This window comes from Chenopodium album, chromosome 16 (genome assembly GCF_948465745.1).
Source record: "Chenopodium album chromosome 16, dcCheAlbu1.1, whole genome shotgun sequence".
Taxonomy (NCBI): Eukaryota; Viridiplantae; Streptophyta; class Magnoliopsida; order Caryophyllales; family Amaranthaceae; genus Chenopodium; species Chenopodium album.
In genome coordinates, this window is record NC_137849.1 from 479,706 (window position 1) to 551,794 (window position 72,089).

Genomic DNA, 72,089 nt, shown 5'->3' on the forward strand with positions numbered 1-72,089 from the left:
TATTATTCTGTAATAAACCGCTAATTGAATTAGCGGTTTAATATTATTAGAAACCGCTAATTCAATTAGCGGTTTCCTTATTAATAGGGAAAAAAAAATTATTCAATATATCAAGTTGATGACGTGGACGGTACGTCCGGAATTTTAATAAATTGTAGCGTATTTAGGGAATTTTGTTATCTTTCAACATTACTAGATGTAAGCCCGTGCGTTGCACGGTTTTTAAATATTTCATTTTGTATATTTTTTTGTAATTTCTTAATATTTTGTTTTTATTTTCTATTCTATTATTTTAACATTAATTTAAGGTATAATATTTTGTTTGTTTCAAAAAAAAAAGGTATAATATTTTGTTAAGTTTTAAATTATTCTTATTCAAATTTTACGTATATAGAACTTGAATTTATAAATTGAAATAAATATTATCTCATTAATCGGATAGTTAGATAAAATCATTAAATCAAAATATATTTTTTAATTTCTAATTATTTGTTAAAATAATATAAATCCTAATGTAAAAGATAATATAAAAGATATTTTTTTTCATAATTTAAATCTTAGGGCTTGTTTGGCATTGTTTTTGGTTTTGAGTTTTTCAGTTTTTTTAAAAACAAAAAACCAAAAACAGGAAACAAGAATAAGGTTTTTTCACTTTTCTGTTGCCAGTTTTCAAAATTAGCATGATTTTAATAAGTTTGACTAATTTTTTATTCATTACATTACATATATCATACACTTTTAAAATACAAAAAACCAAAAAACTGAAAACCGCAACAATGCCAAACGAACCCTTAAATTACTATTTTTTGTTTTCAATTTTCAAATTTCATTTGTTAATTTTTTTTTTAAATGACGACTGAAAATTAAAATTCTAAATTAATATATAAATTTAATTTTTCATTGGTCGAAATATTACTTTTGCTTATGTGGCGTGCGATGCACGAATTTTTATATACATTTTGTATTTAAATATTTTTTTTGGTGATCTCTTAATTTTTTCTTGCATTATAAGTTTTAAAATTTTGTATGAAAGTATCATATCATCAGATATTTACATAAAACCATTAGCATCAAATGATAATTTATATTTTTTAAATATCAAAATATAATTTTTAGTTTTTTAAATATTATAAATCCTAATTTCTAAAGATAATGTTAGTTTTGTAACAAATAAAAATGATAAAATTTAGTGTTCTTAAATAATTAAAATCCTAATAAATTACTATTCGTCGTTTTTTTTAATTCTAAAATAAAATAGAAATCTAATTTTTAATTGGTCGAAAATATACCTTTTCTGATGTGGCGCTCCCATTGCTCTCCAAAAATGCCTACTTTATTTATATATATTAGATTTACGGAAATCGCTCAAAAAAATGGGGATGGAGTTACGTATATCCCTTCTTCCGCTACTGTTGCAAACTAAAAATAGATACTCATACACAAAGATAATGTTTGAACCAAAATAAATAATTACAGTATTAGAATGTAGAATATAAAGAAACCAAAAAAAAAAAAAAAAAAATTCTAAAATCATCATAGTAGTTCGTATTATAATGCATTCACTGTATATAAAAAAAAAAATAACAATTATGTTAAAGTGTGTAAGACTAAAATTAAAGAAAATCCTTCAAACTAGTACTAATTAAAGGCAATATATTAAGGCATGCAACATATAATGAGCATGCATGTCCTTGCTTGCTCGTCCGTAGACTTCTTGACCTAAAAAATAAAAAACCACCAGGATTCGAGTTCTCAATTCTCATCGCTATCTACTTCTTTTCCTGACGAATGAGTAGTCCTTAATATAATAGTTTTTTAATGCAATCTTAAAGCCTAGATCAACGGTATAGATGCCACCCCAAGTGAGGGCAGCGAGCGAGGCAGAACGAACACCACGAGGTGCCCACATGATAGCTCCAGCAGTGGCGACTGAGATTGCTTTATCGGTCCAAACAGTCTTCTGACCACGGTATTTATAAAAAAGATAAGACGGAATGTCAATTGCCAAACAAAAACAAGCAAAGAATCCCCCGGTGCGGACGCTGTTAACGCGCATTGCATTGATTCCGCCACCAAATGACTGCGATCGGGCCAAACCCTTGAAAAAATGGCACAAACTCCCACCTAAGGTGCCGAACAAGAAACCTGAGCCAACACTTCCAGTAAAGAATTGATAGTCATACTCTCGTCTTTCGACCATAAACTCCAAGTAGCTCGGAAGTATTTTATAGTCTTCCATATTTTTTAACCTAACCTGTCACAACACACTGCAAGTTTCAATTATGCTTAATTAAGAAAAACAAATCATATCATAATATAATCCGATCCAACTATGGTTTATCTACTGATTAGAGAACTACTATTATTCTTTTAACACATTAATACATTATCAGATCAACCAAATTTTATTCAATTATCAAACAAAATTTTAGGGATATTGTTATGGTTAATTTTCAGGCTCATCTCAACGCATGACCAAAGGGACGATGGAACAGCAAGCGCAGCATATTTCCCTCAAAACACGGGTTGACCAAGTCTCAAGTAAAATTCAACTTAGGCAGTTTGTTTCTCCTACTTTGAAGGGATAGACACGAGACCTAGTCAAGAAACGGCTCCCTATTATTAAGGAGGACGTTGAAGCATCTCCAACGGCTCTCCATCCAGCTCAGTTAACCTAGCTCGTTTAAATATAAATAGCTAATCACTTGTATCATTTAGCATCATATCATTCGCTACGACTTAGCACTTAAATTATAAAGCTCTCATAGCACTGTAATCATCAGTTTTTTATAGTGAATCGGTGGTCTTGCACCCACCCGCAGTTTTTCCCGCATTTGGGTTTTCTGCGTCATCAAACACCTTGTCTTTTATTGCTTTATTTTACGCTTTCTACAGCTTATAACTCTAGCCGTCGTACGTCCCAGCCTTAGGACACCCTTTGGCGAAATTTGGCATAAACAGATATTATGTGATTTAAATATCAAATCAGGCTCATAATTTTCTTTTCATAATCTTAGTATTTTGAACCAATAGTTGAGATTTTCGAAACCTGGCCTATACTTAATAAATTAAATTAGATCAAAGATGAACCTTTGAATGGTTACTACTCCGTAAAAACAACTTACCTCGAAGCTGCAAAGAAAAAATAATTTGTAATGGAGAACGTCAAGTGCGATGTTGAGTTTGCTTCAAAGGAGAATTGAGATGAGATAGAGGAGGGAGTAAGAGACAGGAGGACGAGACACTAGTTTCATGCGGTTTTTTTTTTTTTTTTCCTTATTGACTGAGCAATTTAATGGGTTGGAGTCTGGGAGACCTTTTAATAAAAACCCTAACCTGCCCCATGTTCAGATTCGTCCAATAAATCTAAAATTTTGAGAAAATTAAAATTTATCTTATGATTGATTTATAATTAATTTTATCAACAACATTATTCATTATCTATTAATGAAAAAACGATATATATTAATGTATAAAATTAGAAATTATCATGTAATTTTTTTTTTTTGAAACATATCATGTAATTTTATTAAAAGAAATTTAAAATTAAAACGTAATTTATAATATACAAATGTAAATGATAAATTTTTTTTTAACACCCTATGTTTAAATGGGAAAGATTTTTTTATCGTGTAATTATCAAAATTAGAACTTCATAATTTACAAATAAAACATGTTCCCTCAAAAAAACATATGTGTGATAAGTTAATAAAAAAAAATGGTATGATTATATGAAAAAGATTTGTTTTCAAAAAAAAAAAAAGATTTATGATTTTATAAAATATTATTAAAGAGCCAGACCCAGGCAATCAAGCTGATTGGCAAAATTTTGTCAATCAGTCGTCCTTGTGGGCCCACAGTGTACCAGATATTGCTTTTATATTCACTTGTATTTCTCTTGCTAACTGACGGAATATGGCCGTTAATGTGGGCCAACCAAAGTCGCAAGAAACGTCGTTACATCCAAAGCAAACGGTTAATTTAATATTTTAATCCCAAAATACGTGTTTCTTTGATTTTGCTTGTGGCGACATTTTCATCCCAAATTGCCATCTTCAGTCAGATTTACTGGCAGATCCTCGTGAGTTCGGAAGATGACATAGGAGAAGGTTCATCATGTCCACAGAACTATAATTGCGTATTCGTAATCCGAGGTATTAGGATTTCGGTATTTGTTGTTAAATTAGGTTTGTTGGTACAAATTAGTGTTGTTTAGATTTGTTTTTGGGATGTCGGGGTTAGCTGATTTGCTTAAAGTAAGATTATGTGTTTGTAATTTATAGTCAGTATTCATCACGTGTTACAATCTTTGGGCACCTTGGCTGGTTCATTTTGTAGAATTATATGGCAATTTGTGATTGCAATAAATTGCGATTGTAATTATTAGTCATTATTCAGGTTACCAAATTTAATTTTTTGAGTTCAATTATGGTGTGTGGTTAAGGTGTTAATTCAGCATCATTTACGTTAGTTCATTACGAAGTTCTGATAAGGTGATAACAATACGTCTAAATTCAATTGACGACGTTCTAACACAATGGGACTATGGTACCGAAATCAGCTCGGAGAATGCCGTGGCATCTTAATAAGTCGTGGAATACAAATAAATTCAAGACCAGAAGGTTGCAGAAGATGATGTCGCTGTAAAATTTAATTACAAAAAATCAACACCATAGGTTGGAGAAGATGAAGTAGTTATTTAATTACAAAAAATCAACACCACATCACCGAAAAGATCGTGACTGCTTTGACTATCTTAGCCGTTAGTCAACAAATTTGAGTAGAAACTTTCGTGTGAGCACCATCCGTGGAAAGTTACAAATTTACCCCAAGCACTTTGATACATTTACTGAAAATGCCACCTGATGTGCATATTAAGTCAATCAGGCTGATCAACTAGTATTTCCTCATTATTAAAACATCTTTATCTTACAAAAAATTGATTTCGTTTGAATTGAATGATAAGGTAATGAGGATGAGCGTAATTCGTAAAGCAAAAATTTGAAAGTTTAAGGAAAGCTAGAGAGTTTCAATCATCAAATGGACTCTCAGGGTGTCTTGTAGGATTTATAATCAGAGCAACTCTATTTTCTTTTTGAGTCCAAAATTGTAAAAAATTAAAGGTTATATCCACAATTATGGACTAATTTCACAGGGTTCAATTTGAGAGCAAGTATTGAACAATCTTGAGATTGTTGAGGATGCATCTTAAGGTCATATAATATTATCAATGATTATACTGATTTCGGTAGTTTAGACTTGATGTATGTTGAAAAATCTCATGGTTGAAAGAGATGCATTATGTGGTCATATAATGTTATCTAGAATCATATAAGACGACCACTAGTCGGTCATATATAGTCCCATGGTGGCCTCTAGTTGATAATGGATAGAGGCGTAAGCTGTAAACAAAAAACTTGGTAATTGAAATGCAAAGCGGATGGTATCAACTACCCTAATGTAATTTCATGGTGTTGTGTGGTTTTTGGAAGACCCCGGCCGCCTTGTTTCTTTTCCAGTTCAAAAATCATCCAAAATTTCCACAGCTTTCAAAATGGAAACCCGATGTTGAAAAGTCTCGGGATTATGAAAGTGCGTGACTACTAATCAGTCATATAAAGTCATGTGGAGGCCTTGAGCTGTTGATGCAACGAACGGAAGCGCAATTGTAAACCAATAATTTTATAGTTTATAGGCAAAGCAGATACATCCAATCACCAATAAGGATTCTCAGGGTGTCGTGGGGTCTATGAGAATAATTCCAATATGTTTGATAGGCGTGTCGCGTACCTAACAAAAATTTCGAAGTTTTGAGACCCGATGTTAAAAAATGTCGTGGCTGCAAGGGAGGCATCTCGTGGTCGTATAATGATATTTGGAAATATATACGAAGTATGAGTAGTATGACAACTAATCAAAAAACAAATTGGTCATATATAGTCCCATGGTGGCCTTTAGTTAATGATTACGGCGAAGTTGTACATTAAAATTTTAATAGTTTAAAGACAAAGTCGGCATTACCAATCACCAATCATATATTGTTTATTGTATATAAAAATTAGTCCGTCATAATAATTTATTTCCGCGTTCTTAACTTAACACGACGCAAGCTCGATAACGGGGTCTTAGAATACGGTAAAGTTTCAGCTCAATGGATCAACTGTATCGTTTTAAATCTTTAAAGTCCAACTCAGTATCACGGCCCAATAACAAGATACAACCATTTTAGTTATTTTTTTTTTACACTACCATTTTAGTTATGTTAGCATACAACAAACTAACTAACTTTATATTCCCTCAAAAAAACTAACTAACTTTATATTGACCAAACCCTCATTTTTTAAACATTTTATTTTGGCAAGCTAAGAGGTACACGCTAGGGCTGAGCAAAACAACCCGAAAACCCGTTCCGAAACCGTTTCGAAAATTAGGGTACCCGATCCGATAACCTTAACGGTTCGGGTACCCGTTCCGATAATTTGTTATTGGGTATGGTTATTGTTTATGCTAAATTTCGTCAAGTAGGATTTGATGTGGGATACGGGCTACGGATCAACTAAATTAAAATAAGGAGCATGGAATGCGGAATGTAAATAACAGAAAAATAAAGGGAGAGGGAGGAGACATGATATGGTGACGCGGAAAACCCCAATGAAGGTGGGTAAAAACCGTGGGTGGCAATGAGGCCACCAATCCACTATAGTACGGGCATAAAGCCAATATTTACAAGTACAATATGTGTATATTAATTGATAACAATAAAGCATATATAGAAGTAAAAGTAATCAGCAAGTACGTGGTTTTTGTAGTATGATCAGGGGGATTGATTGGTTGTAACGACTCTTATGCAGGTTTTTAACATACCTAGTTTCAAGAGGGATAAAATTGGTCCCAAAACTATTGATGCTATTTTTTATTGGCTATGCTTATCAAAGTGCAGCTTATCGTTTCTTTGTTAAAGGTGCTAACGACTCTTATGCAGGTGGCCATATCATTGAAGCGAGAGATGCTGAGTTCTTTGAGAACATTTTTCCTTTGAAAATGTCTCCTTCTAATGATAGTGGATTACATGCTAGTAGTTCGGTTAGTTTACCTATTGCTAATGCTCCTATTACTAACGGTGATTCTGTTTTGGAGCCAAGGAGAAGCAAAAGGGCAAGAAAGGAAAACAGTTTTGGTCCTGATTTTATTACTTCCTATTTATCTGAATCTTCCTTAATTGATGATGATTTTGTGCATATATTTGTTTTGGAAGATGATCCAAGAACCTATGATGAGGCAATGAGGTTAGTTGATGCTGTTTTTTGGAAAGAAGCAATTGATAGTGAGTTACAATCAATTCTCAATAATAACACTTGGGAATTGGTTGAACTTCCTAGAGGTTGTAAGCCCATTACTTGTAAATGGATCTTTCGGAAAAAGTTAAAGGCCGATGGATCCATAGACAAGTATAAGGCAAGGATAGTGGTAAGGGGTTTTACTCAAAAGTTTGGCATTGATTATTTTGATACTTACTCCCCTGTTACTAAAATTGCAACCATTAGGACTTTAATTGCTCTTGCTTGCATTTTTGATCTTGTTGTTCATCAAATGGATGTCAAAACTGCGTTTTTGAATGGTGACTTGGATGAGGAGATTTATATGGTCCAACCTGAAGGGTTTGTTGTTCCAGGCCAAGAGAACAAGGTTTGTAAGTTAGTCAAGTCATTGTATGGGCTCAAGCAAGCTCCAAAGCAATGGCATAACAAATTTGATAAGACTATGACTGGTAATGGTTTTCATGTCATTGAAGGTGACTCTTGTGTTTATTTTAAGCATGATAGTCATGGTTGTGTAATTATTTGTCTTTATGTGGATGATATGTTGATTTTTGGGACTGACTTGGATCGAGTAAATGAGACAAAACGGTTTTTGAGTTCGAATTTTGAAATGAAAGACATGGGTGAGGCAGATGTGATTTTGGGAGTAAAAATCAAAAGGACTCCAAAAGGCATCTGTCTTAATCAATCACACTATGTTGAAAAGCTTCTTAAAAAGTTTGACTCATTTAATGTCGATCCAGTCAAGACTCCATATGACCCAAGTTTCCACCTAAAGAAAAATAATGGTGATCTAGTTAATAGGTCTGAGTATGCTCGAATTATTAGCAATGTTATGTTTCTAATGAACTATACTAGACCTGACATTGCTTATTCTGTTAGTAGGTTGAGCAGGTACACTCATAACCCAAGCAGTGATCACTGGATTGCTCTTAGGAGGTTTCTTAGATACCTTAAAGGTACTGCGGATTGGGGTTTGCACTACTCCAAATTTCCTGGAGTTTTGGAAGGTTTTTGTGATGCCAACTGGGTATCCGATAATGATGGAGTTAACTCTACTAGTGGCTATGTCTTCACCCTTGGTGGTGCAGTGGAGCTGTATCCTGGAAATCTTGTAAGCAATCTTGTACTGCTATGTCTACTATGGAATCTGAGTTTATTGCTCTTGAATTGGCAGGTCATGAGGCAGAATGGTTGAGGAACATGCTTGCAGATATTCCGCTGTGGGGGAAGCCAGCTCCTTCAGTTGCACTTCATTGTGATTCGCAAGCTGCTATTGCTGTTGCTCACAACCATACCTATAATGGGAAGAAGAGACACATCCGTCTGAGGCATAAAGCCGTCAGAAATCTGTTGTCTGAAGGGGTGATATCACTGGACTATGTTAAGTCCGAAAAGAACATTGCAGATCCGTTAACTAAAGGCCTATGTAAAAAACTAGTTTTGGAAACATCGGAAGAGATGAGGCTAAAGCCCGTTGTATGAATTGTGAAATAGTGAACTCCTACTCACCATGAGTTCAAAGGGGAACATTATATAATAATTCGGAAGCACATTTTATTTTTATTGGACCATCTCTAGATGTTTGTTGTGCTTAGCTACAAATGAGAAGGAGGTTGAGCATATGGCTCTTAATGAACCCATATCCATAGTTTTGGAGGTGTGTTGTAGCTCACACTTGATGGAGTTCACCTACTTAGGTGTGGAAGTGTGGCCGCTTCCTATGAGTATTTTGTGGGCTTATACTCTAGAGCACCTATGAGCATCCAGGCTGGACGTATGGCCAGTATAATGCGTCATCTTTATTCGCGAAATTTCAGAATATTATACATGTTCAATTGTGTGGCTCAAAGTGACGGGTCCCTAACTCCCTATTGAGTTCAAGACGAAAGTCACTTGGTAGGTGAGGGATCATAGCTTGATGTCCACTATGTGTTAATTCAAGTCGCGAGACATTGACACTTATGCAATTGTTTTGTTTTGCCCAGAACTCATCTTTTCCTTCCTTTCTTTTTCATATCTTCGAACCTGTGGGGGATTGTTGGAAGTTCTTGATATAAAATAAGAGGGATGGGGAAAAAACAAGAGAGAGAGAAAAAACAAATGAAAGGGGAAAATCCCATATTGGTTGGGGGGAAAGGTTTTTCCTTGTTTTTATATTGTAGTGTCTTAACACTACTTAGTTGATTGAGTGGGAGTTAAGTGTTACTCCACACACACACGCGCGCGCGCGCCGAGCCGAGTCGGGTCGGGTCGGGCTTGGGCCTCGGGCCTCGGGTCTTGGGGAATGCGATGCGCGGGCGTGGGTACTTGTTATCTTTTTAGAGAAATTTTATTTCCTTTTCTTTGTTAAACAAAATATTCTTTTTTGTCTGTTGGGAATATTCTTTTCTGTTTGTTGGGAATATTCTTTTCTGACTGTTGGGATTACGGAATTAAGTCAGTCATTAATCCCTTGATTATAGCTGACTGATTAATTCCTTGTTTCTTGCCTCGGTTATTGACTGACCAAATGAATCTGGTCATTTTCTTGGCCGGATTCTTCCCACCTTTTATGCTTCCCGTTTTTCCTCTGCAGCCTATAAATACTCGATGGTTTTTTCAGTCTAAACACACAACACATTCAGTTATCTCTCCTCTCTAAAATTATCTAAACACGAGTTTCTTCTGTTCTGTTTTCTGGGCAAGTATTCTGAGTTCCAGTCGGGTTTGTGAGTGCACATAAACTCCGGCGCCGTACTTATCCTGGAGGGCGACCGCTTCTAGTCTACTGCACCGGGAGGTAGCGCGGAATCGTCTTTTAGGTCAGTGGTTTTCCACGACGCGGCTATTGTCACTTTGGTTCACGCATTAAGAGATAAGTTATTTCTGTTTTTATTGCTTAGCTAGTAGTATAACAGGGTTCCTAATAACATGTGGGGGGAGGCTATTCTTTCTGCTTGTCATGTTTTGAACAGGGTTCCTCACAAGAAGCTTGACAAGACTCCATACGAAATATGGACGAATCGAGTGCCAAACCTGAAATACTTAAAAGTGTAGGTATGCCTACTTTTGCTAGGCACCCCCAAACCTGAAAAAATCACCGAGTATTTATAGGCTGCAGAGGAAAAACGGGAAGCATAAAAGGTGGGAAGAATCCGGCCAAGAAAATGACCAGATTCATTTGGTCAGTCAATAACCGAGGCAAGAAACAAGGAATTAATCAGTCAGCTATAATCAAGGGATTAATGACCGACTTAATTCCGTAATCCCAACAGTCAGAAAAGAATATTCCCAACAAACAGAAAAGAATATTCCCAAAAGACAAAAAAGAATATTCTGTTTAACAAAGAAAAGGAAATAAAATTTCTCCAAAAAGATAACAAGGACCCACGCCCGCGCATCGCATTCCCCAAGACCCGAGGCCCGAGGCCCAAGCCCGACCCGACTCGGCTCGGCGCGCGCGCGTGTGTGTGTGTGGAGTAACACTTAACTCCCACTCACTCAACTAAGTAGTGTTAAGACACTACAATATAAAAACAAGGAAAAACCTTTCCCCCCAACCAATGTGGGATTTTCCCCTTTCATTTGTTTTTTCTCTCTCTCTTGTTTTTTCCCCATCCCTCTTATTTTATATCAAGAACTTCCAACAGTCTTGTGTGTAGAATTATATCCTTGCAAGATTACATAAGAGATTAAAATATAGTAGCAAGGTGGGAGTATTTGTAGTGGAATGTCCATGTAGCGGTAGGTCAAAGGGTTTGCGTGCTTTACATATTGTAGTTCTTGGGATTATCAAGAAGGTTTGAGATGAATAGAGTATATTATGTAATGGGATTAATCATGGGTGAGTGGAGTGGAATCTAAAGGATTATATATGGAAACGCTATACGTGGGTAATGGCTTTAAATTAAAGGATTAAATATAGTAGCTTGGTTATGCATTTTGGTAATGGAAGATCTAGATGGATGGAAATACGGGTGTGAAAGAGCAATATATGATATGGCTAGAGGGAGATTACATATGCCGAATTGAACCCTTTATAGGAAGAGGGCTTTCCTATTTATAGAGCTTTAAAGTAGCAGCATCGTGGTTGTGAGATACTTCGGGTGGTTGTTGCATGATTTCCTCCACCACATCCTCAAATAGTGGGAGTAGCGGTTATCCCTTTTACTTGGTCTCCAATGAACTTGGACTTGCTTAGAGTGTAGATACGTAATAACAACTTTGAAGAATTATTCTTGTTGACCCATTGTCCCTCCTTGATTCTAGGAAGCACTCGTAACTATCTTGACCCGGTCTTGTAGCGTCGATCGTTGACTATCATTATCGGTCAACCATTGTACAAAATTACCCCATAACAATAGCCCCCATTTTCTTAGTTGGAGTACGGCAACAACTAGGAAAATTATGCTCACTTTAATTTTGACTTCGTCTTCATTTTGTGTCATTACCTTTGTGTCTTGACTCTTGATGCCTTCGTCGTTGGTCTTTTTAGAGGTCATAATTTGTTCATATGTAAGCTTAAGTTGCTGCCATATCAATGTCAATGATGTAATTGGACGTTGTTCGTCGAGTCGAAAGCTAGTGTCAACTTTGGAAGCAAGTGTCGTCGATGACGACGGACGAAAGATGGTCGTCGACGAACAGAAGCATATATCGTCGACGAATGAATGATGGTCGTCGACGGAAGGAAGTTGATGTTGTCAACGGGCGGAAGGCGGTCGTCGACAGACGGAATGCGGTGTCGTCGACGGACGGAAGCCGGTGTCGTCGACGTCGACGGACGGAAGCCGATGTCGTCGACTGACGGAGGGTAATATATATCGTCGACGGACGGAGGCTAATATCGTCGACGGATGGAGGCTAATATCGTCGACGGACGAAAACTGATCGTCGACGGACGAAATTTGATGTCGTCGACGTCGGAAGGACTTTGTCGATGTTGAACGTTGGTTGTGATAATGGTCACGACGTTAGTCGGAGATTGTCAAAAAATAATGAACTGGCAGCAAGGCCAAAATAGGTAATTCGGGTGCTAAGACCATTAAAGAAAGGGACAATGTCTGTGTACACTGGCGATAAAGCCAAATCTCGAATGTTGTAACATAGATTGAGTACTTGGACAATTAGATGATAAAATTACTTTAAATATGAATAATGATTATAGAAAGACAATAAATATACTTACTTTTGATCCTGCATTAACATGTCGTTAGAGGATAATATAATAATTCATTAATAAAAGAGACATTAAATTAAACCAAACGTGTTGATGATAGTGATGTTGCTTTAGGGTCGCTCAATCCGAGGGTAGAACAATTGAATCATTGTCATTGTAGCAATAACCACGATGATACGTTAGCTCTTTGTTATGACCTATGGTGTCGAACTCGGCCCAATTAGGTGACAAAAACTCTTTTCAACATGGTGTCTGGCGACGAGGCCGCATATGTAATTTGAATGCAATCAATAAGGGATTTCTTAATGTGTTAACTCATTTTATGTCGTTAAAGCCAATCGGAAAACTTTGTTGCGATGTCAGACGCTAAGTTTGTTGAATGTATTTAGTGTTCACACTTGGTGTCACAACCAAGTGGCGCTTTCGTCATAATAAATTCAAGCGTCAAGGCCATTAACATTTCAAACGTTTTCTTTGTACGGAGATAACGTTCGATCACTTTGTCTTGTACTTTAAAAGTTTTAAGTACAAAATATTTATCGTATGTGATAAATTTTGTAACATCGTTGAGAACAAAGACTTGTGAGACAATATAATCATTGCATGACTTTGTATCGGAGGGTAAACTCTAACGTAGTTCCAGAGCTGCCGACATTGGACATTATGTGTCTATGTTAGAGAACAAAAAATAAATGTTTCATAGATAAAATATTGAAGACATGCAAATAAATAAAAGAATGTTTTTCTAAAACGATTTTTTATCGACACTAACGATACTCTACATGCTTATGACACTTTGTAGACTTAAGACACTATATGTACTTTAGGACTTGCTCGTTTTGCAGTGTTTCGTTTGTCAATATGATCAATCGTTACGACCAATCCTTTCGGCGTACTTTTGAAGAATAACTTTAAAAAAGTTATACTATCGTTGTATGGCCATCATTGCATTGTGCGCCAATACCACTTGCGCCCTGGCGTCTGACGCTGAACACTGAGGATTAAAATGGTAGTTCGGGTACCGGGCGTTTGGCGTCTGACGCTAAGGTCTATTATTCCCGGGATTCGTTTGCTACAATGTTCTTTTGAGCGGCAATTTTCCTTATCCCTTTTGGGGATGTCAATGTAACTGACGCCTTTGTGAGTAACCGTTGTTTGGAGCTTTGGTCATGAACTTTTTTCCTGTGACTCCGTCGTTCATTGCATTCTGCAAAATATAGGATAAAGCAATGCATATTCTTTTGACGGCTTAGTTAGTGCGCTATCGCATTTGAAATATTTTGTTAAAATAATCGCTATTTCTAAGAATAGCGTATATCATAGATATGTCGAAAACATAAAAAAAATAGTGATAAAGAACATACAAGATGATCAAATCAAATGTGTTTAAGTGGGTTAGAGTTTACTTTCATGTCGTCATGACCCTTGATCATAATTATCTGATGTTTCGATCCTTTGTCAATGTCGCTACAACTTGCTGGTGTGACACTTGGTTGTCATCGTCACGACATTGAAGTTCCCTATTCACACATGTCGTCATGATCTTTATTTACGTCATCATCTTCATGGCGTCGAGGTGTATGATGTTTTCATACATAATATTGAAATCACTGTGCTTAATCTTGGCGTCGAGTAACCTGTTCGCCATCACTCTAAACACTAATGTCGGATTTTTGCATTAAGTCATAAATAAATTGAAAATATGAATTATAAACTATGCGTAAAAAGATTTAGATATTGCATATAACGTTAATTCATAAACCAAGATGTAACCACATGTTTCATCACAAGAATTACTGATAATCAATTAATAAAAATAAGTAAGCCAAATAACGAAAACATAAATTAACTATGTGTACTGTATTACTACATCAACAAAGATGATAGACATAACAAGTAAAACTTTAAGGCGGTAGAATCATGTCAATGACAATGCTAATTAGAAAATCAAAGTAATAATACGTTAATGAAGATGATCAATGGAAATAGAAATAAATACTTTAAGCTAGGCAACAAATTAAAGAGCATGATCAAGACAATATAAATGTAAAAACTAAAAGCGATAATGTGGTGTACCTCAATAGTGTCAATGACTACCATGGTTTGTGACAAGATTGATGGAATTCGACATACATTTTAAATAATAGAAAGTTACCTTGATAAGAATTGATGTCATTTAAATCGAGCCCCCAACGTTGAATCACTCGGGAAGATTAAATCAGGTTTAGCCCCCGATGTCACATTCTAGATTGGTGAATTATCTACAAGAGCATTCTCAAATACACCAACTCGTTTGTTAATTATTCATGAAATAATAACAAACAACATTATCCACCATATGTATTCGATAAAGCGTTAAACATTCATAATTACGTTAAGAATGAACCATTATCAAAGCATCCACAGTTAATCAAAGTATAATGATCAAATCGTCAAAAACTAAGGAAAAATAATTATAATAACCAAAGCGTGATGTATCGAAGCATCAGGGATCAAATAACAAAATTTAATCAAAGCATTAGATTGATAATCAGATCATATTATCTTGGCCCCTTGTGGCAACTTCATGAAAAAATGCAAATAATATGGAATGAAGTTAGCCACAAAATATAATGCTACCGTCAACTTGTTGTCGTCGACGACAATACTCCGATGTCACAATCAATTAACGTTATAAATCTCCACCTGTAACCTTACTTTATCTAAAAATACGCTTGGTACGACATAAATTAGTCATGATAAAATATAAAAATCTAATACATAAGCTAATGTCATGAGTTATAAATAAAAGTCAATGAAATTATCGAATAATCTTTAGTAATAAATCTGAATTTTGCATTTAGGCAAAAGCTTACTTGCATCGTCGTTTAAAGCTACATTTGTCTTAATGCTGTCGTCACTGACTGATGATATTAGGCTGTTGACGACGTTACTAACTGGTGTCGTCGAAACTGATTGACGTCGTCGTCGACACTGGCTGTCGTCGTCGGAGCTGACTGTCGTCGTCGGAACTGACCGTCGTCGTCGGAGCTGACTGTCGTCGTCAGAACTAACTGTCGTCGTCGGAGCTGACTGATATCGTCGAAACTGGCTTTCGTCGAAACTTTAATACTGTTTTATTTAGCGACAAAACAAGGAAAAACCTTTCCCCCCAACCAATGTGGGATTTTCCCCTTTCATTTGTTTTTTCTCTCTCTCTTGTTTTTTCCCCATCCCTCTTATTTTATATCAAGAACTTCCAACAGTCTTGTGTGTAGAATTATATCCTTGCAAGATTACATAAGAGATTAAAATATAGTAGCAAGGTGGGAGTATTTGTAGTGGAATGTCCATGTAGCGGTAGGTCAAAGGGTTTGCTTTACATATTGTAGTTCCTGGGATTATCAAGAAGGTTTGAGATGAATAGAGTATATTATGTAATGGGATTAATCATGGGTGAGTGGAGTGGAATCTAAAGGATTATATATGGAAACGCTATACGTGGGTAATGGCTTTAAATTAAAGGATTAAATATAGTAGCTTGGTTATGCATTTTGGTAATGGAAGATCTAGATGGATGGAAATACGGGTGTGAAAGAGCAGTATATGATATGGCTAGAGGGAGATTACATATGCCGGATTGAACCCTTCATAGGAAGAGGGCTTTCCTATTTATAGAGCTTTAAAGTAGCAGCATCGTGGTTGTGAGATACTTCGGGTGGTTGTTGCATGATTTCCTCCACCACATCCTCAAATAGTGGGAGTAGCGGTTATCCCTTTTACTTGGTCTCCAATGAACTTGGACTTGCTTAGAGTGTAGATACGTAATAACAACTTTGAAGAATTATTCTTGTTGACCCATTGTCCCTCCTTGATTCTAGGAAGCACTCGTAACTATCTTGACCCGGTCTTGTAGCGTCGATCGTTGACTATCATTATCGGTCAACCGTACCATTGTACAAAATTACCCCATAACAGTTATGGGTATCATTTTAAAATTAACGGTTACCCGATCCGATCCGATAAACAATTTATTTTTGTTTTTTTTTCCTACTTAAATCTATTTTTCCAAAATCTAAACTCTTACTTTACTTTATAGGAAAAATACACTTTAATAATCCCAACTATTGGCGATTTACCTAGAATAATCCCAACTAAGGTTTATTTTCTAACAGTCCCAACTTTGCCTCTTATTTTCTTTCAGCGGTCTCATTGACCGGTAACCTGTTGAAAAGGTAATTTTTTTTTTATTTTTTTTATAAATACCAAGTGTCAACACGTGATTAGTTTAGAATTTAAAAAATTATAAAAAAATTTAGAAAATTCATTAAGAATCTAAAAATAAAAAAAATAAAAAAACAAAAATTTAATAAAAATCAAAAAAATTAAAAAATTAAAAAAATAAGAAAAATTTAAAAATTTTAAAAAATCAGAAAATAAAAATACAATCAGAAAATTCATTAAAAAAATCAAAAAAATATTAAAAAAATCAGAAAATTAAAAAAAAAATCAGAAAAGTAGAAAAAAATATCAAAAAAAATTAAAAAGTAAAGAAAAAAGATAAATCCCAAAACCCACCCAGCCACCACCCCGTAACCCTAGCCAGCCACCCTCATTCTCTTTCCCTGCTGGCGGCCAACCCCCATAACCCCCTACAATGGCCGGCCAACACCCACTCATCCAGGAAACCACTCGGCTGGCCTAAAACCACCCCCCCGTAACTACCCCCTCACTATTCCCCGACCAACAAAACCACTCCCTTTCTGTTCCCCGACCCCTAAAACAGCCCCTCCTCTTTTCCCCTACCGCCAAAATGGGCGGTTTTGATGGTGGGGGAAAGGAGGGGGGTTGTTTTGAGGGTCGGGGAAGAGGAGGTGGTGGTTATAGGGGTGGTTTCGGGGGTGATTTTGGGTCGGCCGGATGGTTTCCGATCTGGATGGATGTCGGCCGGCCATTTTAGGAGTTTATGGGAGTTGACCGCGGCGTGGAATGGGGAGGGGGTGGCTGGCTAGGGTTACGGGGTGGTGGGAGGGGTGGCTGGGTGGGTTTTGGGTGTTTTTTTTTTTTTTTTTTTTTTTTTTTTGTTTCTTTAAATTTTTTTTTATAAATATTTTTAATCTTTATTAATTTTTTGAAATTTTTCTAATTGTCTGAATTTTTTTAAAATAATTTTCGGATTTTTTTAATTTTTTTTTTGAATTTTCTATTTTTTAAAATATTTTATTTTATTTTATTTTTTTTTCTATTTTTTGATTTTTTTTGTATTTTCTAATTTTTTGATTTTTTTTTATTTTGGACCAATCGTGTGTTGACATGTGGCATGTGACCTGTTGTAATAGGTTGTTGACCCGTAGTTGACCGGTTGGGACCGTTGGAAGAAAATAAGAGGCAAAGTTGGGACTGTTAGAAAACAATTCTTAGTTGGGATTATTCTAAGTAAATCGCCAATAGTTGGGATTATTAAAGTGTATTTTTCCTACTTTATAATCACTCTATAATATCAATGATTAGTAATATTATTAATAATTTGGTAAAGATCATGTGATATTGTTGTTAATTAGTGTCAAATGATATATTATAACTACATTATTAAGTTTAATTATCATATTGGATATCTTATTGGGTACCCGATAACCGATCCGAAAATCCGGGTACCCGAAGTCCGGGTACCCGAAGTCCGGGTACCCAAAGTCCGGGTACCCGAACTTATCGGTTCGATTTATGGGTATCACTTTTAGTGATATTGATTATCGGTTACCCGAACCGTTAGTACTAACGGTTTGGGTACCCGTCCCATGCTCACCCCTAGTATACGCTACGCGTTTACAATATAAAATTCTTATATTGTTGTAGGCACGTAAATTTTATACAAGTGCCACATTGGATATTATACGGGTCAAAGTCAAAGTATTGACTCATGTTTATTTGACTTTAATTAGAATTAATTATTTTGGGTCAAATTACTTAAATTAGCCCATTTTAATTAGTGTTATATGGCCAAGCCCAACCCCAATGTACAAATCAAACCCTAACCCTAGGGTGTCTCACTCTATAAATAAAGATCTCTCTATTTCATTGAGGGAAAGGAAAAATTCAGAGGAAAACCTAGAGAGAGAGAAAACTAGAGAGAATTAAAATACAGAGAAAACCACTCAAATACTTTAAACCTTTTCAGAGAAAACCTCTCATAAAATACTCTAAACTTCTCCAAAGAAATCCTCTCAAAACCTAGAAGAAAATACTCTAAACTTCTCCAAAGAAATCCTCTCAAAACCTAGAAGAAGAACAACAAGCATTCGACGTGCCGTTCTACTCTAGAAGATCACTGTGGAAGAGATCAAGCCTCGACAGCCCTCAACACGAAGGAAAGAAGAACATCAAATCATCAAGAACTCCAGTTCAACCTCTACATCAAATTTTCATTGATCGGGATCAAGCCTCGTCGGCCCTCAATCAACAACCCAAGTCAAAGGTCTACATCAGATATCTTCGATAGAGATCAAGGCTCGCCGGCCCTCAATCAAGAGTCAACTCAACCCGTGAAACAAGTCGAAGTGGAGATCTAATCAGAGGATCAAATTAGAGATTGTACCCATAAATTATCAAATTAATAAAATTAACACTTTGTTACATTTATTTTGAATCTATACTTTACAGATTTAAAATTTGTGTTTACAATTGTACATGCATAGCGTGATCCTCTTATTTGTGTATGAATATTTTTTTTTATTTTTTTTTGAGGGAATACGTTAGCAGGATATTTATTCCAAATCAAAGTTTGCAAGATATTTGTGATCCTCTTATTTGTGTATGATTAAAGAGAGTATGTTTTTTTTATAAAACTAAAAAAAAAAAAAAAAAAGTAGTTTTTGTATGTGATATCTATGTTCTTTATTTTGTTTTTGTTTAAATTTTTTTTAATTGGTGGTTATTTTTTATATGTGACATAAATAATTGTTTTAAGGGTAGTTTTTTTTTTTTTTTTTTTTTTTTTTTTTTTTTTATTATTATTAAAAAAAAACATGAATAAGGGGTAGTTATTACAGGAAAAACATTTAATATTTAATTATAGGAAAAATATTTAGTATTTAATTGTGGATAAAAGATAGGATTTTTTGACATTTGCTACCATAAAACGCCTCTTTTCAGATTCACTACCAATTTTAATTTTTTTTTTTTACTTTACTACCACCCTAAACAGAGTTTGTTAAAAATAACTACCTTATGCCTTACACCGTTATAATTTCCGTCACTAGGGCTGTACCACCGTCTAGCCACCTTCTTGCCACCTTCCCACCCTCCAGCCTTCCTGCTACCACCAACGACCCTTGTCTCACCACCGCACACAACAACTCCCTCCACCGTCACCACCGCAAAATCTTGCAGCAGCACCCACCTTCATCGTCGAGGCAACACCACGCACCGCACCTCATCCATTAGCACCAGCACTGCAAAACACCACCACGCACAGCGGCATATCCCCCCTTCAGCAGCAGCACCAACACCGTCACCAAATTACGACCAACCACGAAGCCAACCCCACCCCCTCCCCTTGAAAACCCGATCCAAGCCCCGATCCTAGACCCCTCCCCTTGAATTAGGGTTTGAGATTTGCTCAATTGGGGGTTTTTGGCTGGGATTGAGGCGGGTTTTCGAGGGGAGGGGTTGTCGGTGGTGGTGGTCTGGGTTTGGGGGTTAGGGTGGTGTCGGTAGTCTGGGTTCGTGGGTTTTGGGTATAGGGTTGTCGGTGGTGGTGGTCTGGGTTTGGGGGTTAGGGTGGTGTCGGGAGTCTGGGTTCGTGGGTTTTGGGTATAGGGTTGTCGGTGGTGGTGGTCTGGGTTTGGGGGTTAGGGTGGTGTCGTGGTGGTGGTGAGGTCTGGGTTCGTGGGTTTTGGGTATAGGGTTGTCGGTGGTGGTGGTCTGGGTTTGGGGGTTAGGGTGGTGTCGGGAGTCTGGGTTCGTGGGTTTTGGGTATAGGGTTGTCGGTGGTGGTGGTCTAGGTTTGGGGTTTGGGTGGTGTCGTGGTGGCTCGTGAGTGAGGAATAGAGAGGGGGGTGAGGTCGCCGGCGCCGGCCGCCTGTAGGGGGGGAGGGGGAGGGGGAGGGGTGGGTGGCAGTGGGTGGCTGGGTTTTTTCTTTTCTTTTTTTAATTTTTTTTAATTTTTTTTTTAAAATAAACTTAACGGAAATCCTAACGGATTCCGTTAAGTGGTAGTTATTTTTAACAAACTCTATTTAGGGTGGTAGCAAAGTAATTTTTTTTTAAAAATTGGTAGTGAATATGAAGAGAGGCGTTTTTAGTGGTAGCAAATGTCAAAAAATCCTAAAAGATATGTAATTTTGCATTTTTAGAGGGGTATTTTGGAAAATGTCAAATTTATAATCCAAGATATCTTCTTCTCTTTATTATATGTTACTATTGATAATTAGAAGAAATAATAAATTTTGGGGTTAATCAAGTTTTTTGTGGAAGGTTAATGATCCCTCATAATAAAAAAGCAAATATGGTCTTAGGGCCTGTTCACATTTACTGAATCGAGCTGAACTGAACTGAACTAATTGGAGCTGAACTGAATGGAGCTGAACTAAACTGAAATGAATTGAGCTGAAATGAATATTTTATGAGAGAAAGAAATTAAGAGCTGAACTGAACTGATTGGAGCTGAACTGAGCTGAAATTAAGTAAATATGAACTGGCCCTTATAGATTTTGAGTAATTTTGAAGAGATTTGTTGAAAAAAAAAAATCCTCAAATGCTAGGATAAACATGCATATGTTAGCAAGTATATGCCTTATGTGATTTTCTTTTACCTTTTTTTTTTGTTTTTTTTTTTTTTTTTTTTTTTTTTTTTTTTTTTTTTTGTTTTGCTATATGGTAAGTGGTAACTGTCATTTTTATTGATGTATTAAAATTATAGTATTAAAATTAAAGTTAATTACTTTTGAACGTGGAAGAGTTATAATAGAGCTTTTTTTTTTAGGAATGATAGAGTAGTTTTTTTTATTAAAATAAAAGAGTAGTTATAATAGAGCAATTTTTTTTTATTAAAATAAAATATAACTTTTATAATTTTTAATAAGAGAGGTAATTTTTAATATTGAGAAGGGTATTTTGGAAAAACACAAATTTATTGACCAACTTTATATTGACCAAACCCTTATTTTTTAAACATTTTATTCTGACAAGCTAAGAGGTACACGCTACGCGTTTACAATATAAAATTCTTATATTGTGATCCTCTTAAAATTTTAAAATTCTAAAATTCTTAAAATTCTTATAGCGTGATCCTCTTATTTGTGTATGAATAAAGAGAGTAGGTTTTTTTTATAAAACTTACAAAAAAAAGCAGACTTTGTATGTGATATCTATGTTCTTTATTTTGTTTTTGTTTTAATTTTTTTTTATTGGTGGTTACTTTTTGTATGTGACATAAATAACATGAATAAGAGGTAGTTATTACAGGAAAAACATTTAATATTTAATTATAGGAAAAATATTTAATATTTTATTGTGGATAAAAGATATGTAATTTTTCATTTTCAAAGGGGTCTTTTGAAAAATGTCAAATTTATAATCCAAGATGTCTTCTTCTCTTCATTATATATTACTATTGATAATTAGAAGAAATAATAAATTTTGAGGTTAATCAAGTTTTTTGTGAAAGGTTAATGATCCCATCATAATAATAAAAAAGCATATATGGTTTTAGGGTCTGTTCACATTTACCGAATCGAGCTGAACTGAACTAAACTGAACTAAAATTAAGTAAATATGAACAAACCCTTATAGATTTTGAGTAATTTTGAAGAGATTTGTTGAAAAAAAAACTCCTCAAATGTTGGGATACACATGCATATGTTAGCAAGTGCCTTATGCGATTTTTTTTTTTTTTTTTTTTCATTCATTTTTGCTATATAGTAAGTGGTAACTGTCAATTTTGTTGATGTATTATAATTAAAGTTAATTACTTTTTAATATGGAAGAGTTATAATAGAGCTTTTTTTTTTTTTTTTTTTTTTTTTTTTTTTTTTTTTTTTTTATAAAATAGAACTTTTATAATTTTTGATAAGAGAGGTAATTTGTAATATTGAGAAGGGCATTTTGGAAAAACACTTTCTCCTTATATATACTTTCTCCTTATATATATAATAATAATAATAATAATAATAATAATAATAATAATAATATAACAATAGATTTTGTGATTTTTCATAACGAATAACTAACTAACTTGCTTCCCCGCTGATTTTTCATAACTAACTTGCTTCTCTCTCTGTTTTTCTCGCATACAACCATGGAAGAACCTTCAAGCTCAAATCCTCCAAATCCCACACTCTTTGATTCTTCTTTGATGGGTTTCCACTCTATTGCTAATCCCTTAATCCCTGAAATCAGAGGAATCTTTCAGAAGATCAATAAAAACAGAATTCGAGATTTTGTCAAAGAATTCATCCAATGGCTTCCTGACATTTTTGAAATTCCAACGGTGCCTGAATTCGAGATTCCAGAGGAACAGAAAGAAAGGATAAGACGAGAGAGACTTGAAAAGAGTTTGATTCCGAAGGAGACGTCGGCTTCAATTTCCTCGAGATTTCAGAGTGAAGACAAGCTTCTTTTTCAGTTCAAGATTAATCCACTCACTAAGCTCAAAGCTGCAATGGAAGTTTTGTGCGATAAAAATTTCAACCCGGTAGGATGGGGATGCATAGACGTAAGTGAAAGGGGTGTCGAATTTCGGGTTCGAGGGGTAAAAACCACCGGATTTCTAAGATTGAGTTCTAGCTGTTTGATTGATTTCGACTATAGCAGAAGATGTAAAGAGAAAATTATGATGACCAACTTCAGAAGTATTTCCAAGATCATAAATGAGGCTTACAGAAATCAAGAAGAGTCCATCACCCTGTTTTTCTTTGAAAATTCTGATAATCTAATCATCAGTGTTGGTATGTAGATTCTTCATTGTCTTTGATTTTAATCTGAATGGAAATTCTTTCTTGAATGTTGGTAATGATGATTTATAATTTATCATTTTTATTTTTAGTAAGTGATTACATTGAGTTTTTGTTAATGAAAATGTTATGAATGTGAACGTATCAAATGGTATTTCATGCTTCTTTATTTTGTTGTATCATATTTTATGGAACACATACATGTAATTTAGAAGTTTCAAGAAGATTACTATGCTAACAAAATAATTACAGTAACCACTGCACTTCCTGATTCTAAAAGTTAACAAAATAAAACTAATTTTGTTCCTGAGATGTTGTTTAGTACAGAGTAGTGTTTTTGTTGTTTTAATTCAGCACTAAATGTTATTTTCAACTTTTGATGATTTAAAATTTTGATCTTAGGAACCAATCTTAAAGAGATGTATGTGAAATTAATACACAAAGAAAGAGTGTTTTTGATTGGAACGCCGTATCCTGATATCCAACTTTTCACTGAGATTGCTTTTCCCTCTTCGTTCGTGCGAGCGATTCTCAATCAACTCATGCTTCAAGGGGGCGATCAACTAGGTTAGGTTGCTAACCTCTGATTTTTCCTTTTTAATCAGTCAAATAAATTACATAGTTTTTCTCTTATATCTTCTTGATTTTTCATGGAAGCAGTTAATATAGATGTGGCACAGGATAAAGTGAAAGTTTCTATAGGAGATAATCTCATTAGAGAGGAATTTACAAAAAAGGTAACTCTTATATGAAATTGATAATCGCTTGAATAATGAATAAGGAGGTGGTATAATTTGAATAATGATTTCGTGTAACGTGTGGATTTTGCAGGACATTGTATTAAGGGGGATATCACAGGGGCATATTTACCGTGCTTCGTTCAAATGGCCTTACTTGGAGATGATGAAAAAAGCATCCTTCTTAGCACCAGCTTTCCCACTGTGTTTTGTCACTGAGCAAAATGACATGATCATGACTCGATTCACCCTCGGAAAGTACGGAAAGTGGGGAAAGATGGGTGATTTAACTCTCATCAGCAAACCTTAATTGCAGTAAACTACAACCTGTTGTTCTGATGTATTGTTGTCAGTTTCATGGTTAGCTCTGTTAAGTAGTAGACTAGTAGCTTGGAACTAGAAAGTGCAGTAGATACTTTCATGTAATTACAATACGTTTCAGTTGTAACTCAATTCATGATTAGCTCTGTTAAGTAAGTGCAATTGCCGTTTCAGTTGCAATATTAATTCTCATATGGCATTAGACCCAAAATTTGAATAAAAATTACAATACGAATTTGCCTCAAAAATAAAGCTTCAATACTTTTTAAACGGAATCTCAATTCCCTGTTTTCAAACAAGCATTTCAATAATGAAATATAATACTGCATCTAGTTTGAAGCGACTATAATCCTAAGATGAGATTATTGAAATATCAACCAAGCAATAGGAAATAACAATTTATTACAGTAATGGAGCACAATGACAAATGCCATCATGTATATGCATAGAGAAGAATTATAGTTGAAAGCAGATAGATTTATAGTTGAAAATTTGAAACACAACAACATTGATAAGAAGAATTAACAGAGAAAACAACAGAGGTAAGAGTACCTCAGGAAAGTTTAAAATTATAGGATAGAGGAGCATGTTTATAGTATCTAACTTGAGCTGTTACTTCATTACTGGAGAGATAAGAGCTGACAATAGTACTAAAGTAAATAAAGTTCATGGTTTTCCAACTAACTATTTCAGAATGCAATGAGACATCTCAAACGGTTTTAGATTCTCTAATTTACATGCTACCATAGTACCAAGTACCAACAAGACCTACATATTTATTATAAAGTTGCATATATAAACACAACCTCTTCCACAAGCAACTCTTCATGTTTGAACTTGCTAGTCCCTTGCTGTCATTCCCCGCCTTATATTGGTAGTCCCTTTGGAACAATTTTGTCTTTGATCCACATGTAAAGAGGAACCAGTAAATATCGGCAGAGAAATATGTGGAGAGACACTGGTTTTTGGACATCCTCGGCTTTTGGACCAAGCTGCATCACATAAATTTTACTGAAAATCAAGGCAATGAAACTTTGAACTTCTACCACTACCAAATTGCATAATACAACAAAATTTTGTTTCAAATATAGCACACTCTTCTGGTGGCAAAAGCTGGGTGCTGGTGTATAACTGAGAATTGTAAGCCTTAATTTCTTCTATGGTTCATAGGATTAGATTTTCTTAACATCAGGAATAAAATAGATCATACATTCATCAAAGGAAACTCTAGTATACAAGTGAAGCACCCTCAAACATATTTCCTCAAAAATTAAAATACAAACAGCAAAGGCTTAGTCCTAAAATGATTTGGGGTCAGCAAACATGAATCATAGAATGTAACCAGAAAATAGAAATAGAAAAAAGAAAAAAAAATGAAATCAAAATAAACCAACAGATTAATACTCTTGCCAACATCAGATCAGTCAAAGTTCAGCAATGAACATACATCAGCTTCCCAGTGGTATGGACAGTATAGCTAGGACCTAGATGTACTTTGTTTACAGTTGTACTCATTGGAGTAACAGCAAAGGTAGATAGGCAATGCTTAATTGCATCTAAAGTGACAATCAAAGCTAATATGAAAACCAGAATTTTGCAAGAGGTAAGCATCCTATTACCCTAGCTCAATCAACAAAATAGATATCATATGCGAGTATAGACTATAGAATATAGAAAGACAGAATACCTGCAAGGGAGAATCTCCAGAGGCAGGTTAGATTCATAAACACCCATATTATCAATGACAGTACACAAGAGTACCCAAAAAAAAAAACTGACATATCAAGCTGAGAAATCAATCAATCGAAGCAACCATACAACCACTCAAATTTTCAGGCAAAAAGAGCAATACCCATAGTGCAGAACCCTGATACAAACAGTAGGAATAGAATCTTTCAAAGCCTGCTTAAAGCATTAATGTTCTTGTCAAGGAAGGGGCTTGGTATTCCACCAATAGACCAAGAACATACCTGGATTTGTGAAAATGTAAATCAAAAGGATCAGTCAAGTACTCAAGTGTAAGTATCCAACACCTCCCCCCACAGAAGATTAAAAAAAGGAAGAATACCACAGCCATTTATTTGAAGCTAAACAGGAAAGGTATGAATTGAAAATTTGAAAATGTCAATTAGGACAAGATCAGAGGATCAAGATAATTAAGACAGTAAATGCACAATGCAGATTCAAAAAGGGTTGCATATCAGAATTTGATACTATATATCAATGCGATCAATGCCCTCTTTAATTTTAAAGCATCTATGAAAGCATTAGGAAGACAAAGAGTCATCATGAAATAGATAACAGAGCAGTAAAAAGAGAATAGAATAAGGAAACAGTAACGATCAATCTGTAAATTTTAATTACATAAGCCATATATATATATATATATATATATATATATATATATATATATATATATATATATATATATATATATATATATATATATATATATATTAGTGGAGTGAGGGGCTGTTTAGATGAGATAAAGAGAATCATCGGCGGCGGGGAGGGTGGAGAGAGGCAACAAACCCTAGAACTCCCAAGGCTCTCCTCCATTACAACCCCCACTGCCTCATTACTTTCACAGATTTGCATGTTAGCATTGAGTTCATATTCCTATACTTCCCTTTTATTAGAAACCTTCAAGGTCGATGAAAGCCATTACACTTCAAGTTTAACAGATTTTACATGTTATTGTAATGCAACAATTTTATTTTTTTTTGAAAGAAAATTGTAATGCAACATTGAGGCTCAGATTTTACCTTTTTTTTAGTCAAAACCATAGGAACTCTGCAAAACAAACAAGCATAGAAAGTGAAAGAGAGATTATAGTGACCAAATTGATGACCAATGCCTTCCAATCTCTAATACCTGAATTTGAAAATTGGAATTATGGGAGACTCAACATCTTAGCCTCTGCAACAATTTTCAAGACTCAGCCAAAATTGGCAATAACTAGGGTTTCTCTTTCTGTAGCCAAGTAGACATGGTCCAACTTTCCTTGATCCAGCAGCCTCCTGATGCCGAAAGGACTCACCAATGCTTCTCCGCTGCAGAAATCTGATCTGTGGATGCTTGAAAGCACTCACACAGATTCTGCAAAAAAAAAAAAAAAAAAAAAAAAAAAAAAACCTTCAAAATTTCAAACTGCTATCATAAATCAAACAATCTAAGCTCAAATTACCAATTCACTACAAAATCAAAATGAATATATATATATATATATATATATATATATATATATATATATATATATATTCAGAATTGAAGTAGCCAAGTACTCTTTCCGTGGCAAACATAGTACGTATATATAAACTCATAGTCATTTCTCATTAAAGATGGCAACATGATAAATCTACAAAACATATAATTGATGTAATGTTCTGTGGAATTAATTAGGCTGAACATGTTAGAAATTGTGGCAAAATCACTACAATTTTACACAGTTCCCCTTAGTAGTTTATTATCTACTCACTGTGCCTGCAGGAGAACTTGGAGGATTCAGCGGGAAGTTATTTGGGATGCTATTTAAATTCCCAAGCACTCCATATCCTGAGGCAACAGCAGCAGCTTGGGGTAAACTACTGACTGAAACGCTGTTTTTGTACTGGGGAAGCACTGGTGGAGCTGGAGATTGTGGATATGCATTATTACCCGCAACAAATGCTTGCTGGAATGCAGATGGCATGTATGTGTAACTCTGAGGTAAAAATGGAGAACCAATCATATTAGCAGCAGCAAAGTGGCCCATGGCACAGAAGGTTGAGAGAATGAATGCACAGCCAAATGTTGCGGAAGAGCAGCTCCACCAGAGATGATGCTGCCACCAGGTAGATTCTGAGTTGGCTGGGCTGCTGAGAAGTTGCCTGTCTTCATTGCCTGAATAAAGAAATTAGTAGAGTAAATCGTCTGGATAGATTTTAAAACTACAGTATTTACTAAGGCCTCTAAAACATTTTGAGAAATTTTTTCGTTGTTATTCTAGATGATCAAGCAAGCAAAGGAAAAAAAGGGGAAAAGGGAATTTGATTAAAGAACAGTGACAAATAACTTGAACAATCCAAATTTCTTGAATGCTATTAGCTGATCACTCTCAATAGGTGCAGTATTCAGCTAATGTTGCATTTATAATAGAAGCACTTCCAGACTGCTCTTGTTCTTGTGTTTGTTACAGCTTGCGAGCATCAGTATTCAGTACTATATTTAAAAAAAAAAAAAAAAAAAAAAAAAAAAACTGATTTAAGACATAATAACAAAAGGCAAATTAAATAATTAACTCATAAAAAAGCTTACAAGAAGAGCCTACGTTTAGGCAAACTCAGCCATCTCGTTCTCTTTTCGTAGTTGTTCTCACTTTAGCCAGTCATCATGGTCGCTACCATGCATCTCTATCATCTTGTTAAGGAAGCCATAAAAATCAGTCATAGAGATGTACTTAAACTACATGAAGATCACATGCTTATACTCAACACCATTTCAGTGTAAATTCAAAGATTAAGTACTACAAGTCTACAACTATCCAAATCATCATGAATTCCTTAAATTCCTTTGACGAACACCTACATGAAGACCACAGGCTTATACTTAACAACTACTTATTGAACGATGGCTCCTCCCCAAATCTTTCTATCAATTCTTCATGCAAGTTTGAGCAAATCCTGAAATAGTTGATAAATACAGAGGTCGGTTTATAAATCCCATCGATATTGACTTTGAATACAAACACTTAAATTCATACATTAGTTCATCCTTGAGTTTAATATGAATATGATAATTCTGCATGAATACATATTTTGTTAGCAAACTGGATATTTATTATCTTCTGTTCAACAAATAGAGTCCTTCACTACAAGGACTTTATACACAGGGGCAGTCATCAGCATCAATTGACAAGACGATTACCAAGGGGTCAGAACTACAGAGGATCCCAATTCTCTATAATACTACCTCAATTCCTAATGATGGTTAGAGTAATAGTAGCAACAAATACCAAGAAGAGTAAGAGAGTTCATATAGTCGAAAGTAGGAATGTATATTTTTTTTTTTTTTGAAGGAAGTAGGAATGTATATATAAAACAAACAAGTCTTGTAAGTAAGAAAAATAAGAAAAAAGAGAGGTGTAGAAAGAATAACAGCCAGAAAGGAATGGAGAATTGGAGATACCGAAAAACATAATACATAATATCATGCAAAATGTTGAAAAATTATGCATTTGAACTGACCCTCATCACTTTCATCAAATCAAAACAATTCAATTAAATAAATTCATAGTGAGATCAAATCAGCGATAAACCCTAGATTGTGTAATTGATATTCGATGATTACAGAAAGAAATATCTTACCTCAAAAGCTGCTGAGTAATCAGAAGTCGCGTCAATGGAGATCGGAGTGCACTTCAATGGGAAACTGAGAGAGAAAGGCAAAAAGAAAGAGAGAGAGAGAGAGAGAGAGAGAGCTAATAAGGTTAAACTACAGTACTCAAGTTTCCAATCGCCAGAATAAAGTTAAGAAAGAGAGAGAGAGAGCGCGCTAATAAGGCTAAGACTACAGTAATTAGGTTTTAAGCATATACCATTAGAAGAGAAGTCAGAGCTTTAAAGCCAAAACAGCTGCTAAGGATACAAGAGCAGGAAGGGCTTATGGAGAAGAGAAATCAGAGCATTAAAGTCAAATTAAAGCGGCGGATGCAGATCGCAGAAGCCGCTGAGTTGAAACAGGAAAGGTTCGGTATATGCCTGAAAAAATACATTACCTTGCTATTTAGGAATCATTCAATGTAGTAGTAGAAGAACAAATCAATTTTTTACCAGATTCAGAAATCACAAGCCCAGAAAACTACTTTTATTATGCTCATATATATTTCCATGCTTGACTGATACTATAATGTGGAGGGAATGTTCTTAAAATTGATTTTTCTGTGCTCAAGTTTATTTAAGTGATTCTATTAATATGGAAGAAATGTGTAATGATGTTATTGATTCACTATCTAATTATATATGCAAATTGCCGAAATTGGACAATATGGTGGCTTGTTTTAGAGGACAACATTTATTTGTATCTTCAACTGTAAGAGTGGTTGCGTCATTGTGGAGCTTTTGCTTAAGATTTTGAGATTATTCATTGGATGATTGATGAGAGTTAAGAGCTGTTTCAAACATTGATAGGACATTAATGAGAATAATGTATTTTTGCTTAGGGCTGATTTGCAGTGGGTGTACAAGCTAAGGAAACTGAATTTGTCATTTAATGTTCGTGGTTTAGTTTCTATGATTGGTTTCTTTTTGTTAGTTTAGATGAACTACTACGAGAGGGGGGGTGAATAGTAGTAGGTTCCAATCGCGGAACTTAAGCGGAATTTAAACAATAGAAACGTAAAGAAAACTTAAAGCACACAGCAAGTTTACGAGGAAACCATCCAGTGCCTAACTGGAAGTAAAACCTCGGCCCTATTGGGACTTATAAACAAATTCCACTATAATAGGCAACTCTCCTAGTACAACCTATTACACAGACCTTTGCTTTGCAAGTTCCACCACGGACACTTGACTCTATGATAGGACACTTCCTACCAGACCTAAGACACTTCTCAGGACCCTTTTTCTCCCCTTACCCAGGACACTTCCTAGGTGACCCAAGACACTTCTCAGGTTCCTTTCACTCACTGTGCACTCACAGCTACCACTCGAATTTTACGAGGTTTCAAACTCATACACTTGTGTGAATTTAAGAGAATTCACAATCTCACCCCAAAACCAATTACAACTCAAAGACACACTCTAACACATAAATGGAAAGCTACACATGAAACCCGAAATCAAAATGATAAAGCTTAAACCTTTGGCAAACTTACTCTTAAGCACTAAGTGGTTTTCACGCTTAAAACTCTCGATTTGCTAAGCTGAAATACTTCTATATTTATAGGAGTTCCTCAGCTTCTCAAACTAGGGTTTTCCGCAAACAAGATAGATCAAATACAAATCTGATCTTATCTTCTTAAAACCGAATTCAAAACAGATTTAAATTCGTTTTTATAAAAACCAAATTTTATCAAATTCGTTTTTGTTAAAAGATAAGATTTTATAAAAAAGATAAAACCAAGTTAAACCAGATTTTATAAGATAAAATCAATTAAGTACTTTTTTATAAAACACATATTTATCTTTTACGAATTAGTTAGTTTGCCAAGCTTTATCTGATTTCTAATAAGTTCCAGCATATCAATCATTTATATGTTTACATCAACCTACGAACACAAACTTATCTTTTACACAACTATAAGTTATGAAGCCCATCTTCTTCGGTTGATATCTTGATCTTTGTGTTGATCCTTGATTGTTGAGGCTTGCCCCAGCATTACACCAGAACCAGGTCGTTACAACCCGTTTGAAGTTCCTAGGAAGAAACTTCGGGAAGTTCCATTGCTGGAACTCTTCTTCTGTTCTTTACTTGTCCTCATGGATCTTCTAAAGTTCCTCTGTTCCAGTTCCTACTTCAGCCCTCTATGCTTACTGAACCTGCCAACATCACAACACTAGAAAATCCTTATTAAAAGGAAGTTTGCTCAATTCTTAGTATCATCATCAAAACCTCATAAGGGTCAACAATTTCCCCCTTTTTGATGATGACAAACTGAGCAAACTTCTGAGGATGATAAGTAAAGAGACAGAAGGTTAATTTTTTATTTTTTGATTTTTTTCATTTTTTCATATAAGCAAAGTAAAGAAACAGAGTATAAATAAAAAGCAGAATGAAAAGAAACAAAACAAACAAAAAGCAAAGTAAAAGTTTTAGAGAACAGAAAACCTTTGTTACTTACTCAACTGGAACTAGAACAACTTCAGCCTTCAAGTTTGCTACTGCTATTCCCCCTTTTGGCATCATCAAAAACTTGACTTTTCAAAGTTTTATTCATCTACTCACAGCCCCACAGGCAATTCATCGAATGTGGGAAGCTGGAAGCAGCGCTGGCTAGCTCTCTTAAGCTAGTACTTTCACACAAATTTTCCTGTTTATCTCAACAATGCAAGCAAGTATAGACAAAGTTCCATAATATATAATAAAACCAACCATCCAGAGTACTTGAAAATATTACAGACCAAGTTCCAAAATATTCAAAAGCAAATAAGTTCAAAAACATAAAAACAGATCATTGTTCCAAAGACCATTAGAAAATATGAAGCTAGGGGATGGCTCGGGTAGGCTGCATAGGTGATCAAGCATCAAGCGCTTGTAAAATTTTCTCAAGATCAGCTTTGTTGTCCTCTTGAGCTTTCTTCATTTTTGCTTCAAGGCTTGAGATGGCTTTGTGGAACTCCTTGGCCTGAGCAGCGTCAGTCCTCTCCATAGCCTTTATCTTCCCTGACAAGTCAAGGAGCTGTCCTTCAACCTGCATAAGCCTATTAGATAAATCAGCTACTAGCTCATCAACTCCTCCATTCCCTTCACTCAACTCCAAGGGATCAGCAGCACTGGTCCTACCCTGAGTTCCACCAGAGAGCCTTCTGCTCTTCCTGACAGGAACTCTCACCTGTGAGTCCTCGTCCTTTTCTTTCTTTTTCTGAGCAGCTTCATACCTCACACACTTCCCCCTCACTACAGCAATACTCAAACCTCTCAGAGTGGTTTCATTGATCACATTTTCTCCTTTCTCCCTCATATGCCCATAGAAATCCCTCAATTGCACACCTAAATCTTCAAACACAGAAGCAAGAATCGCAGCATATCCAACCTTTATTTCCTTTTCTATGCAGTGCTCTAAGTGTTGGATCATAATTGCTGGGAAATTAATTTTAATCTTCTTAGACATGCAAAAGATTAGGGCCATATCTAAGTAGCACAATTCATTTTTCTTTTGAGTCCTTGGAACCAAGGACTTCTTTACCAAATTGAACAGCAATTTGTGCAACGGAGAGAGATCATTGTGATTCATCACGCTAACACCCTTTTTACCCCCTAAGTAATTTATGATTTCAGTTTTAGTATGCCCTGCTACCTTAACAGTCACAGCCCCTTTCATGTAAGTATCAAATCCCTCACATGGAACCTGCAAAATAGACCCTAGTCTAGCAGCATCAAACTCAACATCAACACCATTAACTTTGCTATAACACACACCATCCTCAAATTCACATTCCTTACAGAATTCATCCATAGCCAACGGATACAAATAATTTTTAGCTTTAACAGTAAACATGAAATCCCAACCCTGGAACTTAAGCAGATCTAGAAATTCAAAATTCACCTTATTGCACCATGCATCATCAATTCTATAGCCTACAACATACCTGTCAGCAAATTTTCCCAGTGCCTTCTCATCTTCTTCCCCCTCAGAATGTTCTTTCTCTTCCTCGGGTTCCTCGTCCCTCGCCATCATATCAATTTCAAGAATTTGATCTTCGAGTGACTTTTCCGTTTTTTCGGCTTTCCTCTTCTTCCATAACCCGATTCGATCAAGAACATTGGGTAAACTTCCAGTAGAGGAAGTTGCAGTGTCCTCAACGGCTTTTGGCTTGGTATTTTTTGGTTCTGAGGTGGTTTGAAGTAGCACAACAGGAATTTCTTGGCTGAGTGGTTGTGGGCTAGGTGATCTGGGAGATGATAGCTCTTCTTGGTTCTTAGGGTTTTCTTCGGCCATGGTTGGTTGAGGTTTAGCTGTAGAAATTTTATGGTCAGGGTAGTTCTAGAGTTTAATTGATGTGATGGTAAGTTAATGGGGTTGGTTGGGTAGTATTTATAAGGGAGTAATTTTTGAAGCGGTGTATTGAAGTGGAAGGGTTTAGTTTAGGAACAATGAGTTTTATCTTTAAAAACTAATCCGGATGGAATTTTTACAAATCAAGAATTTATCTTTTCACACTAAATTTAATAAAAGATAATTCCAGAAGATAAATCTTCTCGAAAAGAAAAATTGATTTTTCAAAAATATAATTTATGGAACAAGTCACATACAAGTCTACATTGCTTTGAATAGTATGTACAGTTTTAAATAAGTGTTACTTGCACTGACCTCCAAGAGTTTACCAACGGTGACATTCCCGTTATGTTTATCACACCAAATTTGTGGTAGATGTTTTATTCTTCTACTTGATCTTGTTAATTGACAATGCCATATCTAGGAACTTCAGTTACAATCAATTCAGCTTGATCATCCCAAGTTCCAGTCTCATGTTCTCAAAGCGTTCTCTGCTCAAAGGCTTAGTTAGAATATCAGCAATTTGATTATCAGTAGGACAAAATTCCAACTTAATATAGCCTTTTTCCACATTATCCTTTAAGAAATGGTGTCTAATGTGGATGTGCTTAACCTTAGAGTGTTGTACTGGATCTTTAGAAATACAGATAGCACTAGTATTATCACAATAAATTGGAACACATTCAAATTTTAAACCAAAATCACATATTTGTTGTTTTATCCACAGCATTTGTGAACAGCAAGCTGCAGCAGCTACATATTCAGCTTCTGCTGTGGACAAAGCAACTGTATTCTGTTTCTTGGAACCCCAAGAAACCAAGCATGGTCCAAGAAATTGAGTCATACCTGATGTGCTTTTTCTATTTACTAAATCACCTGCATAGTCAGCATCTGTGTACCCAACTAAATCAATTGATTCATTTCTTGGATAGTAGAGACATAAATCCTCAGTTCCTTTGAGGTACCTGAGTATCCTCTTAACTGCCTTGAGATGAGATTCCTTTGGATTGGCTTGGAACCTCGCACATAAACCTACACTGAAAGATATATCAGGTCTACTCGCAGTTAGATATAATAAGGAACCTATCATACCTCTATACATCTTCTGATCTATGCAAGTTCCAGATGTATCTTCATCCAGTCTGGTGTTAGTTCCCATAGGTGTTCTTATAGTTTTGGAACTTTCCATCTTATATTTCTTTATGAGTTCCTTCACATACTTTTGTTGGTGAATCATTATTCCTTTCTCAGTTTGCTTAATTTGCAATCCAAGAAAGAAGTTTAGCTCACCCATCATGCTCATCTCGAACTCACTACTCATAAGGTCAGCAAAATACTTCACCAAAGATTCGTTAGTTGCACCAAAAATAATGTCATCTACATATATTTGCACAACTAAAATGTCAGTTCCTTTAGATTTCAAAAATAAAGTTTTGTCTATTTTACCTCTTTTAAAATCATTATCTAACAGGAACTTGGACAATCTCTCATACCATGCCCTTGGTGCTTGTTTCAGCCCATAGAGAGCTTTATCAAGTTTATAGACATGATTTGAGAAGTCTGGATCTTCAAATCCAGGAGGTTGTTCCACATAGACGTCCTCTTTTAATAGACCATTTAAAAAAGCACATTTGACGTCCATCTGGAACAACTTTATCTCCATGAAAGCTGCAAAAGCAATAAGAATACGTATAGCTTCTAACCTGGCAACTGGAGCAAATGTCTCATCAAAGTCTATGCCTTCTTGTTGATTGTACCCCTTGACAACCAGTCTAGCCTTATTTCTTACTATTATTCCATGTTCGTCAAGCTTGTTCCTGAACACCCACTTTAGACCTATAACTTTCTGGTGTTTTGGTCTTGGAACTAGGTGCCAAACTTTGTTTCTCTCAAATTCTCCTAGTTCAGCTTGCATGGCAATGATCCAATCAGCATCTTGTAAGGCTTCATCACAGTTCTTTGGTTCCAACGTAGATAGGAATGAGAAAAATGCACAGAAGTTCCTTAGCTGTGACCTGGTCTGAGTTCCTTTGGTTATGTCACTCATAATTACATCCACTGGATGAGACTTTTGATGTTTCCAACGTTTAGGGGTAAAGTCTTTGATTGGATACAACTTTTCCGGTTCAGCTTCATTGTTTCTTGTCTCTTGATTCAGTGGTTCCTGATTCTCAGGTTCCGGATTCTCAGGCTCAGGATGTTCCTCATGTGGAACTTCTGTTTCAGTTGCAGTTTGGTTTTCAGCTACTGGATTCTGGTCTTGCTGCTTCATGGATATTGTTGATTCCTCATCAGGGTCATGTCTTCTTACTAACCCTATTTCGAAATCAACATCATCATCATCCTGTACATCAATCACAGAATCAGTTTCATCAAAAATTATATGTACAGACTCTTCAACACACATTGTTCTTTTATTATAAACCCTATAAGCTTTACTGTTTGAGGCATATCCTAAGAATATAGCCTCATCACTTCTTTCATCAAACTTCCCCAAGTTTCTCTTTCCATTATTGTGTACAAAGCACCTGCAACCAAAAGATCTAAAATAAGAAATATTTGGTTTTCTTCCTTTGATTAGTTCATAAGGTGTTTTATTTGTTATTGCTCTAATAGAAACTCTATTCAATATGTAGCATGCTGTATTTACAGCTTCTGCCCAGAAGTTCCTAGGCAGTCTACTGGAAATTAGCATAGTTCTTGCCATGTCTTCCAAGCTTCTGTTTTTCCGTTCAACTACTCCATTTTGTTGTGGAGTCCTGGGAGCAGAGAAGTTGTGGTCCATTCCATGTTCATCACAGAACTCATCAAATTTTGAGTTTTCGAACTCAGTTCCATGATCTGACCTTAAGTGAATTAGTTGATGACCTGTTCTTCTCTGTTCTTTCTTCACAAAAGCAACAAAGTGATCAAACGTATCATCCTTGCTAACAAGAAAGAAAACCCAAGTATATCTGGAAAAATCATCTACAATAACCATTACATACCTTTTTCCACTTCTGCTTTGTACTCTCATAGGACCACACAAATCCATATGGATAAGTTCCAATGGTTTTGTGGTGCTGACCATATTCTTAGATTTAAAAGATATTCGTGTCTGCTTACCTCTTACACATGCACTGCAGATTTTATCTTTTAGGAACTTGATGATTGGAAGTCCTTCCACAAGTTCTTTTGATCTAAGTTTATCAAGCAAAGAAAAACTAGCATGGCCAAATCTTTTGTGCCATAGTAAGGGATCATTCTCAATGACACTAAGACAAGTCAAACTGCTACTTGGAACTTCATTGAGATCCACAATATATGTGTTCCCTTTTCTGGTTCCTTCAAGAATAACATTGTTAGTGTCATTGTTAATGATTCTACAAAGATTCGATGTAAAGCTAACTGAGTTACCTTTATCACAAAATTGAGAAATACTTAACAAGTTGTGTTTAAGACCCTCGACTAAAAAGACATTTTCAATAGCATTGGAACTTGACCTTCCTACTTTACCTATTGCAATGATTTCACCTTTCTTATTATCGCCAAAGGTCACAGTTCCACCATAGTAGGCATCCAGTGAGAGAAATTTAGATTTGTCTCCAGTCATGTGCTTGGAACAACCACTGTCGAGGTACCAAGTGTTGTTCCCCCTCACTGGAACCTGCATGAAAACTAAGCGTTAATTTCTGGAACCCAGGTTTCCTTGGGTTCCATTGTTTTGGAAGAAGATTCAGATTTCTTCAACCATACCTGTTCAGCATGCTCAGTATTCTTAAGAGTATCTTTATTTCTTTTAGGACAAGCAACTTTAAGATGTCCTGTACTGCCACAATAGTAACATAGTTTTTGACTGGGTAGATCCACATACTTCTTGTTTCTCCTAGACTTCTTCTTATAATCTAGTCCTTCTTTATTCTTGTTATGGATGTTAGCTATCCAAGATGGAATTCCATTATTAATTACTTCTTTACCTCTCCTGGCTCTGACAAGTTCCTCCTCCAAGGTTTGATTTTTTATTTTAACTTCTTCCAAATCAGATTTTAATTTCTCAAAATTTGGAAGTTGGCTTGCAATAGGAACTTCAGAGTCAGGAGTGTCAATTCCAAGTTTCAGTTGAGCTAACTCTACATTCAACAGAATATTATCATGTTTCAGTTTTTCAACTTGTTCTTTTAGAAGGACATTTCTATCATATAAATCAAAGAATCTAGATTGTATGTCAGTTTTCATATTATCTACCCATTCACTATGTTCTTTATAAATATTTAAAGCTTCATCAGTTTGGAACTTCGACCTGTTTAGTTCTTTACAATCATCTTGAAGTTCCAAGATAATGTCCATTAGATTTCCTTTATTTAAATGTTTGAGTTGTCTATAGTCATACCATACCTCAGATTCAAGTTCCTTCAGACGTGCTTCTTCATCAGTTTTGGCCATCAAACATAGGTTGGCTGTTTCTTCCAAGGATTCTCTTTCTGCTTCTTCTTCAGAATCAGAACCCCATGCAGCCATCATGGCTTTTCTGACATCCTCCTTGAAGAACGATGGTTTGTAATATTTGTTTGGTTCTTTCCCTTTGTACTTTGATTTCTCATCATCCTTAGGTTGAGGACAATCTCTGATGAGATGGTCCTTAGAACCACAGCCGAAGCACTTGATCTCTCTGGAACTTGGCTGTCCTCTCCTGTTCCTTTCTCCTCTTTTTCCCAGCATCCTCCTGAATCTTCGTACCAGCATGGCTGTCTCCATGTCATCATCTTCAGACTCACTTGATTCATAAGCCTTTAGAGCAAGGCTTTTGTTCTTGGAACTTTCAGTGTTTGCTCCAAGATGAAGTTCATGAGTAAGCAGGGAACCGTTGAGCTGTTCAAGGTTGAACTTGGTGAAGTCCTTGGATTCTTGCAAAGCAGTAACTTTGGATCTCCATCTCTCATCTTGAGGAAGGCTCCTAAGGACTTTCCTTACCTGTTCATCAATGGGTATGGACCTGCCTAAAGATTCCAACTCATTGACAATGTTAGTAAATCTAGTGAACATATCCTGAATGGATTCTTTGTGTAGCATTTCAAATCTTTCATATTTAGACATTAGTAAATCAATTTTGGAACGTTTAACTTCATTCGTTCCTTCATGTGTTACTTGTAGTAAATCCCAAATCTGCTTTGCAGACTTACAACCCATGATCCTATTGTGCTCATGAGGTCCTAGTCCACAATGCAAGATTTTCACAGCTTGAGCATTTAACTCAAATTTTTCATAATCTTCCTTATCAAATTCAGCTAGTGGTTTAGGGATTACCTCTTTGTTTGCATTGGTTTTCGTTACCTCGAAGTCACCGTTTTCAATGACTCTCCATACTTGATAATTTTCAGCTTTGATGAATATCTCCATTCTATTCTTCCAGTATGAATAAAACTTGCCATTGAACATTGGTGGTCTCTGGGTGGAATACCCTTCTTCAAGTTTCTCGTGTGCGTTCATCTCTTCAGGAACTTTACTCTACAAGGTTGCTTGTAATCTCGTGAGAACCTGCTCTGATACCAATTGTTAGTTTAGATGAACTACTACGAGAGGGGGGGTGAATAGTAGTAGGTTCCAATCGCGGAACTTAAGCGGAATTTAAACAATAGAAACGTAAAGAAAACTTAAAGCACACAGCAAGTTTACGAGGAAACCATCCAGTGCCTAACTGGAAGTAAAACCTCGGCCCTATTGGGACTTATAAACAAATTCCACTATAATAGGCAACTCTCCTAGTACAACCTATTACACAGACCTTTGCTTTGCAAGTTCCACCACGGACACTTGACTCTATGATAGGACACTTCCTACCAGACCTAAGACACTTCTCAGGACCCTTTTTCTCCCCTTACCCAGGACACTTCCTAGGTGACCCAAGACACTTCTCAGGTTCCTTTCACTCACTGTGCACTCACAGCTACCACTCGAATTTTACGAGGTTTCAAACTCATACACTTGTGTGAATTTAAGAGAATTCACAATCTCACCCCAAAACCAATTACAACTCAAAGACACACTCTAACACATAAATGGAAAGCTACACATGAAACCCGAAATCAAAATGATAAAGCTTAAACCTTTGGCAAACTTACTCTTAAGCACTAAGTGGTTTTCACGCTTAAAACTCTCGATTTGCTAAGCTGAAATACTTCTATATTTATAGGAGTTCCTCAGCTTCTCAAACTAGGGTTTTCCGCAAACAAGATAGATCAAATACAAATCTGATCTTATCTTCTTAAAACCGAATTCAAAACAGATTTAAATTCGTTTTTATAAAAACCAAATTTTATCAAATTCGTTTTTGTTAAAAGATAAGATTTTATAAAAAAGATAAAACCAAGTTAAACCAGATTTTATAAGATAAAATCAATTAAGTACTTTTTTATAAAACACATATTTATCTTTTACGAATTAGTTAGTTTGCCAAGCTTTATCTGATTTCTAATAAGTTCCAGCATATCAATCATTTATATGTTTACATCAACCTACGAACACAAACTTATCTTTTACACAACTATAAGTTATGAAGCCCATCTTCTTCGGTTGATATCTTGATCTTTGTGTTGATCCTTGATTGTTGAGGCTTGCCCCAGCATTACACCAGAACCAGGTCGTTACAACCCGTTTGAAGTTCCTAGGAAGAAACTTCGGGAAGTTCCATTGCTGGAACTCTTCTTCTGTTCTTTACTTGTCCTCATGGATCTTCTAAAGTTCCTCTGTTCCAGTTCCTACTTCAGCCCTCTATGCTTACTGAACCTGCCAACATCACAACACTAGAAAATCCTTATTAAAAGGAAGTTTGCTCAATTCTTAGTATCATCATCAAAACCTCATAAGGGTCAACACTTTTATTGTGCTTTCTGTTATCCCAATGAATTAAGTGAAATTTGATATTCAGGCCTTGATTTTTAAGATATTATTCTCCATCTGCAGACTTAGGAAGTTATGATCAACCAATCATTCAGAAATGGTTTAAAGAAGGTTATCGATCATGTCCTCAGACCCAGCAAGTGCTTTCTCATATTGAGCTCTCCCCTAACCATTTAGTCCGAGCTGATATAACAATGGTGCAAAGATCATGGATCTGAAACCCAGCAAGTGTTTGATTTGATCTCACTATGAACGTGCCTTTAACTCTTTATGAACAAAAGGAAGCTCTATGTTCACCAAGCGAATGCCATCTTTTTGCTCCTTTGGGGAGTCTGCTGATGCGTTGTCGCAGTTGCCCTCTAACAACCGCAGAAAGCCTTGAGGATCAACCTGATCTTCAACAGGATCTTATAACTACTACATTAAATCTTTCTATACATGACAGTAATAAGAAGCTTATTGCAGAGCACCCAGCTGTCATTCCTATGCTGATTGAATCTTTGCAATGTGGGAATATTGAAACAAGAGCAATGCTGCTGCTATGATGTTCACATTATCTGCACGCGATGAAAACAAGCTTCTCTTTGCTGAATTGGTTGCTTTGAAGCCTTTGCTCTGTAACCTGTGTAAGAAACAGGTGAATAGGGGTATAGCTGTCCGTGATGGAGCAGTTAAAGTGATAATAAATAAGCTGAAGGAGCGGAAGCATGTCTCTGAGTTATTGGTTATCCTTGCTTTTCTGTCAACCCATCATACAGTAATTGATGAGCTTGAAAATCTTGGATCAGTGGAGTGCCTGCTTAGTATAACAAGTGAGAGTTGTGAATCAGATAGGGAAAATTGCATTGTAATTTGCATGATATCTGTGAATACAATCATTTTATCGTTTTGCATTGTGATTTAGCCCTTATCTACAGTGATATGAACCCTTTCATTTCTCTCCTCCACTGAAGATTTGAAGTGTACTTCGAGCTCTCCATTGAAGCGTACTCTAAGCTTTCTCCCCTCCATCAAAGCAGCTTCTTGAGGTAAGATTTTTATCCATCTTTATTATAACCATCTAATATCCATCATTGATCATCCTAAGATTATCATTATTTTTATTTTTTTACGAGTATATATTTCACAATCTAGGGTTTATCGCAAATTTCTCATTTTTTTTGAATTTAATTTAATTTTTTTGTTGATATATGAAGATTCATTGCAAGGGGATTTCCAACTTCGAAATTCTTCTTTGTTTTTTAAAACCTTTGTTTTTACGGAACAGTTAGATCTTGATCATTGATTCATGATAATAGGAGAATCTAGGCCGGTATCCAAGAGGAAGGGTGATATGGTAAGAAGAGGGACAGTGAATCAGAATGGAGCCTTACATATTAAGGCAACCAGCGTAGATTCAGAAAGTGCACTACCTCAAATTGTTCGTCTGGTTGAATTATCACAGATGAACAAAGCTCCTGTGCAGAAACTTGCAGATCTTATTTCTGGATATTTTGTGCCATTGGTTAGTACCATCATAAATCTTTTCTTTTCTAATTGAATAACTCAAAACTGTTTGTTACTTGTTGGTTTATTACTACAGGTTATCCTTTTTGTAGCTGCAACTTGGTTTGCATGGAAAATTCCACAGCTACTTCAATAAGATTATAATAGAAGATACTATACTCAAGGGAGGCAGGCTAGAAGATACTATACTCAAGGGTTCAATAAGCCTGCTAGGACTCTTACAAAGGGCAAGCCAGTAATGGTCAGCACTCAACTTCTGAAACAAATGGTGCTTTGTGACTGTTTGAAACTTGTTGCTGCTATTAAGGTATTTAGTCTCTCTACGAACTTGCTGATTAGATCTACAAGTTTTCTTTTTTTTTTTTTTTTTTTTTTTTTTTTTTTTTTTTTCTGATAATCTATAGATATTAGACCCATTTCAGAACATTACAGAGCATCTTAGTCACTGGTTCTAGACTTGGCTAAGATATAAAATCAATGTTTTTGCTTAATACTTCTTCTAATACTCAAATAAGGCTTCCTTATGTTTTACACTATTACATATCAGGGTCAATAATATAATGGGTCAACAGTGAGCATACATTAACAAAAGCCATCGTCGAGTATGCCAAGAAGTTTAGAGAAGACAAAGAACAACACACCTGGGTAGAAACAAGGGAATTCATGGCCATTAGTGGCTGTGTGTCAAGGCCACAGTCAACAACAACAAGATACTTATTGGAAATCAGAGCTTGAAGGTAGGACAGGGAATCTGAAGCTGAAGGTATGGCTCAAACAGGCATACGTGTATCCATTGGTCATGAAGTTGCAGAAATAATAGCAGTTGTTGACCCTCTGAAGCCGAGTGCACTTGAAGTCATATCTATTTTTAAGTCCATGAACGTAGAGAGCATTTTGTGCTCTACTTGGGGCAAGTAACTCTTAAAATTCTTGCGATGGTATGTGTTGCCGCATTTAATTAATTTTAGGTGTATTTCTGGGCTGTTGAATGATACTTATTGTCCCAATCTCAATTTTTGCAGCTTAGACTTGAGGAAAGTATAGAAATTAGAGAGAGGGAAGAAGAGATCTCAACAAATTTCAAGGCTCTCTCTATCTCTTAGTATTTTTTCATGCTTTCATGGTCTTCTTATATTTTCTTTTGGTTTTAAATATTTGCAACATATTTTATAAAGGGAAAAAAAATGGAGAGCCATGGAATCAAATGTTAAAGAACTGGAGGCACATCTTAAATCTTTTGTAGGTAAATGTGCCGCTAATGGGCAAGGCCACGTTAAAGCTCAACAGGTTAATCTTACATTGTATATTTCAGAAATTTTAAGTATGAAATTCTTGTCTTTTGGATGTTTTCGATTGTGGGAGACATATATATATATATATATATATATATATATATATATATATATATATATATATATATATATATATATATATATATATATATATATATATATATATATATATATATATATATTTATGGAAAAATTGTCCGCAATAATCCCACCTTTGGCCCGTCCGCTGAAAATAATCCTACATTTGGATTATTTTTTAATAATCCCACCTTTATACCCAATCCGCTCTCAATGGTCCTGAGTGACTAGTAACCGGTTGAAGAGGTGATTTTTTTTTTTATTAAATCTAATTTACACGTGTCACAACTTGATTTGTCCAAAATTTTTTAAAAAAAAAACAAAACAAAAAAGAAAAGTAAAATCAAATGTTCAGCCACCATCATCCCCGCCACCACCCAAACCCAGAGCCACCACTGCCACGAAACCAGACCCCAACCAACCTAGGAACCACCGCCACGGTGCCACCAAACTAGACCCGAAACCAGATCTGGAAACACCGCCACCGAACAAAACCCTAGCCAAGCCAACCCCAAAACCCCCTTCAAAATTCAAAAACCCACCAAACCCGAACCCATGAAACTGATTGGAGAGGTCGGCGTGGCCAGAATCGACGTCAAGGGAGGACGACGTGTTCTGATTCAGCGTGGCCTGTAAAGGGACGGGGAGGGGGTTGGGATCGGGATGGGAAAGGGGTTTTAGAGGGTAGGGGGATGCCGGAATTCGGGAAAGGGGAAGGTCGACGCGGCCAGAGGGGGCAGGGGATGTCGGAAAAGCTGAAAGTGGGGGATGGGGGTGGTTGCGAGGCCGGAGTAGGCGATGGGGGTGGTCGGCTTCGTGGGACAACCGTATACTTGAGACAAGGGAGATCGGCGCGTCGGGGTAAGTGGTTGGGGTCTTGGGGAGGCTGGCGCGTCGGGATCGGTGGCTGAGGAGGCCGGCGTGTCGAGGTTAGTGGTTGGGAGGTTGATGCGCCGGGATTGGTGGCTGGGGAGGTCGGCGGGCCGGGATCGGTGGCAAGGGAGGTGGTTTGGCTAGTGGGTGGTTTTATTATTAATTAATTGTTTTTTTTGTTTTTTTTTTAATTTTTTTATTTGGACTAATCAAGTGTCGACAAGTGTCAAGTAACTTGCTACAGCAAGTTAAGTTACCGGTTGGGACCATTAAAAAAGATCGGGGGGTAAAAGGTGGGATTTTTAAGGGGGTTTGAAGTTAAGGGTGTGTGTGGTGTTGTTGTTTGTGGTTGAGTGACTTTAATCAATACTTATATACTAAAAGACACACCAGCAATGACACGAGTAGAATATTTGATTTAGCTTTCCAAAAAAAAAAATATTGACAACTAATAAGTTAAGCAAAAAAAATTAAAAATAATATTCTTAACATACAAGTAATTTGTGACATGTGGAGGTGGACAATTTTTTTAAGGAATGAAAGACATATTATAAATTATATACGTTTATTACAAAAAAAATTATATATTAATTTCTTAATTTTTTAACCATGTAATAGAAACTACGGGCTTAAATAATAAAATGTGAATATTAAATCAACAAATAATATTTTTGTCATGTTTTTAAAATCAATTATTGAAAAGTTCCGTGCATGGCACGGGAACTAACCTAGTTTCTTAAATAACCATCCCCTAATTAAAAAAATAAAGAAATTCCTTGAAGGTAAGAAGAGAAAGACAAGTGAACCTTAACCATCCCCAACTCCTTCACAACCAAAAAATCTTAACCCCCCATCACCACTAAAAAGTCCATGACCAATGTGTCGCCGCCTCTCTAAGCCTAGAAGACCGATTGGCTATGTAATCATCCCACTTCAATGCAATTTTGGCAGTAGTAAATGGCTACGTCCCAAGCTCTATATCTCAACTCTTGCAGGTTCTTGTCAATATCCGTCTCATGTTTTGACAAAAATGGCTTTAATAAGCTCTCATACACATAAGAAGTTCCCTGCATCATACCACATTTCTGTCAGTTACACTCTAACATCACAGTTACACATCAGGGGTAAGCATTAGATAATTAATCACCTTTGGTTGTGATACCAAAGGTAGATAATGAAAGCCAACTTCAACTCTCCATATAACGGAATCCTTTTGGCGAAAATAAAATCATGTTAGTAGTAATTGAAAGAAAAACAGGTCAATTAGATGACAATTTTGAGATAATTCCTCTGAACAATCGAGAACTCAGTGAACAATAACAAGATTAAAGCTATTTTAATTTAAACCAAATTACTTATTAATGTTCTTGCTTAGTGAGGAAAAATATTACCAAGTAATAATTACTCGAATATGTTTCTCATTTCGAAAGCATTACCAACTTTGAGGATAGCTAGTGGACTTATATAATATAGACAATACCTTTAAGACATAACCATCCATGCATCAACTCATGAGCAAGTATAGCACCCGTCAACCACCTGTATGCAAACAGGGCAAAAATTATCACTGATTAGCATATTTAAGTAAATAAATAGCTCTAAACCATGTGATGTATTTTTCTATGCATCATGGTTATAGCAAATCGGAGTGATTGCCAATAATCAAACAATCAAGGGAACCACCGCCCATATCCCACCGTTCAAATATCTTCTACCCTCTCTCCGATCATCTCCACCGTCACTATTTTTTGTATAAATCAGAAAACAAGGAAATATTATGAACTCAACATACAATCAACAATTAAAGGATGACAAAGAGTTGGAGTTAACACGTGCAAGACAAAAATCAAGGAAAAAACTTTCAAAAAAATCATACTTTAGAGTACCCACTTCATAATTTTGCTGAAAATGTCAGTTTGAACATCTTATAGTAAATTCTTAAGGTAGGTACATTATGCTATAGTTCAGTTGGGCAAAAGAAAGTCATACTTCCTATATGAAGTATGCAGTTACAATCTACAATGGAACTACTCATGGGATTTTGACCAAAATGAAATAGCCTGATTAGTTATATAATAAATAGATAAGCTACCTCAAATAACCATAATCTATACAGCCAGATAGAACGTGTAGATTGCGTATAAGAAAGAAATGAAGCTCTTGATTTGTTAACCAAAATGTTGTGTGTGGGTATTGCCTAAAATGGAAAAAACTAATCCGTAAAATACCTAAAAGAAAATTCACTTCAAACATCATACAATATACAACCAAGACCTGCTATTTGCAACCATAACCACAAAAACCGTACCAAACATAAAGTTCTGGTTCAACCTTAATTTAGATGAAGATATCAGGTATAACATGAGGCATATGAACTCAGGCCTATCAGAGACCCACACTCAGCAGAGGCTTGACATTATACATATCACGCCTTATCTGAGATTTTAAGAAACAAAATCTCTAACTTTCGGGGAAACAAAAGAACTATCCGTACACCTCTAACCTTGACAATATCAGCTGAACTTTCATGACCAAGGTCAAGACACCTCCTATATATGTCATGAAACTCTCATGTATGATATTGCAACTCAATCAACAACCACATACAAAACAAAACAACAGGTGGCTGCAAATTTTAAAGCTTTTATCCCTCGTATATATCCAAGAATTTCGTTATAAGAATTGATTAGATGGTATAATATAATAAGCCTTATCATCATTACATTATTACTATTGATTTGATGGTAATAAATAAAAAAAAAAGAAAAGAATTTAGGAGACATGGGATAGTACCAAAGAAGATTAATGAAAGAAAGTCACCATTACGTCTAACCAAAGCACTTGAGAATACAATTTTTCTTGTTCTACTAAATTTAGCACTAATTAAATGACCGATCAAAGCATTTAAGATCTAAACATGTACTTCCGCGAGAAATCTGATTAATATACCTTTTACCATATAAGATAAGGGCTATTTAACCAAGATCTTGGTTAATATATGCTAATCCTGCTCTTTTTTTTTTTTTTTTTTTTTTTTTTTTTTTTTTTTTTTTTTTGACAAAGCTAATCCTGCTCTTTGAGTAGTTTCTTTAAAAAAAAAAAAAAAAGATGAGGGCTGTTTTGGCGTACATCAGGTCAAGAGCTAGAATGGTACCATCATCTCACGAATTCGATTCTCTTGGCATCCAAGATGGCTCTTCACAGCATGAATTTGCTTGAAGTGGAGAATGAATAGTTCCAAATTTCCAATGGGCCATGCAAGATCTGAATAGTAGGCTAAAGCTAAACTTAATAACTAAAGCTATCCTTATTACTATTATCATTTTGAATAGTAGGTTGTCTTTTATCCCTTACCTTATAAAAAGTAGAAAACATCTCTTAGGAATAGTGTACTACCAATTATACCCTCAAAACTATGTACAAAGTTGTGTACAAAATGTGTATTTACTTTAATACCCTCATTAATATGTTTACTATCATTAATATATTTAATGTTTTTTTTTTATCATTAAACATATCATCAATTATTTTTGTTTTTGTTAACTAATAATTTGTAATGATTTTTTTTAAAATAAAAAAATTCTAATGCTTTACACTTATATGATATTATTATTATTATTATTATTATTATTATCATTATTATTATTATTATTTAAAAAGAAAAAATTTGTATGTACAATGAAACAGTTTATTACCAAGTGACTGTTTATTTTTACTTTTTCATAGTTGATCTTCTTATTTCCGCAAAGTCTCTTGACTCTTGAGAACTTTGATTTGGAATAAATTCCTACTAACTTATCATTCCACCGCCCCCCCCCCCCCCAAAAAAAAATAAAATAATATATTGTCGTTTTTTAATTGCAACTATTGCTAAGGTTTATAAGCTTTTTTTTGGTGTGTAGAAAGCCACCACGGCGGATGATGAGAATCGATCCAAAGATCTCTTGGACCGGAGGGGAGCTCTAACCACTTGAGTTATCCCTCACTATGTGATTTATTAGCTTTTTAAGTGTACATATAAATAACATCATAGAATTTGAATGGGATTCATATATTAAATAGTTTGGTGATATTTGAGCAGGCGTATGTTATCAAGAGGTATAAAGAACTAAAAATCCTAAAATCAAGGGAAATCGGTGGTAGAAAAAAAATGGTATTAATTATGAAGAGAATTTAAGATGAAAAATATAACTACTTAGTTATTGCTTTAGTATTGATATAGATATTAAATGGTCGTCGTAGAACATTAAAGAATTTGCTTACATATTATTACTCCATATGACCAAAGATCACAAAAAAATTCATTTGAAGAAAAACACGATAGAAATATTATACTAAGTACTATTGAAACAAGCACAACAATTAAGGGCCTGTTCACATTTACTGAACTAAACTGAACTGAACTGAACTGAATTGATTGGAACTGAACTGAACTGAATTGAGCTGAAATGAATATTTTATGTGAGAGGGAAATTAAGAGCTGAACTGAACTGAACTGATTGGAGCTGAACTGAACTGATTGGAGCTGAACTGAACTGAAATTAAGTAAATATGAACAGGCCCTAAGAGTTCTAAACTAACAATGACCGCTTAAAATATGAAGGGATGGAAAACAATTAAATATTATATAATAATAATAATTTTGAAATAACACTGTCAAACTTTTGAGGATTTAAAAAATAATTGTCTTAAAAGATTTTGGTGGCTTTCTTATAATTCTACAAATTCACCAAATATGCACATAAATCAAATAGTACGTATTAAAATTACTAGGTCTACCACCCTAACCAAAAGTGTAAATACACGCCAATACAACTTCTCCGCAAGAGCTAGCCCCTCCGCGCGCACGCGCGCGCGTAGGATACCCTAGTTATTGCAAAAAGTTACGAGTATGTCATTTTTTTTATTGATCGCTAAATGCAACCCTTTCGACGCGACCCTCCTAAATATCTATAATATCCCTCTAATTAATTTTTTTTTTCCCAAATACTATGTCAGTTAGATATTCAGGCCTTCGTTTTCTAGTGAATTTATTAACTCAACTCTTCTTCTTACTCTTTTTATTTCAGAAATTCAATCTCATTTTGCTCTTTTTTTTTTTTTAAAAAAAAAAAGTCTAAACCAGTTAGAATTTCTTGACCATCTTTTAATTTTTGAGTTATACTCTTATCATCATCTTGCTCTATTTTCCCCCAAAGTCTCTACATTGAAGTTGATAGGAATTCAAAATGATTATTCGAATATAGTAGTACATTGCAATTTTATCGAGGAATTTAACAAAGAAAAGGCAAATTTAGAAACAGATTTGAAAATTAGAATCTATAAATTGAGGTATTTCATATAGTTGGGCTGAAGCATATGGATAATTTTCATATAGATGGGCGGAATTAGATTGTTTTATCATGTAACTTGACTGAAATACGATCTATTGTTTCTCTTTATTAGATAGATTGTAGTCTTTGATGTTGTTTCATTTATTGGATATTTGGATTGATGCCTGCTATTTAGTTTACATGACAATCCCGCAAATTGTTTCGTGTTTCATTTATTTAGTTGTTTGATGAGCAGTGAGCATGGATTACATGAAACTTTGAAGAGGCAAGAGGAGTTGCTTGCTTGAATAATTACATGGACGGACAAGAGTACATGTAGATTTACTCAGATTCAAGTTGAGTTTGGTAAAAAAAAATCATACGTTTCAATTTGGAAGTGTTTAAAATATAGGTTGTATTTTTGAAAAGTGGGAGGGAAAAAAAAATAAGAGTGTGAGGTTTTTTTTTCTTAAACCTTTACAAATGATGAAAATAAGGGCTGCGTTAAGAAAAGTGAGGTTGCGTTTAGCAATGTCTGTTTTTTTTCATTTTAGTACCAAAACTTTATGTTTTTTCTTTTTAATGATGTAAATAAAGAAGAATCCCTAATTAATCTCTGTGATAAACAAATTTTGTTTATCACTTGACATTTTGGTAAATAAATCAGCAACTTTATCCAATTATCATCACTGGGACCCGCTTTTATTGAAAAAGTTGTTGATTTATTTACAAAAATTCCATGTGATCAACAAATTTTGTATATCTCAGAGATTAACTTATATTTTTACCCTTCACCTATTATAATTTATTATACTCCTTTATATACAGTGGCGAATCTAACATTTTGAATTGAAAATAATATCCGGAATAAACTGACATTTGTCTTATCCGCCTAAAATAATCTCACTTCGATTATTTTTTGATAATCCGACATTTATACCCAATCCGCTCCCAATGGTCCCTAGTGATTAAAAACCGACTAAACTGATTACAATTTTTGACTTAGGATTGTTTGCACACGTGTCACCATGTGATTGGTCAAATTTTTTTATAAAAAAATAAAAAACAATAAAAAATATTGAAAGTTTATGGTCATCCCATTCGACAGATGCATCAGCGAAAATCACCCCCTACTAGCCCACCCACCGAAATCACCTCTCTATTATTGTAACACCCCCAAATCTCCCTCTACGTAAATACTATATTTATACGTATACAAATACCGTAGAGATAGACTTGGGCGTATTACCGCCACGTGAAAACGTAAGGCTTAATTAATTACTCAAATTGCAGCGGAAAAATAACTAATTTTTATTAATAATATGAATAACCATAATAACTGTTTCAAAATGAATCAATAAAAACTTGTCCATACATAAATAAAATTAATTCCTATATATGTGATCCCAATCCCGACTCTAGTATGTGTACGAACAACTTCACACCTGAAATCAAGACTGCTTACCAAAATGGTAAACAGGGCGAACCAAAACAAAAAGGAAAACAAATTAGCAAAAACGCTAAGTACGTATAAGTGCAAGGCATGTAAATACTTTTATTAGGCAAACATGCTTTCGAAATAACCATTTAAATTTAAACCTGTCACGAGTCACTTTCCAAAATTAAACTTTCCAAAAATAATTAAACCTTCCAAGGGTAGTAATATCCATCAATAAAAGCTTTTCAAACCAATAGATTTCCAATTTATAAACTTCTCAATTTTTGATATATTTCCAAACCAATTTTCCTCACCTAAGTGTGCACACCCCCCAAGCAAGTTATACTATACTCGAGGAAAGACCAGATCATACAAAGCTCATGGTCTTACTTAGCCAGTCCCAGGTAGAGGGACAATTAAAATATCAAATACTCAGGCTCACAATGAGCTTCAAATTAATTAAACTAAGTGATTTATAAATCAAACAACTTTTATTAAATCGGTCAACATTTAGAGATCAAACCATCAAATCATAAAATTATATACTTTAACTTGTCATGAAAATTGTTAACTTAAATATTCACGCAACATTTATTCAAACAATCATTAAAACAAACGTTATACAAAACATGCATTCAAAAAAATTGTATCAAGGACCTAGCCACCTATACGTACCTTGATCTCGAGAACAAAAAGGTACGACTACTAAACTTGACCACGATCGGGAGACTCCTCCTACACAAATAAAATAACCTTAATTAATATAAGGTTAATAAAATAACACAAAACCAAAAACACCATTCTATTGTGCATGAACTACCTAAATATTAACCTTTATCAAAATAGTGTTATTAGTATAGTTGGGTGGTTGTTGGTGGCGGAAGAGGTAGTTGTTCGGTGGCAACAACTTGGTTATGGGTTCCAGAGTTTATTTAAGCTAGATAGAGTAAGAAGAGGGCGTGATGAGATAGAGAGTAAAGAAGAGAATTTCTGATTTTTGGTGTGAATAAGTGGAAGAATTAAGGGTCTATTTATAGTGTTGAGGGTGTAGAAAGGATAGAGCTTAAGGTGTGATATGATTACTATAAAATGTGATAAGTTTTTGGGGTTGTTAAGGTACTTGAATCAAATTAAGTCTAGATTAATAGTTGGGTTAAAAGATAAGAAAGTTAAAATGGATATACATATGGTTGAGAGAAGGAAGATAAGAACAAAATGAGATAGAAGAAGAGGATTAGAAGTTAAGTTAAAATATACTTATTAACAACTAAAATGATAAAAGTAATCCATTCTTAAACAATGGAACAATCCACGTTCCTTCTTCTTCTTTTTTTTTTTTTTTTTTTTTTTTTTTTTTTTTTTTTCTAGATAAATAAAAATAATACTTAAATAAGTAATTAACAAAAATATAAATATTTTAGATAATATTAAACTAAGTTAGTTGTAAATCATATTAGATATTAGCTTTAAAAAATCTTGAAATTGCTAGTATAAACCGACCTTTAAAAGATAATTAAGCCTATATTATTAATTTAGAAATCCAAAAATAATTAATTATTCAAATGATTAAATACTTATATTTGGCGCCAAAATTTAAAATTCATTTTGGCTCCAAATTAAATAATTTAATAACTTTCCAAAATATTTTCTAAAAGTCAGGTATTACAATTATGGTGGCTCAAAAGCATCATCAAGTTGTACATCAGACAGTGAATTCGAAATTGACTCATTCCACTCAAACTTATTGGCATCCATAGGCGAATCTGACGAAAAACAACAAAACTTCCAGCAAAAGAGGGGTAAAGAGGAAGAAAGTTTTGGGAGAATTAAAAGGAATAGAGAGAAAGAGATATTAAGTAAAAATGTTAGTTAGATTGCAAGTAGAAGAAGAGGATTTAGGAGGAGAGATAAAGATGGATTTGAGGTAGGTGTCGAGAATACGAGTTGCAGGATGTCATAGTTTCTCCATTAAAAAAGAAGAAGGAATGGTTGAGAGGGAGAGGCAAAAATAATACTTAATTTTGAGCGGATGAGGCAAAAGTCTTGTTATTTCGAGCAATTTTTCCTTTTTAATTACTAAGTTCAAGCAACATGAAACAAATTATATTAAAGTTATTTATAGATTAATAAATTACGTGAACTATACGTATATATATTATATTGCACACTATTGACATGTATAATTATGTATATTGATAGAATAATTAGATTTTTTATTTTATTTTTCACACATTAAATAATTTAATGTAAAATAAATCGTTACATATTTATCTTTTAAATCTTATAATAAAAATTTTGTTAAAACATAAATTGGGTTAATTGATTCTATTACATACTTTGAAGATTTTTACATCTCACCGAGCATTACAGGTTTGAGCTAGAGAATCGAGAACATACCACATCTACCTACTAACTTATGCAAATACATATGTACAAAGTACAATGCTTCTATGTTGCTATACTAAGTACAAGTGTACAACTACTTTTTCATAAGTTAGCTGCTAATAGTAGTATAACATCATCAACTTGTAGTTGTTACTTGCAAAATGTCAACTAAGACCTATCTAGGTCATAGGTTTAGTTTACAACTAGATTAGTGCTCGTACGATGCATGGTAGTAATAATCTTTTTTCCATAATTAATTGTGATGTAATATAAAAATGAATCAACTCATGTAAATTAAACAAATTCAATGCATGTAGAAAAATAAATATAATAAGGTAAAAATTATAAAAATTACAATCGAGGAAAAAAATATTGTTAATTAGTTGTGTTGAAATAATTTAAAAGTAGTATATATTATACGAAGTATTACTTTAATGATTGTATATTGTATGTGAACCATTGACTCACTTTTTCTATAATTAAAAAAGTTTTGAAGTTATATTATTTTAGATAAATGTGTATAGAAGGATTAAGGGAAAAAAATCATCAATACTATATACTAAAAGACACACCAACAATGACACGTGTCATTTCCTGGTGTGTCGATTATATTTTAATTTTTTTTTAAAAAAAATCCATTTAAAAAACAAATACATAAATAAAAGATTTGATCCGTTCTAATATTTATTGCCAATTATAAACTTAAGTATAAAATAAATTCCTTATTTACATAAATAAAATATTTGATGTATGCATGTATCCTTCCACAATCAAATGCATAATATGAAAGATTTGCTTGACAAATAGGCTATTTTATAATCCATCATAATATTCACATATGTAAATTTATTTATACAATGTTAATTTAAAATTAGTTATTAAAAAATTCTGTGCACGGCACTCTGATGGAATATTTGTAAGAATATAGTCTTAATTGAATATACATTAACTCATTACAAAAATTTTTATTTATATTTTTCTATATAGAAATCATTATACTATAAAAATTGAGAAATTTATTGGTAGAGGGATATTCGGTCGTTGGACGATCACCCTAAAACCAACAATATTTCTACCTAAACCAACCTAAGACAAGTCTAGGGTAAGTAGAGGATCGTATCCACAGGGAATGGGTAAGTACACCGAGAGTATGAAACGGTTGCAATCTAGTTCGGTCACAAATTGGGTTTTGAATGGTAAGCTACTATATAAAAGAACGCTAGGGGAAATGGGATTCAACACCAACCAAAGCCAAGGAATCAATAACAGGGACAAATCATGAATACACATAGAGGATAGAAAAGGAACTTAACATTGCCTTCTTTCAAAGTCACAACATAAGTACTCCCTAGATTAAGCACTAACACGATAAGGATTAAGTCTCAAGGATAGGAAGTGGGTTTCTAGCTCGAGTTTGTCTCTCGATCGCTCCGAACTAGCATGAAGCTCGGATAATTGGGATTTCTCACCTAATTACCATACTAAAGCAACCTAGTCAATGAAACCAAACATCCAAAATCATGAAAGTAGCATAATCTAATTACACAAGAAAAGACTCACTCCGAAGCCCCATCTTTCGATGTGAGAAAAGGGATGAACACATGGGCATAATGTGGCCAACAAAATACACATGCAATTATCAATTCAAGCATAAACAACTATCAATCCAAGGTAGCACATGAATAATTCCAAGTCAATTAACCATAGCTTGGTTGGGTCTTCACCCAACCCCTAACTAAAAGACTACTCACTAAACATGGTGGAAATTACTCTAACAATTAAATCTAGGGTTTTCATGAATTCAAATAAGCTAGGAAAGAGATGAAACAAGGATGGATTAAACATGCAAGAACAAATAAACAAGATTAAGGGAGAAATTATCAACTCAAAGCAATTAAAATTAAAAATTAAGAGCAAGAGATAGAGGAAAGAGATTACTTAATAAACTTCAAAGTTGGGAAAATTGTTGAAATTGATGGAACAAACTTCCAATAATTCTACTACAATGATTGAGTTTGAGAAGATCTAAGCTAATTAATGAGGGTTGAGAAGAACTAAGGGCCTAGGAAAACTAAGAGGGCAAAAAAAGATCCAAAACTGAAGCTAAGTCGTCCTATTTATATGCCCAGAAATTACATCGTAAAATCCGTCAAAATTAGTCTTCAGAACAGGAGGAGCGCCCGCTCCAGTAAGTAGGAGCGCCCGCTCCTGGGTGTGGAGCGCCCGCTCCTGGGCTCTCTGCACGCCCTCTCCTCTTGCACCAGTTTGAGGCAGTTTGTAGAGGATCGGGGAGGAGCGCCCGCTCCTTGGAGGCTGCACGCCCGCTCCTATATGTGCAGGGGGAGGCAGAATGTGGTGCTGGGATGAGGAGCGGCCGCTCCTCTAAGGGTGCACGCCCGCTCCTGCCTGATATTGCTCCCTCGAGAAAGTCTTCATGCTCACGCTACTTAACCATAATCTCATTGAACCTACAAACACGAGCACACACATAAAAAGAAACGGGAAACCCAAAAGATGCAAGTATGCACAAAAAGAGTTAGAAAAAGGGATTGAAGTAGGGGAAAGAGTACAAAATTGTGTTTTAAAAAGCCATGATAAGTGGACAAATAAAACACTTATCAAATTCCCCCAAGCTAGCCAATTGCTTGTCCCTAAGCAATTCACTTGGCGCAAAAGAAACCAATAGATTAGTCCGCTCAAAGAAAAGCACATGTACAGATAAAAGAATCCTTAAGCAATAAAAACTCGAGTATGAGGTATATGCCTAAGATCAACCACGGTCATGACTAGCCAAGGCCTAGCTAACCTTCCCGAATGTACTCAACTTTGGTCCATTCAACCAATCTTACCGCGTCCCCAACACAAAGTTCAAATTCCCCCTAATGGTAGTGTCTCATGACTCCTCGAAGGAGCCGGAAGAAAAATAAACAAAAGAAGGTTTAGAACACTCGACATCTCAATGATAAGTACCCTCTCCATATGCTTGTGAACCAACTCCCTCCACCGACTATGGCTTCAACTACTCTACTAACATTACAAGACTCAAGGATTACGGCACAAAGTTAAGGCATAGAGAAAACTAGAAGTGCTTTGCAATTAAAGTCAAGCTAAGATATATAACACTAAGAGCAAACCTAAAGAGGTTCCTAACTTTGACCCAAATTACAAACTATGAATAAACTTGAAACAAAAATGCACCCCCAAGCTTGTTTAATTGCTAGGGTGGTGGCTATTCATCACTTCTTTTTCTTTCTTTCTTTCTCTATTTTTTTTTCTTTTTCTTTTTCTCTTTTTTTTTTTTTTTTTTTTTTTTTTCAAACTTGGCATTTACATCACAAACTATTATTTATAACAACTTAAAGATTGAACTAATGAAACAAGAATGACATGCCTTAACTTTGTGCGAATGAACAATACATAACAATCTTCATGATCACTAAGAGTGGTTTAGGCCGCGATCTTGGGAGTTAAGACTCAAGTTCTCGATCTAGGTACTAAATCAAAGAGGATCCTTGCCACTCATTCAAAATGTAGTAGGCTTGAAAAATATTACAACCTCACTTTTGGGAACAATGTGGGATCAATTACTACCTTTCGGGGTTCAAATTCCTTCGATATGGGCGACACCTTCTTACCACAATCCTAGACTTTTGGTTTCGTACATTCGGTAAGGTTATTCTCACACTAGCCTAAACTAGCCAATTCTATGTTCAACCAAGGGCATCTAAACCATACTCGAAATTTTATTACCAAAAGAAGGCAAATATCCATCACATGCAATCCAATATCATCATTGAGGACTATTCTAAAAGCAAAAAATGTTTTTTTTTTTTTTTTTTTTTTTTTTTTTAAAAAAAAAAAAAAAGGGGTAAAGGGACTAAAAGGAAAATATAAACAAGAAAAGAAGGGAAGGAGTTACCATTGATCTTGATGTAGTAGTGTCTCTTATATACAAGGTGATAAAAGAGTAGTGATTAGTAGCAAAGCAAACAAGGACTATTATGAGTGGATCATACACATACGAGTTAAACAATCATTCCACAATTCATAAATAAATCGTCATTTGCAAAACTAGGACAATTATAACACAAGCTCACTTGAATTCATTTTACCATCAAAGACACTAGTCGAACCATCAAGCCAAATGACTACAAGCAAAGATAATATATACAAAGTCTAAACTAATTAAAGGAAACACAATTTTTTTTTTTTTTTTTTTTTTTTTTTTTTTTTTTTTTTTTTATAGGAGGGGGAAAGAGGTACTAATTAAAGAATTTGGATTAAGGGCTTTGGATTTTTGGGTTTTGGATTTTTGGGAAGGAGAGGAGGCTCATCAACGAATATCATCATCAAAAATGAAGCACATAAACCAAACCAAGCTCATCAAAATGCAAACATTCAACCATTAACTAACCTATCAAGACAAACGGAGCATAATCAAATTAAGCACAAAACTAGCAACATCAAATCCCAACTCTATGCAAGGCCTAAATACTCCCCCAAGCTAGACATTTAGTCACCGTTTCAATGAAACAAAATAGGTAATGAAGTAACCTCCCCCCAAGCTTGGGATTGGCACCGTCCTCGGTGTCCCAAGAAGTGAAAAGGGGCAATGAAACGGTGACTAGAATGCCTAGACCATCTAATTATGTCGGCGTCCCGGCGAATAGTGATAATTGTAGTTAATATCTACATCACTAGAAGTGGCCGGGGCGTCTACATAAGGAGGTAGATCATAGTTGGGGCAAGTGCGGTAATGGCCAAAGTCCGGCACACCTTGCTCACCCCAACCACCATCATAGCCGGGTGGAAACCCGTAATGCCCCCTTAGGGGGGGATCGAGCACCTCCGAAGATGAACTATCTCCACTAACCTCGGGGACATAGTAATAACTAGGGTCGCCCCTATAATCACTTCCCCCGGGTTGTGTGTAGTCATAAGGGGAAAAGGAGCGAAGCTCCTCAATTGAACTACGCGGGCCTTGCCAAAAGGGGTAGGTGGGTTGGCCATTGTTCCAACCCGCTACCGGCCCTTCTTGAACGGGACGGTTGGGATAGTTGAGGTAAGGGAGAAAGTCTCCCCTCTCAACTTGATGTTGGTAGCTTCTCTCCGCTACAAAACTTTGGTACTCATTTTGTTCAAGAAGTCTTTGATTGGTTAGATTTAATTGGTTGAAAGCAATTTCCACATCAAAGAGAGAAGAGGAGGAAGAGGAACCATCTACCCTAGATTGGGGAATGGAGGATGTACTCATACGACGGGGTACGTGTACATTCTCGCCACCACCGGCCATACCTCGTGGGAGTTGATCTCTTGGCACTTGCCATGTGTCCCCCACCGAGTTATTAACCGCTGGATTTGGGAGAGTGCAATATGCACCCCATTGACCTTCCAACTAAAGCGAAGATTTCGGCCCGGAATTTCACTAAGGAACTTCATATCACTAAGTGCCTTAAGATCAAGCATGTTAGAACTTTGGACCGGGGTCATTTGGTCTAGAAAAGACCCAAACCCTAACTTCCTCGCAATAATTGAAATCATTCCCCCGCATCTAATCTCTCCGCTCATCTCTCCACTTTCTCTTATTTCAATACATCTCTTGATGAACAAGTATCCCATGTTCACATTCCCTTCCACATTTCCTTCGAATCTTGAAGCTAGAAAGAGGCATTTGATCTCCTCTTTAGTTAGCTTCCCTAAGTCTTGTTTAGAAAAACAAGCATAGCTCATGATTCGCATGAAGATTCGAAGGACGGGGTGGATAATGTGGCTAGCATGGCTAGACCGGGTTGTGAAATTGGGATACCCCGCAATGGTATTCCACCACACTTGCTCCTCATAACTTGAGAAGTAAGTACCATTGGGGTCATAGACTTGGTTGAGGGTGGGCCATTCAAAAATTTCGTTCAATCTCGTCAAAGTTAAGGTTTTTTCGACATTGAACATTCTAAATTTTATTTCGCATTCCAATGGCTCATCCTCAAGGCTTATGCGCTTCATAGAAACCGATGAGAGGAATTCAAGAGTTAGGGAAGAAAAGGTTTCTTCCGCAAGGTCCAAGAAGTCTAGCCAACCGAAGTTTTCGGCTACTCTTCTAATTCCCTCATCGACCCCTAGAAGTCGCATTGAATGTTGATGATAGAATCGGGTTGGAATAATTTTTCGTTTGGAAAGGTCATCGAAAGGCTTTTTAAATCGTTTATCGATTTTTAAAGTTGGTGGTGGGTTAGGGTTTTCTCGTTGTGAAGGGGATGAGGATGTTTGAGGTTCACTTGTTTTTCTTTTCTTAATCCCTCCAATGAATTCCTTCATTTTTTTTTTCTTTTAGTTCGGAAAAAGGTAATTAGGAATAACACTCAACAACAAACAACTCCACACACACCCTTAACTTCAAACCCCCTTTAAAAATCCAAATGTACCTGTTCCACAACACAACCAACAATATATTCCAACACACAAATTCCCAACAACAATGTACTTCACTAATTTCACACAAATCACATTCACAAGATCACAATGTTTAAGCAATTTTCAATCACAATTTCAACTATTCTAAAAATCATTTACAATTTTCTCCAACAATTCTCCATAAACAACAATAATTGTTCAATTCCAACCAATCATGCAATCAACTACACAATTTATATGAAATAAACAATAATTATGAAAATTTGAAAAAGAAAGTTAAGTAGAGAAGTGGATTATACCAAATAGAGTATGAAAATACTCTAAAATCCTCCAAGGCTACCCAAATTTTCTCCTCCTTCTTCAAGCTTTCACCTTTTTGCTCTTGTTCTTCAATGGAGATTTTGTGGGTTTTCGAATTTTTGACCAAATTTGTGAATTTTTGTGATTTTTAGAAAGAGAATTGGAAGGAGAGTAAGAATTTGTAAATTTTGAGTGAAAAAAAATGAAGGATTGATGATGATTTTGATGAGAGAAGGTAGAGAAGATGGGGTTTTTAGAGTGAGAAAGAGGTGGGTAAAGAGGAGAGAGAAGATGAATATGGGTAAATGAGAGGTGGAGAATGAGAGAAGGTAAAAAGAGATAAGGGGAAATCTCTTTTTTTTTTTTACACGGCAGGGGTGGAGCGCCCGCTCCTAAGAAGAGGAGCGCCCGCTCCTGCCTTCGGAGGGACCTACTGCCTCCATTTCGTCAGTAGGAGCGGGCGTGCAGGGTGTTAGGAGCGCCCGCTCCTACAATTTCTGGAGTTCATGTCAGTTTTTTTTTTCAAAACTCTATTTTTTATTTTTTATTATTATTTTTTTTTTCGAGAGCTGAATATAGGAGCGGGCGTGCAGGGTGTTAGGAGCGCCCGCTCCTATAATTTCAAGAGTTCCTGCCCAGTTTTGAGTATACAGGAGCGGGCGTGCACTCCTTCAGGAGCGCCCGCTCCTACATTTTCTGTAGTTCCTGCTTATTTCTTGATATAGAGGAGCGGGCGTGCACTCCTTCAGGAGCGCCCGCTCCTCAATTTGCTGGAGTTCCTACCTGTTTGCTGCTAGTAGGAGCGGGCGTGCACTCGGGTAGGAGCGCCCGCTCCTAACTGGAGTTTTCAAATCTGCCTCATTTTCTTTTCTCCAAGCAAATTACCTATATCAAAACAAAACACTAAACAAAACATTCAAAATGTTAAGTGTTAGTTTAAGCTCTTTCATCTCTCTCTCTCGCTTTAAAATTTTTTTTTTTTTTTTTTTTTAGTAAAAGCAAAAATACTCGGGTTGCCTCCCGGGAGCGCTTCTTTAACGTCACTAGCTTGACGCCCTTCCGTTCACATTAACTGGAGACATTGAATTCCTTGACCTTGATGGAGTGAACCACACCTTTCTTGTCACCCTCATAATAAATCTTGAGGCGTTGACCATTCACTTTGAATGCTCCGGTGCTCTCACTCCAAACTTCAATTGAGCCATAGGGAAATACCTTTACAACTTGAAAAGGACCACTCCACCTTGATTTATGCTTTCCGGGGAAGAGCTTTAACCTTGAGTTGTAGAGAAGGACCTTATCACCTTCCTTGAAGTCCCTCTTGATAATGTACTTGTCATGAAACTCCTTAGACTTTGCCTTGTAAGAGCTTGCATTATCGTATGCGTTCATTCTCAATTCCTCTAGCTCATGCAAGTCTAGCATTCTTTTCTCTCCGGCAGTTTTGAGGTCAAAATTCAAGGCTTTAATTGCCCATTGAGCCTTGTGCTCCAATTCCACGGGCAAATGGCAAGACTTCCCATAGACCAACTTGTAAGGAGTGGTCCCTATGGGTGTCTTAAAAGCTGTACGGTATGCCCATAAGGCATCATCAAGTTTTGCCGCCCAATCCTTCTTACTTCTAGCCACGGTCTTCTCCAAAATGAGCTTGATTTCTCTATTTGAAACCTCCGTTTGGCCGCTTGTCTGAGGATGATAGGACAAACCCACCTTATGGTGTACTCCGTACTTGGCCAATAAAGCTTTGAATGTTCGATGAGAAAAATGAGACCCTCCATCACTTATCACAGCCCGTGGAACGCCAAATCTTGGGAATATGATCTTTCTAAACATCTTCATCACCACCTTGGAGTCATTCTTTGGTGATGCAAGAGCTTCCACCCATTTTGACACATAGTCCACCGCTACTAGAATGTAGAGATTACCGTAAGATGAAGGAAAGGGACCCATGAAGTCGATCCCCCAAACATCAAATACCTCCAATTCCAAGATCGGATTTTGAGGCATCTCATTTCTTTTTGATATGTTCCCGGTTCTTTGGCATTTGTCACAAGTCTTCACAAAGACCCATGCATCCTTGAAGAGAGTAGGCCAAAATAACAAACATTGCAACACTTTTGCCGCCGTTTTGTTTGCTCCCATATGACCACCACATTGTGATGAGTGGCACATATGAAGCACACTTTGAATTTCATCGTCGGGAACACATCTTCTCAAAAGATCATCCACCCCTATCTTGTACAAAATAGGATCATCCCATATGTACCTTTTCGACTCGTGCTTCAATTTTCTTCTTTGTTGAGGGGTGAACTCCGGTGGAATTGCCTCACAAGACAAGTAGTTCACTATATCGGCATACCAAGGCAATGACTTTGCTTGGATAGCATACAAAACATCATCTTTGAGCTCATCATTGATTGGAAGTTGATCAACATCTTCATCTCGGATTTCCAACCTTGACAAATGATCCGCTACCGAATTTTCCGTCCCCTTTTTGTCTTTAACCTCTATATCAAAATCTTGTAAAGCAAGCACCCATCTCATCAACCTAGGCTTTGAATGCTTCTTGGACATGAGATATTTGATTGCCGAATGGTCGGTGTAGACAATGGTTTTTGAACCCAAAAGGTAGGAACGGAACTTGTCAAAGGCGTAGATTACCGCAAGAAGCTCCTTCTCGGTCGTGGTGTAGTTCTTTTGTGCATCATTCAGTGTCTTGCTTGCATAGTGGATCACGTGCACCCTCTTTTCTTTCTTTTGCCCCAACACGGCACCAACCGCCGTGTCACTTGCATCACACATTAGTTCAAAGGGGAGGCTCCAATCCGGAGCTTGCACTATTGGTGCCGAGATCAATGCTTCCTTCAACCTACAAAACGCATCTAGACAAGCACCATCAAATACAAAATCACACTCCTTTTGAAGAAGTGTAGTAAGAGGTTTGGCTATTTTAGAGAAGTCCTTGATGAAACGCCGATAGAAACCGGCATGTCCCAAGAAAGATCTCACCCCTTTCACATTAGTAGGGGGTGGGAGCTTCTCTATTACATCCACCTTAGCCCTATCAACCTCAATCCCCTCATGGGAGATCTTATGGCCAAGAACAATGCCTTCTTGAACCATAAAATGACATTTCTCCCAATTAAGGACAAGGTTGACCTCTTCACACTTTTTCAAACATCGCGTGAGATTAATTAAACAATCATCAAAAGAACTTCCCCCAACCGAGAAGTCATCCATAAAAACTTCCATTTCTTTTTCAATCATATCCGCAAAAATTGCCATCATACATCTTTGGAAGGTAGCGGGGGCATTGCATAAGCCAAATGGCATCCTACGGTAAGCATAGGTGCCATATGGACAAGTGAATGTTGTTTTCTCTTGGTCATCCGGGTGAATTGGGATTTGAAAGAACCCGGAATAACCATCAAGATAACAAAAATACTTGTGAGATGCTAGCCTTTCCAACATTTGATCAATAAAAGGCAATGGGAAGTGGTCTTTCTTGGTGGATGTGTTTAGCCTACGATAGTCTATACACATCCTCCAACCGGTAATAGTTCTAGTAGGGATGAGTTCACTTTTTTCATTTTTAATAACCGTCATCCCCCCCTTTTTAGGGACTACTTGCACCGGTGCCACCCATCTACTATTAGAAATAGGATAAATGATACCGGTGGCAAGTAGTTTAAGAACTTCCTTCTTGACCACTTCAAGCATTGGAGGATTAAGCTTTCTTTGTCTTTCAATTGATGGTTTAGCATCATCCTCCAATGAAATTCGATGCATACAAAGCGTTGGGCTTATACCTTTCAAATCATCCATTTTATATCCCAAAGCTTTGCGATGCATCCTCAATGCATTCAACAATTTCGAGGTTTGAACCTCATCCAATGTAGCATTAACAATAACCGGAAATGTAGAAGATGGACCAAGAAACTCATACCTCAAGTTGGATGGTAGAGGTTTTAGCTCTACACTTGGGCATTCCTTACCATTGTCGTTCATGAGTTGCTTCTTCACTTCTTCTTTCCCAATTACTAGGTTTGCTTCTTCCTTGTCCATGGGGGTGGAGTCAAGAATCTCCACAATTGGCTCCATCTCCATGTTTTCATTGCAAAACCTATCTTTGCTTTCAAGTTCATACTCAAGAGAATCATTAGTGTTATGCAAATGCAATTGTATGGATTCATTAATAACATTCTCAACAATATCAATACTCATACAATCATCCATGTTGGAAGGACATTTCATAACTTGGTTCAATTTGAATTCCACTTTCTCTTTTCCAACAAGCAAATACAATTTACCATGTTTCACATCAATAATAGCCCCCGCCGTGGCTAAGAAAGGCCTACCTAGAATTATGGGGACATTCAAGTCCTCATCCATATCAAGCACAATAAAATCCACCGGAATGTAAAGTTTGCCCACCCTAAGGGGGACATCCTCTAATTTTCCCAAAGGCATCTTAACCGAACGATCGGCTAATTGAAGGGAAATGTTGGTGGGCTTTAACTCTCCTAGGCCAAGTCTTTTGCACATAGAAAGGGGCATCAAGCTTATGCTAGCACCAAGATCACATAAAGCACGATCAATTACCATTTCACCAATAGCACATGGAATAGAAAAACTACCGGGATCTTTAAGCTTAGTGGGCAACTTATTTTGAATAATTGCACTACAATTTTCCGGCATATTAATCGTTTCCACAAAATCAACTTCTCTTTTATTACTCAAAATGTCTTTAAGAAATTTAGCATAAGTTGGCATTTGTTTAATAGCATCGGTGAATGGAATGTTAACATAAAGCTTCCTCAAGACTTCCAAAAACTTAGCAAATTGTTCATCAAGTCTAGACCCGGCAAACCTTCCCGGAAAAGGAAGCTTTGCCACATGTAGTGGGATTTCACTCTCTTTTTTTTCTTTTTCAACTTCTTTCTTTTTGTTTTTCTCTTCTTCTTCTTCTTCTACTCTCAACTCTCCATGGGAATCACTCATTTCAATCACTCTTTCCTTTGACTTCTCACCTTCTAAGTCATGTTGCATTCCCTTCCCTTGAACTTCCCCCAAGCTTTTTCCACTTCTAGTTACAATGGCATTGGCTTGCTCTCTAGGATCTAGACCTTGGCTAGGCAATGAGGTACTAGACTTGCCTTTAAGGGCACTAGCTATTTGGGCCATTTGATTTTCCAACATTTTATTGTGGGTTTGCATTTGCTTTAAGCTTTCCTCTAAGTCATTTGTCTTTTTAGTTTGGGAGTTCATGAATTGTTCCAACATGCTTTCTAGATTAGACTTAGGAGGAGGAGGAGCTTGAATTTGAAGTGGTGGTCGAGGGACAGGAGCTATGGTTGGTCTTACTCCTCCATTAAAACCGGGTGGGTTGTGAGTGGAAGAGTATTGGCCTTTTTGTTGGTATCTATTGTCATTTCTATAATTCCGTTGATTATTAGACACATAATTACCACTACCACTAGCTTGACCTTGACCACTACCTTGCCCTTGGTTTTGGCCACTTCTCCAACCAAAATTAGGGTGATGTTTCCATCCCTCGTTGTAGGTGTTGGAATAGGGGTCAAACCTAGGATTAGCATTCACGTTATTGACTTGTTCCATGGAAGGGGAAGGGGAACATTGCTCATTCAACAAATAACAATCGGAAGACGCATGGTCTTCACCACCACATACATCACAAGACATCAATTGCATAGACACATTATCATTCGAAGAATTAGATGCACGTGAATTAGGGAGGGGGGAGATAGGAGGGGGAGAAGATTGCATTTGGTCAAATTTAGAAGACAAGGCATCCAATTTTGAACTAAGCCAATCTTCCATCCCATGGTGGGGACATTGTTGTTGATAGCTTTTGAATCTCTCCCAAGCATCGTAGAGAGACTCATCGGGCTCTTGTTGGAAGTTTGAAATCTTGGACCTCAACTCCGCCGTTTTTCCAAGAGGAATGAACCTCCCAAGGAATGCTGAAGTTACCTCATTCCAGGTTGTCAATGAATTCGGAGTCAACCTATCGAGCCAATCACTTGCACTCCCCGAAAGAGAAAATTTGAACATGCTTAGAAGAATGTACTCCGGAGTCACCCCATTTGCCTTCACGGTGCTACAATACCGTGTGAATTGCTTTAAATGCGCAATGGGGTCCTCATGCTTTGCCCCGGAGAATTGATGACCCTCAATCAAGGTGATAAGGGCGGGCCTTATCTCGAAATTATTTGCTTCGGTAGTGGGAGTAACAATCCCACTTGCTTCTTGATACGGAGGAGGAACACCAAATTCTCTCAAAGTCTTATTTGGAAGAGCCATCTCAAATTGGTGAAGAGGTGGAGAAGTTGGAGAATTTGTCCTTGGTGACTCTAGTGGAATGGTTTCTCCACTAGTCTCACTAGAACTAGATTGATCGGACTCAACTACCACTTGTGGCTCACTTGATGTGGCACCACTAGCCCTCGCCCTCTTTTCTCTTCGATTTGCCCTTACTACCTTTTCAAGCTCGAGATTCAACGGCACAAGAGGAAGTGTCCTATTGCTGCGTTTGGGCATAAACAAAGAAGACTAGAAGGGAGATTAGTAGGTTAGTCAAAGAAAACAGAGAAAAATAAAACTATACAAATGAACTAGTCTCACATATCTCATAAGTAACTCAATGCTTAACGCCATTCCCCGGCAACGGCGCCATTTTGGTAGAGGGATATTCGGTCGTTGGACGATCACCCTAAAACCAACAATATTTCTACCTAAACCAACCTAAGACAAGTCTAGGGTAAGTAGAGGATCGTATCCACAGGGAATGGGTAAGTACACCGAGAGTATGAAACGGTTGCAATCTAGTTCGGTCACAAATTGGGTTTTGAATGGTAAGCTACTATATAAAAGAACGCTAGGGGAAACGGGATTCAACACCAACCAAAGCCAAGGAATCAATAACAGGGACAAATCATGAATACACATAGAGGATAGAAAAGGAACTTAACATTGCCTTCTTTCAAAGTCACAACATAAGTACTCCCTAGATTAAGCACTAACACGATAAGGATTAAGTCTCAAGGATAGGAAGTGGGTTTCTAGCTCGAGTTTGTCTCTCGATCGCTCCGAACTAGCATGAAGCTCGGATAATTGGGATTTCTCACCTAATTACCATACTAAAGCAACCTAGTCAATGAAACCAAACATCCAAAATCATGAAAGTAGCATAATCTAATTACACAAGAAAAGACTCACTCCGAAGCCCCATCTTTCGATGTGAGAAAAGGGATGAACACATGGGCATAATGTGGCCAACAAAATACACATGCAATTATCAATTCAAGCATAAACAACTATCAATCCAAGGTAGCACATGAATAATTCCAAGTCAATTAACCATAGCTTGGTTGGGTCTTCACCCAACCCCTAACTAAAAGACTACTCACTAAACATGGTGGAAATTACTCTAACAATTAAATCTAGGGTTTTCATGAATTCAAATAAGCTAGGAAAGAGATGAAACAAGGATGGATTAAACATGCAAGAACAAATAAACAAGATTAAGGGAGAAATTATCAACTCAAAGCAATTAAAATTAAAAATTAAGAGCAAGAGATAGAGGAAAGAGATTACTTAATAAACTTCAAAGTTGGGAAAATTGTTGAAATTGATGGAACAAACTTCCAATAATTCTACTACAATGATTGAGTTTGAGAAGATCTAAGCTAATTAATGAGGGTTGAGAAGAACTAAGGGCCTAGGAAAACTAAGAGGGCAAAAAAAGATCCAAAACTGAAGCTAAGTCGTCCTATTTATATGCCCAGAAATTACATCGTAAAATCCGTCAAAATTAGTCTTCAGAACAGGAGGAGCGCCCGCTCCAGTAAGTAGGAGCGCCCGCTCCTGGGTGTGGAGCGCCCGCTCCTGGGCTCTCTGCACGCCCTCTCCTCTTGCACCAGTTTGAGGCAGTTTGTAGAGGATCGGGGAGGAGCGCCCGCTCCTTGGAGGCTGCACGCCTGCTCCTATATGTGCAGGGGGAGGCAGAATGTGGTGCTGGGATGAGGAGCGGCCGCTCCTCTAAGGGTGCACGCCCGCTCCTGCCTGATATTGCTCCCTCGAGAAAGTCTTCATGCTCACGCTACTTAACCATAATCTCATTGAACCTACAAACACGAGCACACACATAAAAAGAAACGGGAAACCCAAAAGATGCAAGTATGCACAAAAAGAGTTAGAAAAAGGGATTGAAGTAGGGGAAAGAGTACAAAATTGTGTTTTAAAAAGCCATGATAAGTGGACAAATAAAACACTTATCATTTATAAAAATTACAAATTTATTCAATATATAAATTAAATGGATTGTACTCTTCTTATTTATTTTTTTTATTAAAAAGTCCAACAGTTTTTGACGCATTAAATAGTCCAACATAATATGCTCTTTTCATTTTATTAAACCGTAGGAAAAAAATATTTGTGACTCTCTTAATTAAAAATGTCATTGAATATAGAGAAATTAATCTATTAAAAAACATATAGAGTAATTAAAATAGCCGTGCATGACACGGGACCTAACCTAGTTTTAGGTAAAGATAATACTTTGTATTTAATATTTAGAATAATATTATTATAGTTGTATTATAGAAAATTTCAAAAATAAAAGATATTTTGCTAAAGAGGGAGGAGAGGGGTTTTGGAGGAAAAAACAACACCAGAAAGTGATACGTGTCATTCCCAATGTCTGTTTTAGTATTATGTTATTGATTCAAATCTAGCTATGTATGCTTAACTTTGTCCTTTATCATCATTATTGAAAATAATTATATTAATTTTAGATTATCATTATTATTAAAAATAAGAATAAAAAAAATAAAGGAAAAACTCCATGTTCTTGAACAATGTACATGATAAGTCTATTTTATATATATTTTATTCCCCGTTCCACGATCATATTTGTGCTTATTTGAGCTCTGCGGAGCTATTTTTATTACTATACGTTCCCTAGTGTTTTTGTAGAGTTGGTATATTTTTATAAGAATTTGCTGATTTATGATGATTTCTGAGCATGTTGAGTCACTCCAAAGATATTGGAGTTTGATCGTATTTTTAAGCTAAATATTTTATAGCCCAAGACCGAGTTAAAGGAATTCAGTTCGGCGATTAAGGGCTCGATTAAGTAAAGAGGTCCAAAGTTTCAATGTTATATTATTATCATGGACCAATCAAATGTTGCGGATCAAGTATGAAGGAAAGAAGTAATGGCCCAGAGCAAAAGAAGACATGAGGCCCATTTTGTAGCTGGCCCGATCGGGCGAGGCCTGGCCCGGTCAGGCGAGTATATTTCAGCATCAGTTTTTTGGGCCTGCAAATTATTGGGTTTGCTAGAGTTTGAGTGGGGTTGGGAATTGTTGTCTTCTTTATATACTACTCGTAGTATATGGACTTATGGAGTAGTAGTACGTACGAGATGGCAGCTTTTCTTTAATTAGTTTTTAGATTAGTTAGTTTGAGTTTTTTAGTTTTCTTTTCTTTAGTTTTAGTTTTCTCTCTCTCACCTTTTAATTGACTCTTAGTATTATTTTCTCTCTTGTTTCCCTCTCTAAACTCTTAGGGCCTGCTCTCATACGTTTGAAATTCAGTTCAGTTCAGTTATGTTAAGTTAAGTTCAGTTCAACTCCTAATTTCCTTCTCTTATAAAATAGGAAAATTTGGTAAAAATAATCCCAACTTTGAGACATTTACTTTTAATAATCTCAACTTTAGATTATTATTGAATAATCCCAACTTTAGGGGGTATTTGCTTTTATTGGTCCCAACTGGTAAACCAACCTACTATAACAGGTTATGGGACACGTGTCGCGACATAATTGGTCAAAAAAATAAAAATTAAAAAATAAAAAATAAAACCAAACTGCCCCCACCGCCCACAATTCGCCTGCCCCCTTCCCACCGCCTACACTCCGGCAGCCCCCTCCCCACTGCCCACAATCCGACAACTGCCTTCCCCACGCCCAACCCACCGGAAACCCCTCTCCCCACCCCTTCCAACCACCGAGACAACCCCCCTTCCCCTGAACCGCCCCTGATTCCCACCCCCACTTCCCAAAAACCCTCCCGATAAACCATCCCCACCCCTTTCCCCCACCCCAAAAACCACCCATTTCCCTTTTCCAACGCCAATAAACGTCGTTCGGGGCTAGGGAAGGGAGAAAGGTGGTTTTCGGGATGAAGGGAAGGGGATAGTGTAGGAGTTTATAGGTACTACGCAGCGGAAATAACATGAATCATATTCATACAGTACCTAATCCAAGGATCTAATGCATAACACATAAAGCACAAATAATCGTACCTTTGAAGCGTGATTCCACGTGCGATCGAGCAAGAACAAAGGGAGATAAAGAACCCCAAGCGTGATTCCTCTACTTGGTCCACGGGCACAGATTAAGACCTCCACTAATGCTAGTTAGTCGTGACTGAACGCTTCAATCAACCTTCAACGGAGAGGAGAGACATACTAACCAAGAACCACCACGATAACCACCACACGCGCCACCAAGGGGTGGCCGGCCGTGAGAGTAAAGGGGGGAGGAGTGAGAGCCGTGAATGTGAGAGAGGATTAGGGTTTTGGGATTGGTTGCATTGATGTCAAAATTCACAGTGTGTGAATTATGACTGCTTGCTGCAAACCCTAGGCATGGATCTTATTTATAGATCACATCTCTAAATAAGAGCCCATGTCAAAAGCCCAAAACCTAATTCCAATCCAACCATGCTAGCCCAATCCAATTCATGATTAGTTAATTGCTCATGAGGCCCATTAATGGGCCTCTTACTTGCTTAACCCAATACCCTTGTTGTGTGACCTCATAGGATCCATTCTATAAGGCTTTGGGCTATTTAACTAACCCAAAGATCAATTATCATATCTAGCACCAGATATTGACGACCCTATAGAATGAACTTATTATCTCCATAATAGTGATCCTTGATATATCTAGTAATTGCACTTATCGAAGACATAACTCCTTCAATCTCCCACTTGTCTGAGACAAGTGCGCAATATTCAAATTCCTTAAGTCAATGTGTGTCGATTTGATAATATGATTGCATCTTATGTCGTGATCATATTAATCTACAAATCTTTCTTGAAATCTGAGTTAGAATTACAAAACAAATGGTTACAATGTAATCCATTTGAGCACGGCCATGCATTTTCTGAATTCTCCCTCTTCAAGGGGCCAAGACACATTCCTAATTAAATAGGTAGACTCAATCCAATCTTATGGCAACCAAGGCTCCCACTCAACTCATGAAGTAACCGGGAAACATCCTTTATAATCTCCAGTTACGGCCAGACGTTTGAATGTACCACAGTTAAAACAATCATTGAATGGAATCAGTGTTCCACTCATGTCAAAGGAATCCACTAATATATCCGGAAGCTCTATACTTGAACTTCAAAGTAGGTCTATAGTTCGAT

General features: G+C 36.1%; 1 protein-coding gene, 2 long non-coding RNA genes, 1 other non-coding gene and 1 pseudogene across 7 annotated transcripts; 3 read left to right on the forward strand and 2 right to left on the reverse strand.

The window, feature by feature from the left end:
- Positions 1-1,765: 1,765 nt before the first annotated feature.
- On the reverse strand, positions 1,766-2,239 carry LOC145585931 (mitochondrial import inner membrane translocase subunit TIM17-3-like). Its single transcript, XM_081642632.1, has one exon. The coding sequence runs from the start codon at positions 2,237-2,239 to the stop codon at positions 1,766-1,768; it is 474 nt and encodes a 157-aa protein (XP_081498758.1).
- A 22,843-nt stretch (positions 2,240-25,082) lies between these two features.
- On the reverse strand, positions 25,083-30,370 carry LOC145584567 (uncharacterized). Of its 4 annotated transcripts, XR_014100371.1 has the most exons (8): positions 29,812-30,370; positions 28,763-29,127; positions 28,521-28,666; positions 27,945-28,348; positions 27,341-27,565; positions 27,232-27,259; positions 26,319-26,436; positions 25,083-25,458 (listed from the first exon to the last, which is right to left on the reverse strand). It is a non-coding gene; the product is annotated as an uncharacterized LOC145584567 (long non-coding RNA). The 4 variants fall into 4 exon arrangements; XR_014100370.1 differs by lacking the exon at positions 28,521-28,666 and having other exon boundaries at positions 28,763-28,864; XR_014100369.1 differs by lacking the exon at positions 28,521-28,666 and having other exon boundaries at positions 28,124-28,348.
- An 8,971-nt stretch (positions 30,371-39,341) lies between these two features.
- Positions 39,342-42,517, forward strand: LOC145585932 (U-box domain-containing protein 9 pseudogene; annotated as a pseudogene).
- A 189-nt stretch (positions 42,518-42,706) lies between these two features.
- On the forward strand, positions 42,707-43,722 carry LOC145584568 (uncharacterized). The gene is made up of 3 exons (XR_014100372.1): positions 42,707-42,849; positions 43,090-43,480; positions 43,565-43,722. It is a non-coding gene; the product is annotated as an uncharacterized LOC145584568 (long non-coding RNA).
- Positions 43,723-66,467: 22,745 nt separating this feature from the next.
- LOC145587052 (small nucleolar RNA R71) lies at positions 66,468-66,574 on the forward strand. Its single transcript, XR_014101103.1, has one exon. It is a non-coding gene; the product is annotated as a small nucleolar RNA R71 (small nucleolar RNA).
- The last annotated feature ends 5,515 nt before the right edge of the window (positions 66,575-72,089 follow it).

Bases quoted from the DNA above. Each gene is read 5' to 3' on its own strand.
- LOC145585931 (XM_081642632.1), bottom strand. From the start codon at position 2,239: ATGGAAGACTATAAAATACTTCCGAGCTACTTGGAGTTTATGGTCGAA.